We start from the raw sequence: 53,712 nt of genomic DNA on the forward strand, positions 1-53,712 counted from the left end.
GCTGATCCCTCTGTCCCGTCTACTAGTCCCTTAGATTTTCACATGACTTATTCCTTCGAATCCTTTAGGTCTCTGTTCAAATATGTGGAACATATTTGTGGAACATATTTGCCTGCTGCGCCTCAGTGAATGCTCCAGTGAATGCATTCGCTGAGGCCATTATCCCCTAAAACTGAGGTGCCTTTAGGCTGTAGGTGGAAGAGGCTTTTTCTTCAAAAGACAAAATGTGGCATTTTAACCAAAGACTGGGAAATTCTCACCGTCATTCTCAGCATCTCCTTCTCGGTCAGGACTCCAGGATTCTCTGAAATGGATGGATCATTTCCATGGCAATTAGGCTGCTTTGTCGATCTCATAGTTTCATTTGCAATTTTAAAAAGAGATTTTATTAATTTATTTATTCATGAGAGACACAGAGAGGAAGAGAGGAAGAGAGGCAGAGGCAGAGGGAGAAGCTGAAGCAGTACCCCCACGAGGAGCCCGATATGGGACTTGATCCCGGATCCCGGGATCACGCCCTGAGCTGAAGGCAGATGCCCAACCGCTGAGCCACCCAGGCGTCCCTCATTTGCAATTTCTAACTATTTCCCCACCCCCATTCCCCAAATCAAGACAATAAAGGCTAAAGCTGACAAGATTTTTCTAACTACAAAGTCTCTGTATTTTGTTTTTTTTTTTTAATTTTTTTATTTATTTATGATAGTCACAGAGAGAGAGAGAGAGGCAGAGACACAGGCAGAGGGAGAAGCAGGCTCCATGCACCGGGAGCCTGATGTGGGATTCGATCCCGGCTCTCCAGGATCGCGCCCTGGGCCAAAGGCAGGCGCCAAACCGCTGCGCCACCCAGGGATCCCCAAAGTCTCTGTATTTTGAAAGATTACTAGGAGCCCTTTTCTAGAATCTAGTTTAGCTTTTTCCTATAGACAGGTGGCCCCAGGTGGGTTCTGTTTTTTTTTTTTTTTTTTTTTTTTGAGATTATCAACTGTTTTCACCACGAGTAGCAAAGGCAATAATGTAAGTTGGAAACTGGCCCTCTCTGGCCTTCTCTGAGAGAATGTCCTCAAGCAACAAACTCTAGCTGGCCAACACAAAATCTTTTAGAAATGAAAGAGCTGAGGTAGCCATTTAAAGAGGAGGTGCTGGGTTACCCACAAATTTTCCTAACTCTTCTCCCTAAAACCTTAGTTTCTGTGTCGTCAAAGTGCCATGGGGAACAAAGGCAGAGGGAAATGTAGGGAAAATTAAATATCCTTATAACCTGTAGCCCATTGACAAGTACTTGAGGCCGGCAGAGTAGAACATTCCTCCTGGAAACTCCCAATTGTCTTCATGTTAATGCTTTGCTAGAGAGAAAAACAACCTTAGCTCGACAATTGCCGGGCCTCCGGGATCCCCTGGAGTCTTCTTTAGCATATGAAAGTCCCTTTGGAAACTTCCCCTTATCTTTTCCTCCACCCAACCCCGTAGTATTTAATCAGCTGCTGCTCGCAATCCCCGGGCCGCAGCTCTTTCAGCCCAAGAACCCAGTCCCTTTGTTTTGGTAAAACCACCTTTTTTGAACTGAAGACCTCTTAAGAATTCTTTCTTGGCCATCAGCTCCGAGTCCACCACTTCAACCCATACCAAAAGCAAGAAGGAAAACTAGGAGCTAAGGTAAGGCGCCATAAATCTAATTTTGGCCCATGCCCACATCCTTCATTGGTTTATCATTTGTTTATTTGGACAAATACATGGGTTCCCTAGCCGGAGATAGGCTTTGATTTAAAATGCTGAAGAGACTGAGCTCCAGACATTGTGTGCAGAGGGAGGTAGGAGGGTCCCTCCAAAATGTTTGATGTTAACAACAAAAATAACAGGATTTGAAAATTAGATTTTACTTTTTTATCTGTAAAAGGACAGTTCTTTTTACTTATTTGAGACTCTTATTTGAGAGGCTGTAAGAGCATGAGAACGGGGAGGGGGTGGTGGGCTAGGGGAAAAGGGGGAAGCAGACTTGCCTACCAAGGAAGGAGCCCGACATGGGGCTTGATCCCAGAACCCTGAGATCATGACTGGACCCAAAGGCAGCCGCTTGACCAACTGAGCTCCCCGGGCCCTAAAAGAACACTTCTGAAAAACAAAAGTAAGGAGCATCTTGAGGGCTCAGTTGGTGGACCATGCAACTCTTGATTTTTAGGATTGTGAGTTTGAGCCTCTCATTGGGTGTAGAGATTGCACATAAAGTGAAATCTGTTTAAAAACTTAACACTTCAGGACGCCTGGGTAGTTCAATGGTTGAACGTTTGCCTTCGGCACAGGGTATGATCTTGTAGTCCCAGGATAGAGTCCCATGTCGGACTCCCAATGGAGAGCTTGCTTCTCCCTCTACCTAGGTCTCTGCCTCTCTGTCTCATGAATTTTTAGTATTTTTTTAAAGAATTTATTTCTCTATTTTTTTCCCAAGATTTTATTTATTTACTCACAGACACAGAGAGAGAGAGAGAGAGAGGCAGAGACACAGGCAGAGGGAGAAGCAGGCTCCATGCAGGGAACCTGATGTGGGACTCGATCCTGGGTCTCCAGGATCACACCCCAGGCTGTAGGCGGCGCCAAACCACTGCGCCACTGGGGCTGCCCTAAAAGATTTTATTCGAGAGAGAGAGAGAGACACACAGAGGCAGAGACACAGGGAGAGGGAGAAGCATGCGCCACGCAGGGAGCCCGATGTGGGACTCGATCCCGGGTCTCCAGGACTAGACCCTGGGCTGAAGGCAGCGCTAAACCGCTGAGCCACCCAGGCTGCCCTGTCTCCTGAATTTTTAAATAAAATCTTTTAAAAATCAGTCTTGGGACGCCGGGGTGGCTTAGCGGTTGAGCATCTGCCTCCGGCTCAGGTCGTGATCCTGGAGTCCGGGAATCGAATCCCACATCGGGCTCCCTGCGAGGAGCTTGCTTCACCCTCTGCCTCTGCCTCTGACTCTTTCTCTGTCTCTTATGAATAAATAAAGTCTTTAAAAAATTACTCTTACATGTTACTTTTCTCATCAGATTGGCAAGTAGCCAAATACGTCGTTGCTTGTGGGATTGGTGAGGTTGTTTGCAAAGAGGTGTTGGTATACTTTGGAATTGGACACGCATGAATAGCTTGTAAGGGGGATGTTTTCTCAAAATCTGTTGACCTGCCTAATATCCATACTCTCATTAGTAATACCAGTTATAGCTTATCCTACAGACATAATCTCCAATGTGCAAAATATACATAAAGTGTGATTACTTGAAGTATTGGTTATTAATGATAAAACATACCAGTTGGTCCTTAATAGTGGGGGCCAGCCCTATAAAAGATGGGGTATATCTACACAGCCGAGAACTATGCATGTATAAGAAGCAACAGATTTCCTTTAGGTCCCATAGAAAGAGGGACAACTATACTGCTTGTTAGATGGGGGTGGGAACCAGGTGTATAGCCTGCCACTAGTTTATTTTAAAAAGGAAAAAGTACATTGATGTTTATTTGAATATGCATAAGGTATCTGGGAGGATATACAAATTAATGGAAAACAAAAGTTAGCTGGGGCTGGTGTGGGGGACGAGGTGCTGGTAGGCCAGGAGGTAGGAATAGGAAGGAGAATTTTTTTTTCAGAGATTTTATTCCTGGGGAATCCCCGGGTGGCTCAGCAGTTTAGTGCCTGCTTTTGGCCCAGGGCGTGATCCTGGAGACCTGGGATCGAGTCCCACATCGGGCTCCCTGCTTGGAGCCTGCTTCCTCTGCCTGTGTCTCTGCCTCTCTATGTCTATCATGAATAAATAAATAAAATCAAATAAAATCTTTTTTTTTAAAGAGATTTCATTCCTGAGACTGGCAGAGAGAAAAGCAGGATCCCTGTGGGCAGCCAGATGGGAGACCCTCGGGATCACGACCCCTGAGCCAATGGCAGACAGTCAATCACTAGGCCACCCAGGTATCCCAGGAGGAATGATTTTTGCGCCTTCACTCGTGGAGTCCAATTTGTTAGCAGGTTTGAGTTGCCACACAACATTTATTTTCAGCAAGTGAAGTGATCATGGGGAATGGCTTCCAAATCTGACTCCCTACCTAGGATGAATAGATTGCTTTTGTTTAGGGTTAGGATGAATAATTTAGAAGGGGAAGGCTGCCCTCCCAGGCACAGGCGGGCTTTTGAGTGTCCCTTACCGGCCCCTTAAGGGAACAGGCCCATACATACTTCAAACCTACTTCAAGTGAGGTTGAGGCTCCCTGGGCAGATAGTTTAGTATTTTTTTATTTTTTATTTTTTATTTTATTTTTTATTTTTTTATTTTTTTATTTTTTAAAGATTTTATTGGACAGCCTGGTGGCTCAGCGGTATAGCGCCGCCTTCAGCCCAGGGCCTGAACCCGGGATCGAGTCCCACATCGGGCTCCCTGCGTGGAGCCGGTTTCTCTCTGCCTGTGTTTCTGCCTCTGTCTCTCATGAATGAGTTAATAAAATCTTAAAAAAAAAAAGATAAAGATTTTATTTATTCATGAAGAGTCCGAGAGAGGGAGAAGCAGGCTCCATGCAGGGAGCCCAACGTGGGACTCCTTTGTTCTGTCCCTGATGTCAGTATATATACTCCCTAAACCCTGCTGGCTTACCTCTGATTTCCATGGGGCATGAAGCCAAGGACCCTCATTGGCTATTTCTGGGGGTGGGGAGGTAGGGATGGGGTGGGGTCCCTTCTGGGTCCTCCACACCTGGCCTGCTAGGATCACTTTTGAAAACCATGTGGTTCTAACTTAGGGTTGTCCGGTGAAGTGTAGGAGGCCTCTTTATGCTTAAGTTCAGACAAAGAGTGAACCATTTTTTTAAAGATTTAAAAAACGTATTCATGAGAGACCCAGAGAGGCAGAGACCCAGGCAGAGGGAGAAGCAGGCTCCATGCAGGGAGCACGAGGTGGGACTCCATCCCAGGACTCAAGGATCACGCCCTGGGCCAAAGGCAGGCGCTAAACCGCTGAGCCACCCAGGGATTCCCATAAAGTTCTCATGATTCCTATGTCACCTGGGTTTTCTGCTCAACCCTGACTTAAAGCTTCTGTTTTCCTTTTTTCTTTTAAGATTTTATTTACTCATGAGAGACAGACAGGCAGAGAAGACCGGCTCCATGCAGGGAGTCTGTTGTGGGATTCCATCCCAGGAGCATGGGATCATTCCCTGGGCTGAAGGCAGATGTTCAACCACTGAGCCCACCCAGGTTTCCCTGAGCTTGTTTTCTTGACCAGTTCACTGCATGTCCTTGTCAAGCCACACAAACATTTTTGTTTTAATAAATATGATCAGTATATCAGGAAGTGACGACAGCTTTACACAGAATTGTGAAGATGTCCACCATTCCCTTTCCTGCGTATTCTTACCTTCCTTTGTCAGCCAAGCATTCTTAAACAGGCCATGATGCCCAGTGGAGGTGGATAGAGTGAGTGCTCCCATGCAAGTCCTTCCCAGGGATCCCTGGCTCCCCAGCCCAGGATCATCCCCATCTGGACGTTGGCATCTAAGACAGCACTTGTAATATGAGCAGGTTCTAGGGACCCTCACCTCAGGGCACACAGGAGGCCTTTGAGCCTTTATTTTTTATTTTTAAAAGATTTTTATTATTCATGAGAGACCCAGAGAGGAGCAGAGACATAGGCAGAGAAAGAAGCAGGCTCCATGCAGGAAGCCTGATGTGGGACACTATCCCAGGACTTTGGGACCGAAGGCAGGCACTAAACCTCTGAGCCACCAGGGATCCCCGCCTTTGAGCCTTTAATGAAGGAATGAGACGCATAACCCACCTGGGATGGGGGTGAATAGATCAAGCAGGGCAGGCTCTAGTGCACCAGCCAGGTGCCCCTCCACCTCCCTTTTTTTTTTTCCACCTCCCTTTTTAAAGAATTATTACTGACTGGACACCAGGTGGCTCAGCAATTGATCATCTGCCTTCGGCCCAGGATGCAAATCCTGGAGTCCCAGGATCCAGTCCTACATCGGACTCCCTACATGGAGCCTGCTTCCCTCTGCCTGTGTCTCTGCCTCTGTGTCCCATGAATAGGTAAATAATATCTTTAAAAAAATTATTACAAAAAAAAATTATTACATGTAAGACTTGGACAATATACCTGTGGTCCAACTATTAAAATTTATGAACTTGGTGCAGCAGGGGAGGCTGTGCAGCTAAGAAATGGCTGGCAACATGGAAGGATAGTGGGGGGGGTTTGAAGCTGGCTTGGGGTGATTCTGAGGGAGACCAGCACTAGAGGAACGAGCTCTGCATGGGGATCTGTCATGAGTTGGAGTAGGTTAGGGACTGGATATCCCCTGATCTTTTTTGGGAGGTTGGAGGGAGCAATGAAGTGGGACCCGGAAGGCCCTTTTTAAAAAACCTATTCCTAAAAAAAGGGATTGCTTTGCAGCTGTGGCAGCTGTGGCGTGGCCTTGATAGAAACCTTGTTCTCTGTTGTCTTTGTCCCTGTCTTTGTGTTGGTTAGGTGCATCACGGTCTGATTGCCAGTGGGGAGGACTGTATTATTATCACTTTATTTACAGAGAGCAGGAGCACTAAGGTAAATTCACTTGCTCAAAGGCACAGAGCCAGGAATGGGAGAGACAGGAGGACCCCGGAGCCTGTGCTTGGCCACCGTGCTAGTCTCTTGGGCTCACAGATGACACCCTGATGGGAGCAGTAGGGCGAGAGTTGTTTACGGTGTAGCAGGCACGAAGCTCAGTGATGGCTAGGCTTGTCCTATAAGCCTCCTCTTGCCCCGTCAGGGTGGGGAGGACCTAGTCCTCCCATTTGAGAGCTGAAGAACCGGGCTGAGAACGGGTATGCATCCCCGGTTCGTTCAGCTCCCATCTGGTGGAGCCAGGCAATGGCAAAGCCTGCATTCCACCCCAGGTCCCCCATTCCGGCCCTGCGCTGCAGCAGCCTCTGCTAGCAGGTATCCCTCTGGGTTAGCACGCTCGCTCGCGGTGTGGACTGAGATCCCACTGACATCCCGAGACGTGCCTCCGGGGGGAGCGGGCCAGGGGGCGGAGCCCGCCCCTCGCCCCGCCCTCACGGGGCGGAGCTTCCGCGTCGGCCAATCAGAGGGCGCTGGGGGCGGGCCGCGGGCGCTGCGGCTGCAGCCGGCTGTTGCGAGCGCCGAGAGCGCTCGGGAGACGACGCGGAGCCGCGGGGAGCGAGCGGGCGCCCCAGTCTCCCTCCCTCCCCTCGCCTCGCCGCCTTCTCCCGCAGCCGGACCGGAACTATGTGATCCCGGAAGTTCCGGTGCCATTGCTGTGTGGGATAAACAGTAATGGCGGAGGCTGCAGCTCCCGGAACAACAGCCACAACATCAGGAGCGGCAGCGGCGGCGGCGGCGGCGGCGGCGGCCTCCCCCACCCCTATCCCCACAGTCACCTCCCCGTCCTCGGGGGCGGGGGGCGGGGGAGGCGGCGGCGGCGGCGGCGGCGGCGGCGGCTGGACTAAACAGGTCACCTGCAGGTGAGACGCTGCGCAGCCGGGCGCCGGCGCGGGGAGGGGGCCGGGGCCGCGGAGGAAGGGGCGGGCGGGCGGGCGGAGGAGGAGGAGGAGGAGGAGCGCGGCGCCGGCCGCCGCGGCCTCCCCCCGCGCTGCGTCAACCCCCGCCGCCGCCGCCGCCGCCGCCGCCGCCGCCGCGGCCCCGAGCGCGCGCCTCCGCTGCGGAGCCCCCCTACCCCCCCGCAGGCCCGGCGCCGCGCAGAGCGCAAGGTGGGCTGGCTCCTGGCTCCTCCCCCCTGTTCATTGTCGCGGGTCCCGCATCCCTCGCCTGCGGCGCCGCAGCCTCCCCGCAGCCCTGCGGAGCCCTGCGGAGCCCTGCGGAGCCCGGGAGCGCGGCCTGGCTGGCGGCCCCGTGGCACCCGTTGGTAACGTCTGCTCCCCCCGCCCCCCCCCCCCCCCCAGAGGAGTAGCTTTTGTTACTACTTCTTTGTATGGTCCCGAGCTTTGTCTTAGAACCGAGTACCGGGCTGGGGGGCGCCTGACCTTGATGGTACTCCCTCCTGCGGCGAAAATGTCCCCTCTTGGAAATAACACGCATCCTCCTCCTGAAGGAGCAGGAAACCCAGCAGCTCGTCTCTCTCCCAGGACAGCGGGTTGGGTTGGATTTGGTAGGTCAGGTGCAAGTTTGAAGAAAAATAGTGGGATGGTGGTTATACTTAGGTGTGGATGTGTGTAAAAAACCAAAAACACAAAAACCAAAACAATGGACCTGTACACACAGGAGTGCATTTTATTGGATGTTCTACTTGGATTTTTTTTTAGAAGTGAGCAATAGCGACTGGCAGCTTTTTCCCCCAAAAAGAAATCCACCGCCAACACCAGTCTTCCCCCCCCCCCACCCCGCCACCCCCCTGTGGGATAATTTCCACGCAATAGGAACAACAATAGTCTTGGTATACAGAAGTCCTGGTGTTGACAGCGATATTGAAGGGCATTCTCTGCCTTTAATAAGCACGTAAGGGGTGAATAATAAGCTTAAGTAAGTTATTTTTCAGTAGCTGGGTGGAGAAGCAAAAAAAGCTGTTTTAGGTAGTCTCCCGTTGTTTGGAGATCAGAAGAATGGAATCAAGTGCGGTATCTTAATGAGTATTTAAAAAATGAAACCAGTTAGTTGGCTTCTCTGAAATGGTGCTGTTGATTTATACATGCTAGTTGGCTCTTAAAAAAGTGACCTTCCTATTTCTGAACTTTTAGCCCTTCACACTGCAGTACCTACCAATCTACCTCTGAAAATAGTGTTTCTTGAATATGTGAGTTCCTTTAAGAACTCCATACAAAGACTTTCTTTTTTCCTGAAGCCTACCATCTCCAATCTCCATATAGTATAGCCTTGAATACCCAATCACCAACCTGGCATTACCGTATATATCTCATTTTTATCTTGCAGCTGTAACTTGAACCCAACTTTATATGGCATTGCACAGAGCTCATTGTCACTTTCACACTTTCCTGTTAGCCACTTTTCCCTGTTCTTATTTCCCCTTTTCTAGTTCCTCATCAGTATATAATCGGAATTCAAAATAGTTTACCAGACTAATAATTTCATTGCTTTTTAGGATTTTTGAGTTTGAGTAAATGCAGTATTCTAGACTGTTCTTGGATTGATGGGAATATTTTGCCAATGAGCCAATAGATTTATTTATTTAAAAATTTGCATAGCTCAGTAACCTAATATTTTTAGAAAGGCATTATGTGAAAGATCCAAGCTTAGATGCACTAATTTTTTGGTATAAACCTATCTAGCTTTTGAGGAAGTTACTTTAAAAAGTACAGGTTAGTATGTCTTTCTGACATATTTAGTTCTGGGTACCAACATGACCTTATTCTTTATAAAAAATTTAATTTGGATAGTGAGTCAAATATCAAATGATCATTTATTGTAGACCTTGAGCTTTCTGAGAGCAGGGACCCTTAGGTATTTCATTGTCTGTACTTAGTAAAACCTTGAGTTGATGTTGGTAAATCCACACTTAAAATTGCCCATTTTAATATCTGCTTTGAAGATTCCTCTGCTATTTAAAAAAAGAACAAATTTCTAAATTAGCAAAGACCAAGGACTGAATAGAGCAAAGACCTAGGACTTAATAGAGCAAAGACAAAGGACTTAATAGAACATGTGTATCTTTTGAGGACTAATGAATTAGTAGTGCTTATGATGAGACTGCACTAGATGTTCAAGGGAATGAAAAAATCCATTGTATTATAAATACTTTCATTGTGTTTGATAGCTAAATCTCCCTGGAGAATTCAAGATAATGCTTACATCTACTTAACTAGTTTGATAAGGCCATTTTCTTTACTTAGGGCATAATCCTCATAGAAGTTAGAAGTTTGGATATTTTTTAGTTGTTGAATCCTTTTCTCATTTACTATTTTATTTCTAAATCCTATCTCATTTTGTTCTGCAGATTAAGAAAAACATAATACATAGGCCTTTCACAAGGAACTGTATTCTGCTGCCCCCACCAGGCCATTTTTCATATATTTTATTGGAGGAATATTATGAAAAATGTTTCTGCAAAATAATACTTAGAACTTGGAAGCTGTATTTTGGATTTAGACTTTTTTTGAATTTATTTATTCATTCATGAGACCATATTTATTCATTCTTGAGACAGAGACTGAGGCAGAGACCCAGGCAGAGGGAGAAGCAGGCTCCCCGGCAGGAGCCTGATACGGGACTGGATTCTGGGACTCTCTGCCCTGAGTCCAAGGCAGATTCAGCTGCTGAGCCACCCAGGTGTCCCATAGAGGTTTTTGTTGTTGAAGGGGTAACATTAAAAAAGTGACCAGCCTATTAAATAAGAAACTAATTTGCCGTTGGCATTAGGATTTGCCATGACACCTAGGTGTCTTCTACAGTTTTCATTAAACATATAATTAATTTTAGCTAACCTTAGGTATTGTAGGAGATAAAAACCAGAGTGAACCATGGTCTTCAGCCACCAAGAATTTACAGTTTAGTCTGGGAAATGGTACATGCACTCAGGAGAAATTAAATACTTAAGTAATAAATGTCCTAGCTAACTAAGTGGTAAATGCCAAGTTCTGTAATTTCTGTAAGTCCATAGGCAGGTTACTATGCCTAGAGGTACTTTGAGGGTATTGTTTGGTTCTTTTGTAGTCTTCAAAGCTAAGTGGAATTTTGTAATATTTTGGCAAACATGCTTGGGTTTTCAGGAGGTAGAGCAGTATGAAGATTCTGGTGGTTCTATTTGCCTTATTTATTTATTTATTTATTTATTTATTTATTTATTTTTGCCTTATTTATTTTAAAGATTTTTATTTATTTATTCACGAGAGACCCAGAGAGGCGCAGAGGCAGACGGGAGAAGCAGGCTTCGTGTAGGGAGCCCGACGTGGGACTCCGTCTGGGTTGAAGGCGGCGCTAAACCGTTGAGCCACCCGGGCTGCCCCCTGTATTTGTCTTTATTACTGGATAATGTCTGCTTGGAGTCCTAAGATTTTTCAGTTGAGCTCTCAGTGAGAGCATGAATAGGAAGGAAGGATCAGAGGGAGAGGGAGAGCAGGCTCCAGGCTTGATCTGATGCCCTCAAGATGATGAAGCAAAGGCAGATGCAAAGGCAGATGCTTAACTTGACTGAGCCAACAGGTGAACTGGAGTCCTACCTAGAATCTAGGAGGAAGGAACCTTAGAAATCATATTGCCCAGAGCCACCTGGGGTGGACCACTGATTGTTTTTTTTTTTTTTTAAAGATTTTATTTATTTATTCATAGAGACAGAGAGAGAGGCAGAGACACAGGCAGAGGGAAAAGCAGGCTCCATGCAGAGAGCCTGATGTGGGACTCCATCCAGGGTTTCCAGGATCATGCCCTGGGCTGCAGGCGGCGCTAAACCGCTGCGCCACCAGGGCTGCCCTGGACCACTGATTCTTGATTGAGCTCAGGTCATGATCTCAGTGGAGGTGTGGAGTCCCACGTTCAGCTCAAAGCTCAACGAGGAGTCTGCTTGAGATTTGCTGTCCCGCCCCTGTACTTACCTCTAAAATTATTTTGGGCAGCTCAGGTGGCTCAGCAGTTTAGCACCACTTTTGGCCTAGGGTGAGATCCTGGAGACCTGGGATGGGCTTCTTGCATGGACCCTGCTTCTCCCTCTGCCTATGTCTCTGCCTCTCTGTCTCTGTCTCTCTCATGAAGAAATAAATAAAATCTTAAAAAAATTAAAAAAATCTCATGGCCCAGCCTTTTACCAAAGGAAGCTTTATTTAGGCAGTGGCATCAGGATTTGGATGTGGCTTTTTGGTGGTGGCATTTAAAAACAACATAAAAGCACTTGATTTTTGTTTGGGGAAGAAGTTCTAGGAGAGGTTTGTCTTTTTCCACTTTCTGTTTTATAGCCTTCCCCTATCATGTTATCTCAGAGATGGGTTGACCAGGAGGGATTTTACTGTGAGGATTGTACAGAATTCTGAATATACTAATAGTGTTCTTGTCACTGAGAGATAAAAGGCAAGAAAAACAAACGAAAATCCCAGAACATACATACTAAACACCCTTGTAAAATAATGCTTAGTATTTGGCAGTAACTAGGGCTTGTATTCTAGTGTTTCTGTTGATTCGGCAGTATCAGGTGATTTTGTGTCTGCTTGAATTCCTTCAGTGTTAGTACTGGACCTCAAACTTTAATGGCTGCGTAGTTTTTATTCTGAGTCATCAAGTTGAACCAGATATATGATGTATCTTTCTGCAATATTCACTTTGTCAAGAAGAGTGCCCCAAAAGACCATCCTTTTAGTCTACTAGTAGCGTAGCCTGACTGTGTTGACTGTTCTAGTAGTTGCACTCCCTACTGGCTCATGAAACTTGGGATCAGCCTAAAGTGCCTAGATGCAAATATATCAGTTGGTCAGTACCAGTCACTTGGAAGGCAGTTTAATGTAGTAACTTTGTTTATTTTTTATTTTCTTAGATTTTTAAAATTTATTTATTCATGAGAATACACAGAGAGGAGAGAGTGGCAACGACACAGACAGAGGGAGAAGCAGGCTCCATGCAGGGAGCCCAATGTGGGACTTGAACCTAGGACCCCCGGGATCACGCCCTGAGCGGAAGGCAGATGCCCAACTGCAGAGCCACACAGGGATCCCGATAAATGAAATCTTAAAAGATAACTCTGCTTAGAAGGCCCTGCAGAGTCTGTTCATAACTATTCAGCTCTGTCTCTTTCCCCCTCCCCCCTTTGTCTTTTTTATCATCCCTCTTGGTTATATGCTGTATTGTGCTCTTGACCAGAAAGTGCTAATAGTCCATACATCATGCTCTGAGGAGGGCCAATCAGTGTTCACTTAAATTTTCACTATCCTTTTGGATTCTGAAGAACAGTATTTACCCATCATGCATATCAACAAGTAAGTACTAGAGAAGGTATTGGAGAGGTGCTGAGGAAGTGAATTAAGATGCAGGTATTATGGAGTGGAGATTCTTGAAGCAACTGGTTAAGGTTCTGCAGTTTAAGATCAACTGTCAGGTAGTGATTGGTGGGAGACCTAATCTGACTTTGTGAAGAGCACCATAAACCCAAGTGCAGCCAATAATTGAATGAAGTTTGACAGTGGGATTTAAGCACAAATGTAAAATTACATAACATTTAAAAAAATTACCTAAAATTTTGAGTTGTATTGGAGGTTTAGGTGCTGTCTTCCCAGCTTGGTATTTCTAGGTAGAGATTTTATCAATATATATCTCAGACTTCAAGTTGATCCCAAAGTGAAAGTTCCCACTGGGGAGGACCTGCAACTACTGTATTCAAACATTGACACTGTTTCAAAAGGATGACCTGTTACCAGCTGGATACTTTTATATGTACTTTTTTTTTATATGTACTTTGAAGCATGGTTTTACTGTAGTGATTACAATGTAATTATTGGCTTGTTATGGGGATGTCTGGGATTTCTTTTATGCAGCCAAGTTAGTTTTTGACCAATTTTGAGAGAGCACAAGCAGGAGGAAGAGCTGAGGAAGAGGGAGAGGGAGAAGCCCACTCCCCATTGAGTGGGTAGCCGGGTTCAGAGCTGGATTCCAGCACTGTGAGATCCAGACTTGAGGCAGTGGCGGGCTCTTAAGTGACAGGGCGACCCAGGCGCATCCCCCTACCTCCAATTACTATTGAAAAACAAGTGGTTTGACTCAGAGTTGTCCTGTAGTTGAGCAAATGTTCAGACCTGAGTTAGATTATGAAACCTAGTAACAGATGAAGTTAGGTTAATTGCAATTATACCTTGATTCTCTATAGTATATTACATTTTGTTATGGGGCCAGTGAATTTAAAAAATAAGCCCTGGGGTACCTGGCTGGCTCAGTGGGTAGAGCATGTGACTCTCAGGCTTTTGGGTTCAAACCCCACATTTGGTATACATTAATCTTTAAGAACCCTGGGGGAAGTCTGTGCTGGGAAGATTGAACATGGAGGTTGGAAATCACTTTACACGATCAGACCCGTATTACTTGGATATGTTGTTAACTTAGAGATTGCTTTCTTGCTCTACTCCTTCTTCCCCCATCCTTAGGTTCTTTAATAGGTATGAGGTAAGTTCTCCACCTTAGCATTTCTAGAAAAATTCCCTGAAGCTGCTGCAAGTCCAGGTCCCCTTAGGAACTAAGTCACACTCTGGTATTTGGTGTTTTGGAAACTGCTAGTTTGGTACACATGTAATCCTTTAAGGCACAGGAACAATAGTCTGCTAACCAAAAGGACAAAGTGATTTCCCTTTGCCTCTAAGCTTGAAATTAATTTTGCTTATATTTTAACATATGGCTTTTTAAAAAATCATGTAAAAAAAGACTTTGTGTATTCATGAGACACCAAGAGGTAGAGACACCAAGGCAGAGTGAGAAGCAGGCTTCCCACACAGGGAGCCTGATGGTGGGACTCCATCCTAGGAATCTTGGATCAAAACCTGAGCCAGAGGCAGATGCTGAACCGCTGAGCCACCCAGGTGCCCCTGATTTTTTTTAAGTAGGCTCCATACCCAGCGTGAAGTCCAGTGTGGGTCTTGAACTCAACCCTGAGGTGGACTCCTGAGCCAAGGAAAGAGTTGCTTAGCCAACTAAGTCATTCACGAGTGACATTTGAGGAATTAAAATGGCTTCTCACAGTAGTGAAACCTATAGTAGTCTGACCCATTCTGGTCTACATTAGTTCTTGGTGCTTTATCTATGATTTTTTTTTTTAAACAGCTATTTCATTATGGCTGAAGTGAGTAAAAAACAAGCTACCTCCCTAGGACTGTAAAAAAGGTGCCTGGGTAGTTCAGTCAGTTAAGTGTCTGCCTTCAGCTCAGGTCATGGTTCCAGGGTCCTGGGATGGAGCCCTGCCTCAGACTCCTCTGTGGAGAGCCTGCTTCCCCCTCTCCTCCCTATTTGTGCTCTTTCCCTATCTGTGTCTCTCTCCCAAATAAAATCTTTAAAAACCTTAACCTGCAGAGATAAATTTATGATGACCTCAGAGTTGAAATCTAATTTGGTGCACATATATGTAGGCAGCCTGCCGATGGTACCATAACAGATAAACTGGTCATAATCTCCTTGCTTTATGTTCATTTTTCACATTTGCATAGAATAAGACCTACGCTATATAGTACTAGGTTAAATTACACTGTACAGTATTTATAAGTATGCTACTGTAGAATACATTGACCATGAATTATTTTAGGAATGGCTTTAGTGTTTTTAAATATAACATTGTGGATCTTTTCCTCACAGGTATTTCATGCACGGGGTTTGTAAAGAAGGAGATAACTGTCGCTATTCGCATGACCTCTCTGACAGTCCTTATGGTGTAGTGTGCAAGTATTTTCAGCGAGGATACTGTATTTACGGAGACCGCTGCAGGTAAGGATTGGTTTGCAGATCGGTTTTTAGAGGGGGAGAGGGAGATAGTGACAGGAAAATACAGAATTCCAAGAACTTTATAAATAATCTAAGATAAATGCTTTGAAAAGTACTCCTTAGCAGTATTAATATGCTGCTAAATCTCTAGCTTGGAAGAAATGTGTGTTTCCTGAGGAGCCCCATCTGTAAGCCTAGGGATAAGGTGTGGAGAACGTATGTTTATATCTGGCTTTATTTATTCATGAGAGCCCCCAAGAGAGGCCGAGGCAGGGGCAGGAGGAGATGGTGGCTCCTCAGGGATCCTGATGGGGGACTCAGTCTCTGAACCCTGGGATCGTGGCCTGAGCCAAAGGCAGATGGTCAACCACTGAGCCACCCAGGCATCCCTGGCTTTTCTTTCTTTTTTTATTTTTTAATATTTTATTTATTCATGAGAAACCTAGAGGCAGAGATCCAAGCAGAGGGAAAAGCAGGCTCCATGCGGGGAGCCTGATGTTGGACTTGATTCCAGGACCTCAGGACGTCCTGAGCCAATTCAATGGTAGATGCTCAACCGCTGAGCCACCCAGGTGCTCCAACTGGCATTTCTAAGACCAAGAATGATGTGCATATTTGACCACAAGTCTATTTTTCAGATCTCTATTAATCAGGGAGAGAAAATGGGATCATAGGCATTTGGAATAGTGTATTAGGTTATTAGTTATGAGAACTTCTTATTCCAGGTCTCTACTAAAGCCCTTCAGCTTGTAAGACTAACTACCAGTTTAGATTTAGGGGAAATGTTTCAGGAATGTCTCTAGTAACCATCTCAGAACGTTAAAGAACCAATAGAGATTCATTATCTAAGTAATGTACATTATCTCCTAATTTCTGGGCATGGTTGACCCTGGATAGTTCTAGCTTTGAGATTCCAAGACATTTTGGTTAGAATTTGGGGCTGGGCTGCCACTATCTGACCCCTCCCCATGGACTGGAGAAGGTGGTTCATACACTAAGGTAAGACCTTAGTTCTTACTTCATGGACCTCTCTCCAGGGCTGCTTCAGAGTCCTCATACTTGGTAGTTGTCTTTCCCTGGAGTGATTCAACTGAGCCAGCAAGGACACACAATGCCTTTTTTATTTTTTTAAGTTTTTATTTGTTTATTCATTTGAGACTGAGAGGCAGAGGGAGAAGCAGGCTCCATGCAAGGAGCTGGACCTGGGACTTGATCCCAGGTCTCCAGGTTCACACCCTGGGCTGAAGGCGGTGCTAAACCACTAATCAGCCCAGGCTGCTTCACAATACCTTTTATGACCTAGTACCAGAAGCCCCACATATATGTGCTTCTCCTGTACAATATTAAAAGCAAGTCACTACCTCTAGCCCATGTTCAAGAGGAGAGAGATTGTGCCCCACCTTTCTAAATGAGGACTATCAAAGAATTGATTTAGGGTAAGACATTTGGGGGATGTCAGCCAATTTTAGCATTCTATCAAAGGAATTCTGTCACCTTGTGTTCACATGCTTAGTTCAAAAGACTAAGGAATGATTGGTTGGTGGGATATTAATATTCAGTCATCCATATGCATTTTACTAGGAAATCTAGTAAAGGATAGAGAAAAATGGATTATTTTCATGTGACTGTAAGCTCAGAAATGGAACCACTGATGGCTGAGTTTGTCACTCCTTTTACTCTCTACTAATTTTTATAAAGATTTTATTTATTTATTCATGAGAGAGAGAGATAAAGAGGCAGAGACCTAGGCAGAGGGAGAAGCAGGCTCCATGCAGAGAGCCTGATGTGGGACTCCTAGGACTCCAGGATCTTGCCCTGAGACAAAGGCAGATACTCAACCACTGAGCCACCCAGGCATCCCCACCCTCTGCTAATTTTTGGTAGTATTACTGGAAAGGGGAGAGATAACACAATAACTCCTTCCCCAAACCCAATGTTAATGTTTTCAGTCTCAGTATGTAGGGGGGGGAGGGTTGGAACTAATAATATATTTATATGTATATATATATAGAGAGAGAGCGCGGGCGAGTGAGCAGTTCTTTTCTAGTAGGATAATGTCTGTGGGTTTTCTAGGCCAACTTAATTGTAGGGGAGCTGGGTTCTTTGCATAGGTAGTCAGTTGAGAATCTTTGTAAACCTGTTCAGGGAGAGGAAATGAATGGTTAAGAGCAGAGATGAGACTCTGGTGTGTCCAGTGGAGGGAAGTGGAGAGTATGCTCTGATAGGAGGAAGGAAAGTATGGCTGGTGAACAGATCAGCCTCTTATTTCTGAAGAGGTTACTCATCTGATTGACCATAAAGGTGGAAAGAAAGAAATAAGGTTAAATTGAAGAAATCCAAGCTAAGACCTAGGCGATACTTGTTAATCAGCTTATTTTTCAGGTAGCTTTGCCAGAACCGAGTGGCATTTCCTGTTCTCCTTGGGAGTAAACATGGAAGCTGCCCGTCTTCAGCACAACCCTATATGTAATAAGTGGGCTTCCTTGTGGGAGACCGAGGTTAAAGACCCAGCAGTGAGGAAAGTGTCCTCTTCTGATGAGGCTCTTTTTTTTTTTTTTTAATTTTTTATTTATTTATGATAGTTACAGAGAGAGAGAGAGAGGCAGAGACACAGGCAGAGGGCGAAGCAGGCTCCATGCACCGGGAGCCCGATGTGGGATTCGATCCCGGGTCTCCAGGATCGCGCCCTGGGCCAAAGGCAGGCGCCAAACCGCTGCGCCACCCAGGGATCCCTGATGAGGCTCTTGATACACAGGCAGATGGCAAGGTGAACAGCTTTTTTCTTTATAGTTTACAGTGAATATGCAACTCCTTTGGAGATCATCCTGGTTTGAACTGGGTTTAGAGCTCTGGTTGAAGTGAAAGGATTTAGGGAAACCTATGTATTAAAAGTCTGCCTGAAAGGAAGCTACTGTGGTAATTGAGACAGGCTGTTAATAGGTAATCATTCAAAGCTTGATTCTAGATTAGCCAGAGATTTTACGGGGATCTCTGGGTGGCTTAGGGGTTGAGCATCTGCCTTTAGCTGGGGCACGTGACCCCAGTTGAGTCCTGCATCAAGCTTCCTGCAAGGAGCCTGCTTCTCCTCTGCTTGTGTCTCTGCCTCTCTTTCATGAATAAGTTCTTAAAAAAAAAAAACATTCATGGTTCATCGAAACCTATTTTTCAAAATGAGTCTTTTTCTTTTGCTTTAGTCCTTTACCTTTTTGTACATTTATGTTTCATAGTGCTTACTTGGAAATCTTCACTTCAGAGACCTTTTATTTATTTATTTTTATTTATTATTTTATTTTTATTTATTATAGTCACACGGCGGGGGGGGGGGGGGCGGCAGAGACCCAGGCAGAGGGAGAAGCAGGCTCCATGCACCGGGAGCCCGACATGGGACTCGATCTCAGGTCTCCAGGATCGCGCCCTGGGCCAAAGGCAGGCGCTATACCGCTGCGCCACGCAGGGATCCCTTCAGAGACCTTTTATATAGATTTCTATTTATTTATTTACTTACTTTTTAAAAAAGATTTTATTTATTCATGAGAGACATGGAAAGAGAGAGGCACAGACAAGGCAGAGGGAGAAGCAGGCTCCCTGCAAGGAGACTGACGTGGGACTCGATCCTGGGTCTCCAGGATCCCACCCTGGGCTGAAAGCAGCACTAAACCGCTGAGCCACCCGGGCTGCCCTATTTATTTACTTTCTATACAGATTTCTTAAAATTTTTTTTAAAATTTTTATTTATGATAGTCACGAGAGAGAGCGAGAGAGAGGCAGAGACATAGGCAGAGGGAGAAGCAGGCTCCATGCACCGGGAGCCCGATGTGGGATTCGATCCCGGGTCTCCAGGATCGCGCCCTGGGCCAAAGGCAGGCGCCAAACCGCTGCGCCATCCAGGGATCCCTTATTAATTTTTTAAGATTTATTCATGAAAGAGAGGCAGAGACACAAGCAGGGAGAGAAGCAGGCTCTCCCGCAGGAAGCCAAATGCAGGACCCCAGGATCCCGCCCCAAGCCAAAGGCAGACTCAGCTGCTCAGCCACCCAGGCATCTACGCAGATTATATTTTAAAAGTAAGTTTTCCAGGGGCACCCCGGGTGGCTCTAAGGTTTAGCGCCACCTTTGGCCTAGGGCCTGATCCTGGAGACCAGGATTGAGTCTCATATCCCACTTCCTGCATGGAGCCTGCTTCTCTCTGCCTGTGTCTCTACCTCTCTCTCTCTGTGTCTCTCATGAATAAATCAATAAAATCTTTAGAAAACAACATAAAGGCTGTGAAAATAATTAAAATGTTTTTCTGAAATTTCTAAACAGAATTAGTCAAAGGAGTTTGGGGCTAGATGTGTAAGGTTCCCCAGGGCTCTAAAATAAACTTGAGAAAAGTGCTATCCAGTAAAACTTTGTACTATGACAGAAGCCCTGTCTGTCTAATACGGTAATTACTAGCTACATGTGCCTGTTAAACACTTGAAAATGGCAAGGAACTTGGTTTCACATTTTATAGAAGTGTGAATAGCTAGATGTGGCCATTGGCTGCCATCATACAGAGCAGTTTAGAGTCCTGTTAGACCTAGAACACCACTTACTTGACAAATTTATATCATCTGGTCCTCTCTAAAATGATGAAGGAGTACTTAGGATAGTTTGACAATGAAGTGAGGTGGTGCAAGCAAATATGGATTGAATTCTCAGTGGTTTCTACTCTAAACTTGCATGATCCAGGATGGCAGTCTGGGTTTTGTAGCTGATAACAAGATACTCCAGTTACTTGTAATACAAAGTTAATTTAAGTAGGTTCCCCAATGCTGTAAGAGTAGGAGTATGAAGGTTTGAGTTGATAGAATTCAATGATAAATATCAGCAAATGTTTGCAGTAAGGAGGATAGTCTCTGTTTAGCCATTATCTTTTAGATGTAAACACAGACCCCAGTAAAACAGCTGGCCCATGGTCAGGATGGCCCAGTTAATTGCAAGAACTAGAAGTAAAAACAGCTAAAGTCCATTCGTGAGGCATAATAGTATCTGAATGTCTGCTTTGGGGATTTTGTTGGACAGAATGTTCTTTATCTTTTTATTCATGTCCTGAGAGAGAGAGAGAGAGAGGAGAAGCTTGGGGGGCTCAATCCTGGAACTCCAGGATCATGCCCTGTGGCGAAGGCAGGCTCCAAACCCCTGAACCACCCAGGGATCCCTGGAAAGTTGATTCTTTTTTTTTTTGAAAGTTGGTTCTTGAAGGGAATAGCGTTTTATAAAAGTAGGTCAAGAGAATGGATATAGGGAAAGAATATATACTGTATGTTTTGTGAATGTTGTGTCTTCCATTTACTATTGTAGATATTCTACTATAGGTGATAAAATGTTTTTCTGGTGTTGAATTTATGGTCAGCTTTGCTTTTATTCAATTTTGGATACACAAATTCTGTATCAGTTGCCATGCAACTATGAGACTGCAGAGTAGAGTGGAATTTAAGGGGTGGTAGATGGTCTGTTGCAGGGGTGGACAAACAGACTCCCAGACCAAACATGACTGAAGGCTCTGAGGTTTCCTGACCACCTTCCCTGGTCTATGACCTTGGTACTCAGTGTAGTCCTTGGGCCAGCAGGATTATCCTGTGGTGGCTTGGTACACATGCAGAATCATGGGCTGTGTCCCAGTCGTAGAAATTACAGAGCTACCTTTAAACAATTGCCCAGGTGATTCATAGGTGTAATTGTTTGAAAAGCACCCAAGGACAGGATCAGGGGATAAATAAATACCCTTTGGGTCTGCTGGCTCTACAGTGACTGCTGACTTTTTATATATATATTTTAGATATGAACATAGCAAGCCATTGAAACAGGAAGAAGTGACTGCTGCAGATCTAACTGCAAAATCATCTCTTGCTGCTTCCTCAAGTCTCTCATCGGGAGTTGGACCAGTTGTTGAAATGAATATGGGTGAAGCAGAGTCCAGAAATTCAAACTTTGCTACTGTCGGTGCAGGTTCAGAAGACTGGGTGAATGCCATTGAGTTTGTTCCCGGGCAGCCCTACTGTGGCCGTAGTGAGTATTCTGAAGACTTAAAAAACATTTAGGGCCGTAGGCCATAGTCCAACTGGTAGCCGGTTTTCACATCTGTCCTGCTTTCACTCTGCATAGCCTGATCTTAATACTCTAAATCGGATTACCTAATGGGTTACCTAAGAGTTACGGATGGAGTTAAAGAAACTTTTTGAATCCCAATAGTAATTTTAGAATGTTTTGAAAACCCCGAAGCCTCTTTAAGCAGTGCAATTGCACAGAAATACATGAAAAAAAATTTTAGATAAGCCTAATCTTGGAAAGAAAAAGATGATTTCTTTCAAGACTAAAGGGATTAGTTCAGTAGACTGTTTTGGAGTTTTAATTGAAGTTCTCCTTTTTTCTTGTTGAGTTAGGTTCTCCGTTATCTTATGGTTCACATATCTGCCTTACCCATTTTGGACCTTTACTACCCTCTTAAACATTTTCAGCTGCCCCTTCCTGCACTGAAGCACCCCCACAGGGCTCTGTGACCAAGGAAGAATCTGAGAAAGAACAGACAGCAGTGGAAACCAAGAAGCAGCTTTGCCCCTATGCTGCAGTGGGAGAGTGCCGGTATGGGGAGAACTGTGTATATCTCCACGGAGACTCGTGTGACATGTGTGGGCTGCAGGTCCTCCATCCAATGGATGCCGCCCAGAGATCACAACATATAAAAGTAAGTCTTCAGGGAGGTATTATGTTAATTGTGCGAGACCATGTTTTTCCCTCTTGGAGCATTGTCTGTTCATTTCAGAAAAATACTTGGTAGATTGATTGGTTTTCTTTCCTGGGCTTCTTGTATGCTTTATCAAGAAATCATACTTTCAAAACCTCAGACCATGGGCTTTTTTCTTTTTTAAATAACAGGTGTTTAAATATATTAAGACTGCAACCATGCCACGATTTTGTGATTTTAGGACCTTTACATCATTCCTGGAAGAAACCTTATGCCCCTTAGCTGGATTACTCTATTTTGCTCTTTCAACTTCTGGCAACACCTCACCTACATTCCCTCCTGGATTTGCCTGTTCTGGAGATTGGGTATGAATGGAATCCTATGGTCACTGGCTCAAACATTAGCGTAATGTTTTTTAAAGATTTTATTTATTTATTTATTCATGAGAGACACAGAGACCAAGGCAGAGAGAGAAGCAGGGTCCATGCAGGGACCCTGAAGTGGGACTCTATCCCGGGACTCCAGGATCATGCCTTGGGCCAAAGGCAGGCACTCAACCACTGAGCCACAGGTCATCCTAGGATAATGTTTTCAAGGTTTATTTACGTTGCAGTGTGTATCATCAGTGCTTTATTCCTTTTTCTGGGTGAATAATAATTCACTGTACAGGTATATACCACATTTTGTTTTTTCCACCCATCAGTTGATGGACATTTGGATTGTTTTACCCACTGGCTATTGTGAATAGTGCCATGAGCATTCATGTGTAAGTCTTTTCGGTTTGTTTTAATTTATCTTGTAGTGTTGGTCATCTGGTAACTCTGACTAACATTTTGAGCAACTGCCATACTTTACAAGGACTACCATTTTACATTCCAAGTCCCAATGGATGAGGATTTCAGGATTATTTATTTATAATATATATATATATATAATATAAATGAGACCCCTGCAGAGGGAGAAGCAGGCTCCCTGTGGGGAGCCTGACATGGGAGTCCCTGGTCTCCAGGATCACACCCCCGGCTGAAGGCTGAAGTCACCTGGGCTGTCCTTAAAATGATTTTTTAAAAAGATTTTATTTGAAAGAGAGTGAACAGAGGGAGGGTCACAGGAAGAGGAAGAAGCACTGAGCAGGATTTCCAATGCAGGGCTCCATCCCAGGATCATGACCTGAGTGGAAGGCAGGTACCAGCTGAGACACTCAGGTGCTCGCAGATAATAGTTTAAGATTTTGTATATGAGAGAGAGAGAAAGTAGGCAGACACAGAGGGAAAAACCGGATCCTCAGAAGGAGCCAAATTCTGGACTCCTCCCAGGATACGGGATCATGCCCTGAGCCAAAGGCAGACTCTCAACTGGTAGCCACTCAGGTGTCCCAAGATGGACATTTTTCAGTCCTCCCTTCACAATTTATTGGTTGTGTGAATTTAAGCAAGTTAAATCCTTGCAAGTCTTCAGGTATTACGCTGGGTATTGGGAATAGTAGCATCCATTTATCTTTTAAAGTGTCTTTCTGAGGATTTAAAGTGTTGATGTTATGTGGAATTCAGGGATGTTTTTGGTTTTTCCATTCCCTAGAATTAGTATGTTGTGTTGCTATAATGTGTCAGTTACATCTCAATTAAAAAGTATATGGCGGGCAGCCCGGGTGGCTCAGCATTTGGTGCCGCCTTTGGCCCAGGGTGTGATCATGGAGACCCGGGATCGAGTCCCATGTCGGGCTCCCTGCAGGGAGCCTGCTTCTACCTCTGCCTGTGTCTCTGCCCTTCTCTGTGTTTCTCATGAATAAATAAAATCTTAAAAAAAAATCCTTAAAAAAAAGTATATGGCATCCACAATTTGTACATGAATGAATGTTCAGTGGGCCTGCAGTAGCATCCTTTAGGTAGATTCATGCCTAGCAGGGACCCACAACTCCCAGATATCAAGAGCTGCACGCTTCACTAACTGAGCCAGTCAGATAACATTTTTTTTTGTTGAGAGGAAGGGATAAGGGGAGAGAAAATCCTACGCAGAATTGAGCCAGACATGGAGCTTAATCCTTTAACCCTGAGAGCTTGAACCTGACCTGAATTCAAGAGTTGGCTGCTCCACTAATTGAGCCACCCAGATGCCCTCCTTTTTAAAATTTAAGTAATCTATACACTCAGCATGGGACTCCTGACTCACAACCCTTAGATCAAGAGTTGATCTCTGTTTCAACTGATCTGGCCAGGTGGCTACATAATTCTTTACCTCCAAAGTGGAAACAACCAAAATATCCATCACCTGATGAATGGATAAATTGTGGTCTGTCCATGTGATGGAATATTACTTAGCAATCAAAAGAATACTGATACCCTTTACATTAGACAACTGTGGAAACGTGGTAAGTGAACAAAACCAGTCCCAAAAGGCACATTAATACGAAATGTCCTGAATAAGCGACAGACCGAGTTTAGTAGTTGCCTAGGACTGGGGTGGCTTCCCGGGAAATAAATGATTGACTGCTGTGGGTTTATCTTGGTAGTGAACACATTCTAGTAATTGTGGTGTGAAGGTTGCACGACTCTGGATCTATCAAAACCATTTAGTTGTAGTCTTTAAATGAAATTGTGTGAAGTATATCTCAAAGCTGTTTTTTATGTGAAAATTAGGTTCCTGGCACATAATTGTCACCTAATGTTGGTTTCCTTCATCCTTAATTGATAGGTATAAATGAGACCTTAATCTCTTTTAAAAATAAGACCTTAATCTTAATTACTTTTCCATCTGGAAACCGGAAGACCAAACAGTATGAAAAACTGTCTTAACATGGAGAGTGAAAAAATAATTGAGAGATTTTTTTAAAAATCTAACCCCATCTCCTCCCCCCACCCCCCCAGTTTCTAGAGTTCCTACAGTTTGACTCTCGTGATGTAAAGACCCAGAGTGTCTGTCCACCTGTATTCACTTTATGATGAAAAGAGCTGCTTTTTATGTCACATTGGGAACTTTTCAGTTGACTATTGATTCTTTGAACACAAGTCATTAACTGTCAAATTGAAGTCTTTCTTTATTCGTGACTTGATAACCCTTAATCTCTCCACTTTTTCTAGTCTTGCATTGAGGCCCATGAGAAGGACATGGAGCTCTCATTTGCTGTCCAACGCAGTAAGGACATGGTGTGTGGGATCTGCATGGAGGTGGTCTATGAGAAAGCCAACCCCAGTGAGCGTCGCTTTGGGATTCTCTCCAACTGCAACCACACTTACTGTCTCAAGTGTATTCGCAAGTGGAGGAGTGCTAAGCAATTTGAGAGCAAGATCATAAAGTGAGACTCCTCCCCAATCTTCGTTTGTGCTTTCTATTTTGGGGAAGAATTTAGTATCTTGTGCCAACTTTCAACCAGATGGACCGCATTTAAATGCATGCATTTTCTCTTGAAACTGGGGTACTTTAATTGGGATTTCTTTGTATTTCAGCTAGCTTCTAGGTTAGTTGGTATATCTACTTTTATTTGAATGAGGAAACCCTATGTATCAGTTAGTAGAATCTTCGTGTTTTTTCTGAGGAGATTGTATTTAATGGATTAGCCAGTTTAGGCTCAGTGAACAAACTTACCTAGCTCTGAATGTATGTTTCCTTGACATTTTACATTTCCACTTTCCTATTCCATCCATTAAGCTAGCCAATAATCCACCATCCTTTAAAGATTGTTCTCATAACTGAACAAAAACTACATAATCTAAACAGAGTAAAGTTACAAGAAATAAATTTATTTAAACGAAAGAAAAAGGAGTCCGTGTGAAATGTCTTCTTTTGTTTTTGTTTTTTTTTTGTTTTTTGTTTTTGTTTTGTTATTTTTTCTTGTTGTTGTTGTTTTTACTGAAGTTAATTTTTTGAGTGAACTGGCTAGCCATTGATTTGAATTTATAAAGGAGTTTGTTTTGCCTCAAAAGAAATGGTCAGTTGTGTGACAGTGTGTGGAGCACTTTCAGGAAATGCCTATTTGGCTTTCAGTTAAAGTCTTTTAAGTATGGAGTTGACACACCAGGGTGTGTCCTTGAAGAAGAGTGGGCCTGTAAAGGGGGATATGCATTGCAGCCTGTTCATTGTTTCCCAGGTCCTGCCCCGAATGCCGGATCACATCTAACTTTGTCATTCCAAGTGAGTACTGGGTGGAGGAGAAAGAAGAGAAGCAGAAACTCATTCAGAAATACAAGGAGGCAATGAGGTATGAGCACTGCAGCCTTTTCTCAAGCTAAGATCCCAACATAGCTTGGGTTCACTTTGAAAAGAACAGTGCTGCATTATATACTCCTACCTCCTTCCTACCCTTTCTGTGAACTTCCAGTACGGTTTATTTTTGTCCCCCCTGATAACACTGAACCCATATGTACCTTGCTATAATGCAGTCCTTGGGGTGCATGCCGAGGGACTGTGTTATAACGAAGTCTGTACTGCTAGCTAATGCCCCATGAGCAGGGTCCTATCTCTTTGAGTCCATGTTCTAGTTGTCCTATGTGCTTGTGTGTGGGCTTCCTAGAAGATTCTCTCTCTGCTGGATCTGCAGTCTGGAGCTGTTAAGCAGCACACCCTTGAACAGAGTCTGTTTCTGTAGTGAATGTTTCATGCAGTAGCACACAACGTTTAAGAACACACCTTGGGGAGGGCTGGAAACAGACATGGTGGTTCTATCCCTACATGTTTTAAAGAAATACCGGATGATAGTCAAATACAGACCTGAAATCCACCGTGAATAAGGGTTGCGATATTTTCCTTTCCAGCAACAAGGCGTGCAGGTATTTTGATGAAGGACGTGGGAGCTGCCCATTTGGAGGGAACTGTTTTTACAAGCATGCGTACCCTGATGGCCGTAGAGAGGAGCCACAGAGACAGAAAGTGGGAACATCAAGCAGATACCGGGTAACTCTCGCTGTTTTTTTAAAGGAGGGGAAATGCCACGTGATGAGTGAAGGCCTTCACAGATTTGGGGTAGGGGAAGGAGCTTAACACTCAGGTCTGGGAGTGAGACTGGCGGATGAAAGGAGGACGGCAACCTCAGGAAACTGGGAGGGATAGGAGAGGAACAGCTAGAGCCCTTACAGCTCTAGCCTAAACGTTTTCCTCAAGTAACCAGACAGAGGGGAGGAGTTGGTAAAGTCGAAACCCTAAATACGAAGTCTTGGTTCGTCATGCCCTCTGGTGTGCTGGACGTTTTGCCTTAGAAACTACAGAATACAAGATCCTACTGGACAGTGCCATCCCTATCATGGCCTTGTTTTTTACAGGCCCAACGAAGGAACCACTTCTGGGAGCTCATTGAGGAAAGAGAGAACAGCAACCCCTTTGACAACGAAGAAGAGGAGGTTGTCACCTTTGAGCTGGGCGAGATGTTGCTTATGCTTTTGGCTGCAGGTGGAGACGACGACCTGACAGACTCTGAAGACGAGTGGGACTTGTTTCATGATGAGCTGGAAGATTTTTATGACTTGGATCTATAGCAGCTTTGCTTGGCGTGTGAACTGGTCTGCTGAGCCTCAGACAGTAGCTGTCCCCTGTGCTGGTGTGGCAGTGCCCGTGTCTCTCCTAGGCAGGCCTATCAACTCCAGGTGCTGTCGTGATTATTTTTACCCAGGGCCTGTCTTCTCAATCCCTCACCTTCCCCCAAGGAGTGTGTCGTTTTTCTGTTTAAAAAAAAGTTACAAAAATAAACCTTAAAGCTAGTTGTTTTTGTAACATGAATTTAACTGTCAGACAGTTAGCATAGTTTTGTTGCGTCATCTGTTTTCAACCAGATTCACACAGTTAGTTCTAGGGTAGTTTATGGACTCTCCACACTCAACTTTGAGGACCCCAGGTTCAAAAATAAATAACAGCAGTGGCCCTACGTTGGGGTCCAAGAATAGAGGTGACCAGTGACGGATCAGAACTGTGGCAAGTAGCATGCTACAGACTCACAAGGTGGATACTCGAGGTTTCTGTTGAAATCTGCACATCTGTGTTTTATCTCTTCCTTCCCCCGTAACCCCCACCTGTGCACTTGTTCTGTGGTTTTGGTCTCTTGTTTAATTGCACAGAAGTAATACTACTGGGTAACCAGAACCAGGTGCGAATGTGTTGAGTTTTACTGTGTTTAGCACGATAGGAAAATTGGTGAAAGAACACATAAAAATAAGACACAGTGGCATAAATGAAATGCTGAGCTGGAAGTGGACTTCTAAGGGCTGATAGACTTGGCGTGTATGAGTGTGAATGTGTGATAAGCTTCTTGTCCCTGCATAGATGCTGTGTTCTTAGCCTTAGTGGAAAAACTCGAGTTAGTGGTTTCAGCCTAGTGTGGCTAATAGATTGTAAAGGACAAAACAGTATATTGGTAGCTGTAAATAGAGCAGTGCTAGCTCTGTCTATATATAGAGAGAAATGGGCTTAGCCACAGAGGTTTAAAACTGTCTGGTTGTCCCATATATTAACAAAAAGCAGGGCTTGGATACACAGTTGTATTTAATGTTTAATGGTCTCCCAGCCTTTCCAGCCCAGGCACTTTTGGACAAATGTTTGTCCTTGTTTGAGGTTTTGTTGTCGGGTTTTTGTGTTTGTTTTTGTGGGTATTTGCCTCATTCCATCCCTGAGCTTCGCAGGTAGACAGATGTGATTCCTAACTTAAGTTTAAGGTGTTTCTTGTAGTGGAGTCATTGGTTGGCAGGAGTTAAGTCATGCTTTTCCAGTAAAGGGGCGGGGGGGGCGGGGGTGGTTATCCACGAGATGAGCTAAAGTTAAGTTAGAAGAATTTGATTGGAAATTCTTGATTGGAAATTTTAGCTTTGAGTTTTGTCTCTCTAGTCCTAAAATAAACTTGGAAGATGCTCCTCATTTGTCCATCTTCTGCTTTGATCCTTGGATCCCACCCATTCTTCCACTTTAAGAAAAAACGAGTAATTGTTGCAGAGGTCTCTGTATTTTGCAGCTGCCCTTTTGTAAGAAGCACTTTTCCCAAATAAAAGAATAAAAAAACCATATTGGCTTTCTGTTTTGTGTAATGAGCTGTTGTGAAATGTGCAGATGTCAAGGGATAACCTTTGTTTCTTTTAATTGCTCTGATCAGTACATCAGTTTTGTAGATATGGTTTGATTGAGAAAAGTGGTAGCTTTTCTAAGATACCTGGCCTGCTGAGAAATGTTGGAGCAATAAAAAGGGAAATCTTAACAGCTGGGATCATCCAACTATTTTGTATTTTAGGATTTGTAAGACTTTTTTTTAGGCCGCCTTTAGTGGCTAAAGGCACTGCTGGTTTTCTGCTGACATGTCCCTGTAGTTGAACTTGATTCCTGCTTGCAAGTAACAGGTAGGTTATAACATAGGAATACTATTTTCATTAATATCTGTTCTGTGGTGACATTTTTGCGTTGCATATTTGTAAAAATACTACGTCGTAGTTTATCTGTATTTGGGAATTAGGCTGATGAGAAGGTTTCCATTTCTAGGAATTGTAGGTCTTGTGACTTAACTATAGTCCTAGCAGTAGCCTGAGGTTCAGGAGTAGTCTGTTCCCTAAGTTCAAGTATCTGCTGCTTCCTTCCAGGTTTGTCTTGAGCTGTTACTGATCAGGCCATTCTGGGAAGTAGAAGTATTCTGCACTGAGCGGTGAAGAGACTTAAAAGCCTCTGCCTTTTGGTGTCTGGACTTACGAAGCAGCTCCTCAGTAACTGCCCTGTTCATATCTCAGTGGTTGGTGGGGAGAATGGTGTAGGCAGGTGGTGGCAATCACTTACTTCGGGAAGTTGGGTTTATGTGGGAGCAGTTCTATGAACATCCAGAATTCTATTTTTAAGAAAAGCTTGTGGTGGTGGGGAAAGTGAAGCAAATACTACCCAAGATTTGGGAGAGGGAGGAGGTAGAGTATATGGATCAAGGTCACCTTTTGGTTACCGCATAACGGCCTGTCTCCAGTTGAAAACCATCTGTTTAAAGAACTTAACCATCATTTTAGAAGGAAAACTAAGCCTTCTGATGTTAAAAATAATTGTTAGCTGTATTATTACGGCACCTTTATTCAAGATTATCAAATAAAAGCTGCATTGTAAGATTAGGTAAGCTGTATCCATGAACCAACAAACTATTGTATAAAATTGTATTTGGTATGCAGATACTAGGAAAAACATTACAAACTGCACTTTTTCGAGAAAGATTCTATTATTCATGAGAGACCGACATAGGCAGAGGCAGAAGCAGGCTCCACACAGGGAGCCTGATGTCGGACTCCTGGGACCCCAGAACCTTGCCCTGAGCCAAAGGGAGAAGCTCAACAGCTGAGTCACCCAGGCATCCCAAGAGACCATATTTCAATATGTCAGAAGTATTGAAATTGTTGCAGATTTAATCAACATAACTTGTGACTCTTGATTCAGGCCCCACATGAGCTATAGAGCTCCTTTCAAAATTGTGGGGTGCCTGGGTGGCTCAGGTTGGTTAAGAGTCTGCCTTGGGCTCCGGCCATGATCCCAGGACCCTGGGATCAAGCCCCAGATCTGCTTCCTTACTTAGTGAAGAGGGTGCCTCTCACTCATCTCTTTGCTGCCCCTGCTTGTGCTCTTCAAAAAAACCATAAAAGCAGTTTGAGGGTGTCCATAGCCTTGAGTAGCAAAGGAATCTTGAGATTTTATTTTTATTTGCAGGATGGGGGAGTGAGGCAGAAGCCAACTCCCTGCTGAGCAGGGGACTTCCCACCACGAAACCTTGGGCTCAATCCCAAGGATCCTGACCTGCTGAAGGCTTAACCTACTGAGCCACCCAAGTGCCCCAAACAGGCTTACATTTGTTATTTTTTTATTTTTTAAAGATTTATTTATTATTTATTCATTCACTCAGAGAGACAGGCAGAGACCCAGGCAGCGGGAGAAGCAGGCTCCATGCTGGCACCCCGACCCGGGACTTGATCCCAGGGCTCGGATCGCACCCTGGGCCAAAGGCAGGTGAACCACTGAGCCACCCAGGGATCCTCCCAGGTTCTATACTTTAGATAAAAGTGCTTTGTCTTAAGTCACTTAAACAAGGCAGTGCTTATTTCTTTGTATTAAATGACAGGAAGAGCTCCATTGCTGATAATGGAAAATACCAATAATCCTCACAACTAACCAGTTTATTATACCTCTTTACCAGTGCATTGGGGAAGTCTATCATACATTACCTACACAAAGAGCAATTTTCAGATCCATTTTAATCAGAAGCTTAATTTAATCAGAAGCTCCATAAATAAATTCCAGCAGGCTGGTGTGTACTCCAGTCTTTGCCAATCATGAACATAACCAGCATGTAAAACTATTCGTAAAAAATTGTTTAAAACAACTTTCTGGTGATAAATGTACTTGCCTTGGACTTCATCTTTTTTCTCCTCCTCTACTTCCCGGTAGATGCAGGTGGACTCACTTTCTCTCCCAGCACTTTGGATTTGGGTAACATTTTTAGTAAGAGGAAGGGAAGTTTTTCTTTTGTAAATAATGGAGTCCCTGCCAGGTGCTGTGCTAGCCCTGGAATACTGTGAGTACAAGCTGGTTCTCTTGATACCCTCCATATCGCAGGCTCCTTTGTAGTTAAGCTGATGGCATGTAACTCACTCAGACTACCTGCTGCATGCCTCCTCCATCCCCCATACCCATCCTGAACCACTGAGGGACATGAGACAGGAGAAACGCACCACTCCAAGTGCAATTTTACAAGTACATAACGGTTTAGGAGACTTTAGGGGTGAGATATTGTTTAAGAGCATGCAAGCAGTGGGAGACAGCAAGCAGTTTCCTGCCCTGAGCATCGCCCATCACCGCGTTGAGATCATGACCTGAGCAGATATCAAGATGCTTAATCGACAGACCCACTAAGGCATCCCTAAAATGCAAGCTTCTTCAATAGACCTGGCTAACCTGGCCAGGGAAAGCTTCTCCTAGCTGAGATCTGAGGGGAAGAAGGGACTCCCTTCCAAAGGAACACCTGTGCTGAAAGCCAAAGGCCCTGTACACACCGGCTTTTATTGCACACTCCCGTTCATGGCATCTGATGGCCTCTGTGATGTGCCCTGTTTATTGTGGAAGAACTTTATCTTCTGGAAAAGTATGTCCCTGCAGGTGTCAGTCACACACTTGACCTTTAAGTTTTAGTATTCAGTGAATTGTCGCAGGTCCTGACCTGTTGGAACCAGTTTCTTGCAGTGCTTCTCAAACCCCCATGTGCTAACCGAGGAGTGGGAATGGGGGTCTTGTTAAAATGTTAAAATGCAGCTCGGATGCAGTAGTTCCAGAGGGGTGATGCGGATCCAGCTAGTCAAGGGACCATCCGTGGGTGCATAAGGCCCCACGTGCTACTATGAACATGTGCTTATTTTGTTTCCTCACATAAATTTCCTTTTTATTTAATTTTAATTTTGGGATTTTTAAAAAGATTATATTTATTCATGAGAGACAGGGAGAAGCAGGCACCCCATAGGTATCCAGACCCCCAAGATCACACCCCAAGCCAGAAACAGAGGCAGAGGTTGGACCATTTAGCCACCTACGCATCCTGGATTTAACTTTGAAAAAATTTTCCAACTGAAAAGGGAGCATATGGAACCGCAGACACTTAGTAAGGGATATTTTTGAGGATACTATTTAAAGAGCTTCAAATGGCATTTTTACCTTGTAGTAGTCAGTAACCAGTAGTCCAGGAAGTTAGTGATCATGCATGCAACTTGGAAGGCTCAATCCTTTGCTTAGTCTAGTTTAGAGCTTCCAGTATTCTAATATTAGCACCGGTATTTTGGTTCGGTACCTTATTTGAGGGGATGTGTGCAATTAGGAAAGCTCTTGGAACATCATCAGCCCAAATGCTCTTTGTATTAATAGGTTAGAAATTTCTATGCCTCAACCTAGTGTGTGTCTGTGTGTGTGTGTGTGTGTGTGTAGAATACACAACTATGGTTTCCCTAGAGTGCCCCCCACTTTTTTTGGTCAAAAGTTTCAGACTTCGGGGATCCCTGGGTGGCTCAGCGGTTTAGCGCTTGCCTTTGGCCCAAGGCTTGATCCTATAGTCCCGGGAGTCCCATTTCGGGCTCCTGGCGTGGAGCCTGCTTCTCTCTTCTCCTGTGTCTCTGCCTCTCTCTCTATCAAATAAATAAATCTTTTTTTCAAATAAATCTTTTAAAAAAATTTTCAGACTTCCAGAAAAAAGTGTAAGGTAATATACTAATCCTTATTTAATGTTTTTTAAGACTATTTATTCATGAGAGAAGAGAGAGAGAGAGAGACAGGCAGAGGGAGAAGCAGGCTCCATGCAGGGAGCCTGATGCAGGACTCGATCCCAGGACTCCAGGATCATGCCCCGGGCTGAAGGCAACACTAAACCGCTGAGCCACCCAGGGATCCCCAAAACAAACCTTGACATTCTTTACATCCTGTCCTCTGCATCAGGTGTCTTTTGTGACTTTAACATCTGTTCTCTTGACCCAATGGAGTGCTAAGCCTCAAGATTTTGGGGCAATGTTATCCCTGTTTTTATTTTATTTTATTTTATTTTTTTATCTATTTATCTATTTATTTATTAGACCCAGAATGAGAGGCAGAGACACAGGCAGAGGGAGAAGCAGGCTCCCTGCAGGGAGCCCAATGCGGGACTCGATCCTGGGACTCCAGGATCACGCCCTGGGCCAAAGACAGGCAGCTAAACCGCTGAGCCTTCGAGGGATCCCTATCCCTGTTTTTAATTATGAAGTTTATTTCCACCAAAGAGCCTCAAATGTTAGGAAATTTAGTTTCTCCTAGAGTATATTCTTTGTTTAAATCCTGCAGATTACCGGGCAGCCTGATTGGCTCGCGGTTTGGCGCCTGCCTTCAGCCCAGGGCCTGATCCTGGAGACCCAGGATGCGGTCCCACCTCAGGCTCCCTGTGTGGAGCCTGCTTCTCCCTCTCTGTCTGTGTCTCTCATGAATAAAGTTTAAAAAATCCTGCAGACTACCAAAATAGAACTCTCACCCTCTATTTTAAGTCTGAGACCACCAATGCATTGAAGTGGCTTGTTTGCTAATCATACTGCTAGTATAAGCCAAGGAGTGGTTAGAGACCTGGAACCTCCCTTCTGGAGCAGTGATATTCACTGCAGGTTGTGATTCATTCAGGTATTGGGAAAACATTTTACTTGGCCACAAGCAGCATTTAAGAATGGGTTTCTTATGAATGATAGTCAAATTGTGGGAAAACACTGCTTTAGTGGAGACCTGAAGTCTCCGGACTGCAGCTTGAAAAAGTACATTACAAGTTTTGGTACTGACACAATTATGGAATGCAAGGCAAGCATGGGCACTGAAATTAAGGGCAGTACTCATTTGCATGGTAACCATTCACACTTTTTTTATTCACACATTTTTAATGACATACATTCACAAGAGACCCAGAGAGGCAGAGACACAGAGGGAGAAGCTGGCTCCCCTCGGAGAGCCTGATGGGGGACTTGATCCCAGACCCCGGGGATCACATCCTGAGCCAAAGGCAGGTACTCAACCGCTGAGCCATCCAGGCGTCCCTATCCACATATTTTTCTTAGCACTTTATATTGTATAAATGTAACAATCTTTCTAAGAAAACATAGCCTAAAGAATCCAGTGTGGTAGGCAGAACTCTGGGCGGATCCTCATCCCCGTCATCTGGATACAATATCTTCCCCTTTAGGTATGGGTGGAGCTTGTGAATATGATGCAAGATCTCCTGTGGGCAGCCCTGGTGGCCCAGCGGTTTAGCGCCGCCTTCAGCCCAGGCCGTGATCCTGTGGTCCTGGGATTGAGTCCCACGTCGGGCTCCCTGCATGGAGCCTGTTTCTCCCTGTGCCTGTGTCTCTGCCTCTCTCTGTGTGTGTCTCTCATGAATAAATAAATAAAATCTTAAAAAAAAAAAATCTCACTCCTGTGATTGTTTCATTATAACAAAAGTTTTCCCTGGGTGGGCCTGGTCTAATCAGGTGAGCCCTTTCAAAAGCAGGGAGTTTCACTGGCTGGTTGCAGGCCTGCCAGGAGACCTGCTTCCGTTGGCCTGGCTGAAAGCAAAGCTGCATATTGCCTCTGGGAGCCGTGAGGCAAGAGACTGCGGGCAGCCTTTCAGAGCTGACAGGAAAACAAGGACCTCAGCCTTAAAACCACAGGGAAATGAATTCTGCCAAAACCAGTGAGTGTGAAAGAAGAACTGAGCCCCAAGTGAAAACCACAGCCCTGGACGGCACCTTGCTTTCAGCGCAGTGAGACTGGGAATCCACCTAACCTGTGCCAGCTCTTCGGACCTCAGGACACCAAGATAGTAAATGTGTGTTTTAAGCCACTAAGTTTGTAGCAATTTGTTACATGGTGATAGAAAACTAACATAGAAGATCCCTGGGTGGCTCAGCGGTTTAGCGCCTGCCTAATTCTCCCTCTGCCTGTCTCTGCCTCTCTCTCTCTGTCTCTCATGAATAAGTAAATAAAATCTTAAAAAACAAAACAAAAAAACCCTAACGTACCCAGGAATAACCTTTCGGTTTGTGTTGTAGTGCTAACCTCTATGGGTTTTCCTCCAAGTATGTACGTACTTTGTGTGTGTACAAAGGAACCACACTTTCCCTGTAATCTTTATAGTGAACGTTTCTCACCCCCATTGAACAATTTTATTACACCTTTAAAAGATGTGTAGAATTTGGGGCTCCTGGCTCGTTCATTGGGCAGAGCATGCAGTTCTTGATTTATGGGTCATGAGTTCCAGCCCCACGTTGGGTATAAAAAGATAAGTAGTATAGAGGGCAGCCCGGGTGGCTCAGCGGTTTAGTGCCACCTTCAGCCCAGGATGTGGTCCTGGAGACCCGGGATCGAGTCCCACATCAGGCTCCCTGCGTGGAGCCTGCTTCTTCCTCTGCCTGTATCTCTGCCTCTCTTTCTGTGTCTCTCATGAATAAATAAATAAAATCTCTTAAAAAATAAAAGTTGTATAGAATTTATTTAACAACCCCCTATTGTTCAGGATGATTTTCAGGTTTTCATTATTAGCAATACCATCTTACACATCCCTGAGGGATTCCAGAGCCTAAATACTTAGAAGTAGTATTTCTGGTATTATTTTTAAAGAAATTATTTATTCAGGAGAGACCCAGAGAGAAAGACAGAGTCACAGGCTGAGGGACTCCCTGTGCAGGGATCACAGCTGAGCCAAAGGCAGACACTCCACCACTGGGCCACCCAGATGCCCCTATTCCTGGTATTAAAAAAAGCCTTTGCTTATTGCTAGATACCAACTTTTTCACTGATAAAGTTCTTGTATAAGCAATCTCTACTTGTGATTTTTTTTAAAGATTTTATTTATTCATGAGAGACATAGGCAGAGACCTTTTGTGATATGATAATAGAAATGGATTTCAGGGACACCTGGGTGGCTCAACGGTTGAGTGCCTGCCTTTGGCTCAGGATGTGATCCTGGAGTCCCTGGAGTCCTACATCGGGCTTCCTGCATGGGACCTGCTTCTCCCTCTGCCTGTGTCTCTGCCTCTCAAAGAGAAAGAAAAAGAAAGAAAGAAAGAAAGAAAAGAAAGAAGAAAGAAAGAAAGAAAGAAAGAAAGAAAGAAAGAAAGAAAAAGAGAAAGAAATGGATTTCAAATATGAAATGGGGGCTCTAGGGTGGCTCATTCGGTTGACCATCTGACTCTTGGTTTCAGCTCAGGTCACGATCTCAGGGTTGTGAGATCGAGTCCTGCCCCCCTCCATTGCTGGGCTCCATGCTTCATGCTCAATGGGAAGTCATTTGACATTCCCTCCCTCTGCTTTCCCTCCCACATGCATGCATGCTCTTGCTCACTTGCTCTCTCAAATAGATCTTTTTTTGAAGATCTTAATTTGAGAGAGAGAGAGAGAGAGCAAGCATGAGTGGGGTGGGGCTGAAGGGGCAGAGTGAGAGGGAGAAGCAGGCTCCCTGCTCAGCAGGGAGCCATATGTGGGCCTCCCATCCCAGGACCCTAGGATCATATCAGACACTTAACTGACTGAGCCACCGGGTGCCCCTAGAATAAATAAATCCTATAAAGAGCCACCAAGGGACACCTGGGTGGTTCAGCGGTTGAGTGTCTGCCTTTGGCTCAGGGCATGATCCTGGTCCCCGGATCGAGTCCCACGTCGGGCTCCCTGCATGGAGCCTGCTTCTCCCTCTGCCTGTGTCTCTTTCTCTCTGTGTGTGTCTCTTATGAATAAATAAATAAAATCTTAAAAAAAAAAAGCCACCAAAAATGAAATGAAAAACATCCTTCCAAGTATCATCCCAAAGTTGATACTGGATTGGACAGAGTTGGATGTTGTGGCAATGCCAGATTGATGTAAAGTTCCTAAATGCTCTCAATTTCTGTACTTGCTTGGCCAGGGAGCAGGAACAGTGTGCAGGCCACTCGTGAGCAGCATTCGTTGACACCATCTTGGCTGGGATTTCTTCTTCTTCTTTTTTTAATTATAAGTTTCTACTTTTTTATTTTTATTTTTTATTTTTTTAGATTTTATTTATTTACTCATGAGAGACACAGAAAGAGAGAGAGAGGCAGAGACAGGCAGAGGGAGAAGCAGGCTCCATGCAGGGAGCTCGATGTGGGACTCGATCCCCGGTCTCCAGGATCACACCCCGGGCTGAAAGCAGCGCTAAACTGCTATGCTAGGAGCTGCCCTGGCTGGGATTTCTTCTGAAGTGGTGGCTCCTCCCCCTAGTTATGGGCGTTTCTTAAGGCCCCATCCTGGGCCTTCTCCATCCTCCTTCACTCCTACTCAAAATTCATGCCACCAACAAACCTCCGAAGCACCTTTCCTGGGTAAGTCACAGTGCAGGGGATGCAGTAAAGCCAAGTAGGGCAGCAGTCTTCTGGACCAGCTCGAGGGACAGAACACAGCAGCTGCGGGCAAGGGCATCAGCACCGAAACGGTAGGAAGAATACCCAGTGGCGTCACCTTTTCCCTCCTTCCTGGCCTGTCACCAGGTGCCAGTCAGCATCCAGCCGCTTGCTCGCTATCTTCTCTCACTTCACCCTCCGCTCCTAAAACTGAACACCATCCTTTCCTTGGATCTGACTCAGTCCCCTGGCTTCCTGTATTCCTATCAATGGAATCCTACGATTCCCTTTTCCAGAATCCTTAAGAACTTCTGCTGTCTCTAGGAGCAGGATCAAATCCATCAGCTTTTTCATTCTGGTCTCTCAAAATTGCTTCACATGCACCAGGACATTCCAACACAAACCCCCGTCCTCATCCCCGAAACACTGGGCCTCCTCCCACTTTTATTCTCACAAGGTCCCCTTGTCATCCTATCCTTTCCCTTCTGTCACAGAGCCTGTTGAGGTCCTGAATCCTCCAAGACATTTTCCCACATCACTTTAGCCAGCCCAGGTATTACTGATACCCCCCTCCCTTTCAACTGATACATTACTCTCTGTCACACATTATGTGTGGATAATTTTTAATCCCAGTAAATGAAAACACTAGTTGAATATAATCACCACTCTATGGTCCCTTTTAAACATTGGTCTTTTTTTTTTTTTTTTTTTTAACAATGGTCTGTTAAGTTCTAGGGACATCTTTATACACTATATTAGAGTAAGTAAATTTAAGGGCACCTGTCTGGCTTAGTCGGTAGGGTATGTGACTCTTTTTTTTTTTTTTTTTTTTAAAGGAAATGCTCTTTATTTTTTTTTTTTTAATTTTTATTTATTTATGATAGTCACACAGAGAGAGAGAGAGAGAGGCAGAGACATAGGCAGAGGGAGAAGCAGGCTCCATGCACCGGGAGCCCGACGTGGGATTCGATCCCGGGTCTCCAGGATCGCGCCCTGGGCCAAAGGCAGGCGCTAAACCACTGCGCCACCCAGGGATCCCGGGTATGTGACTCTTGATCTTGGGGTTGTTTGAGACCCGCATTGGGTTCCATACTGGGTGCAGAGCCTACTTTAAAAATTACTTACTTAATTAATTAAAATAAAAATAAAATCTTTTTTTTTTTATTTTTTTTTAATTTTTTTTTTATTTATTTATGATAGTCACAGAGAGAGAGAGAGAGAGAGAGAGAGGCAGAGACACAGGCAGAGGGAGAAGCAGGCTCCATGCACCGGGAGCCTGATGTGGGATTCGATCCCGGGTCTCCAGGATCGCGCCCTGGGCCAAAGGCAGGCACCAAACCGCTGCGCCACCCAGGGATCCCAAATAAAAATAAAATCTTAAAAAAAAAAGAAAAATCTAGGGACACCTGGGTGGCTCAGCAGTTGAGTGTCTGCCATTGGCTCAGGGCGTGATCCTGGAGACCCGGGATCGAGTCCCACATCGAGTTCCCTGCATGGAGCCTCCTTCTCCCTCTGCCTGTGTCTCTGTCTCTCTTTCTTTGTGTGTGTGTCTCTCATGAGTAAATCAATAAAAATCTTTAAGAAAAAGAAAAATCTAAAACAAAGGATAAGTAAAATTAAGTAATAATGATACATAAATACAATTTATATGTCAGATGATGAGCAATCTTTGGGTGATTTTGCAGAATTATCACTCTGTGCTCTCTTATTTTTTATTTTTAGATTTTTAAAAATTTATTTGTTCATGAGAGAGAGAGAGAATGAGGCTGAGACACAGGCAGAGGGAGAAGCAGGCTCCCCACAGGGAGCCCGATGCAGGTCTCAATCCCGGGACTCCAGGATCATGCCCTGGGCCAAAGGCAGGCGCTAAACTGCTGAGCCACACAGGGATCCCCAATCACAGGCTCCTGAACAGATACTGTTATTTTTCAAAATGAAAAATTGAAGCAGGTACTATTCTTGCCTTTGATATGAATCCCAGAACCTCTTCTGCATTACCTGGAGGTTTGCAAGCAACCTGCTGGGAGCATTGATGTGTGGCTTGCTTCTCCATCCTCCCAATCTAACCTTTGTGCTGGGGTAGAACTCAGCCTAGTTGGCCCTGGGTCGCCCAGATAACCTTGCTTATGAGCAAAGTGGAGTTTCTACCTCATCCCTGTTCAAGAGGAGGTGGGCTCAGGCTGGGCCTGTCATAATTCTGTCCCAGCTCCTCCCTAATTCCCCTCTGGTTAGATAGAACTAGCTTAATTCACCTTCCTCCACTCTTGGCCCCTCCCACACTGCCTCCTTCCCCCTCTCTTGCTTCTCTTGCAGAGCTGTATGACTTGACTTTGAAGGATACTGAAATGTATGGTTGAGAGCATATCTTAGGATGAGTGTATTTCTTTTCCTCCTTGTGTGTGTGTGTGTGTGTGTGTGTCTACACAGTGTGATGAGAACCCATGGAGATCCCTGGGTGGCTCGGCGGTTTGATGCTTGACTTTGGCCCGGGATGTGATCCTGGGGTCCTGGAATTGAGTCCCACATCCGGCTCCCTGCATGGAGCCTGCTTCTTCCTCTGCCTGTGTCTCTGTCTCTCTGTGTCTCATGAATAAATAAATAAAATCTTTTAAAAAAATAATAAAAATAAATAAAAAATAAAGATTCTATTGAATAAATAGAATAGATTCACGAATAAATAGAATCTTTTTTTATTTATTTATTTTAAAATATTTTATTTATTTATTCATGAGAGACACAGAGAAAGGGAGACAGAGACATAGGCAGAGGCAGAGGAGAAGCAGGCTTCATGCAGGAGGCCCGATGTAGGACTCGATCCTGGGACTCTGGGATCATGCCCTGAGCCAAAGGCAGATGCTCAACCACTGAGCCATCCAGGCATCCCTAAATAGAATCTTTAAAAAAAAAAAAAAAAAAAAGCCTCTCCCTTAAGAGAAAAAATAGGACGGAACCCAAATCTGATACTGGTCATTATCTGGTGAGGGAGCAGAGTCTTCTTGCTACTAGTGGGCTCTGGAACCAGATAGTTTGGGTTTGAATCCTGCCTTTGCCACTTACTACCAGTCTCTCTGTGTTTTATATCGTCATTGTAAAATAGGAATTATAAATAGTACCTGCTTCAAAAGATAGTAGGCAGGATTCATTGAGTTAGTATCAATAAAGTGGAACTATGTGCTGGGCACATAGTAATTGCTATATGTGTTTGCCTGTTTTTTTTTTTTTAAGATTAAATTTTTTTTTAATTCAACATTTTAAAAAAAGATTTTAATTATTTATTTATGAGAGACACAGAGACACAGAGGGAGAAGCAGGCCCCATGCAGGGAGCCCAACACCGCCTCGATCTGGGTCTCCAGGGTCACGCCCTCGGCTGAAGGCAGGGCTAAACCGCTGGGCCACCGGGGCTGCCCTGTGTTTGCCATTATAATACTATTGTAGTAATATTCCTATTATTACTAATAGGTCTTTTCAGTAACAGAATGGGGAAGAGATTCAGAAATAGTCTACAAACAATGAAATATTAACTGAAAGATTTCCTCACACGTGGAAACGTACTTGACATTGGCAGACAAAATAGAGATGTGTGCAATCTTATTATTCTTCCGAAATGTCCCTTTTGGAGCTTTTTTTTTTTTTTCCTTTTGGAGCTTAATCTCATATAACTCACTTGCTACCAGCTATATAATTTGGGAAAAGTGAGAAAAATGCCAGAATTCAATATAACTCACGGCCTTCCCGGAGTGGGGCTCTAGTGGGGAGCTTCCTGAGCTGGCTTCGGTGCTGGGCATGAGACAGCCCTGAGCCCCAGGAAAGCCTGTGCTTCTCTTTATTTGTTTTATTTTAATTTTTTTTTTAAAGATTTCATTTATTCACTCATGAGAGACACACACACACACACACACACACAGAGAGGCAGAGACACAGGAGGAGGGAGAAGCAGGCTCCACGCAGGAAAGCCTGTGCTTCTCTTTATTTGTTTTATTTTAATTTTTTTTTAAAGATTTCATTTATTCACTCATGAGAGACACACACACACACACACAGAGAGAGGCAGAGACACAGGAGGAGGGAGAAGCAGGCTCCACGCAGGGAGCCCGACGACGTGGGACTGGATCCTGGGTCTCCAGGATCACGCCCGGGGCTGAAGGCGGCGCTAATGACACCACCCCACACTGGAGAGACTTTCAAGGCCTGTTCAGGGAACTTGAGGGTTTCTGTCCAAGGACTATAATTTCAACAGAATCCCCGGCTGGCTAATGACAGGTTGCTGCTGTTCAGTGGCCTTGTTCTCACACGTGCACCCTGTTGACAGGAATATGTTAAATCCCGCTGCACCTGGGTGGCTCGGTGGTTGAGCGTCTGCCTTCAGCTCAGGACGTGGTCCTGGAGACCTGGGATCGAGTCCCACGTCAGGCTCCCTGCATGGAGCCTGTTTCTCCCTCTGCCTGTGTCTCTGCCTCTCTCTCTCTCTGTGTCTCTCATGAATAAGTAAATAAAATCTTTTTTTTTTTTAAAAAGGAATATATTAAATCCAACTAATCCCCCAAATGCACAACCCCAGAAGCTGATGAGGTCTTCAGAGTATTGTGATCCATGTACGCAGAAAAGAAGGGAAATTTGTGAGACATTTCAGCCTCTTTCTTCTTTGCTGACTCTCTCCCCTGACCTACTCAATCTTCCTTACCCTTCTTAAGGACTGTCTGCAGCTTGCCTCCTCTGAAAATCTTTTTTTTTTTAAGATTTTATTTATTTATTCATGAGAGACACAGAGGCAGATTAATTAATTCTCTATGATCTCCCTCCTAAGCCCCCAGCCTCTGCACATTAGGCATCTGAAAGTTTCAGTGTGGGGAAGAAGCACCGGGCAGGCTTGGGTGGATGTGGATTTGTGAAAAGATTCTGATTCTGTCCGTCACTGAGGGGCCTCAAGAATCTGTAACAAGTGTCCCCTGGCCACTCTTATATGTCTGGTTGGTGAACTACACTTTGAGGAGCATTGCTTTACTGTACTGTCTGATAGATCTATGGTGTGAGCTGCATATGTATATTTGCAGAATATTTCTAGTAGCCACATTTAAAAAGTACAAAAGAAAACCAAGCAGGTGAAATGTTAATAATATGTTTTTTAACCTAATTTATCCAAAATATCATTTCAGGGACTCCTGGGTGGCTCAGTTGGTTAAGCGCCTGCCTTTAGCTCAGGTCGTGATCCCAGGGTCCTGGGATTGAGCTCCTGGTCAGGCTCCCTGCTCAGCAGAGTCTGCTTCTCCCTCTTCCTCTTTGCTCTCTCTCCTGTCTCTCTCTCTCAAATAAATAAATAAATAAATAGAATCTTTAATAAAATAAGATAACATTATAAAATATAATCAATATAAAATTATTGTAAGACTCCTTAAACTTTTTTTTTTGTACTAAGTGTTCAAAATCTGGTGTGTATTTTACACTAAGAGCTCATCTCCAACTTGAATTAGCCGCATTTCAAGTATTCAAGAGCCACACACATGGTTAGTGGCTACCCGTTTTGTGCTGGTCTCAGCCTATCCATAGTACTGAGAGGTGAGTCCACACAGACCTCTCCTGATTCAGAGCCTTTGCTGCGGTTGGACCTGCCCTTGTGGTTCTTATGATTACAAGATGTGCATTAGCAACAACCATCAGGGAACTTTGAAAAAACAATGTTTATTACTCACAGGTTCTGGAGGATACACAGCACACACACAGGCCACACAGTGAGGTCAATACTGGCTTGATATTCATCTCTGAGCCAACTGAATTTCAATTCAGAAGTGAGTTTTTATCCAGCAGATAATCTGGTATTTTTTTATTATTTTTTTAATCTGGTATTTTAGAAAGAAATCGTAGGCATCTCCCACATTCTAGGAGGGTGGTCACATCAGCCCAACTAGGATAAAGAGAGATCCACCTCTGTCTCCATCACATGGCTCTTGACCATTTGGCAAGACGGTATTTATGGTCTTTATGTGAAACGCTTTGCTCCCCAAACAAAAGACCTGAGGTGTGACCATCAGGAAGCAAAAGGTAACAACAGTTAACAGTTTATCACTGCAGGCTTTTTTCCCATCCCTCCTGCCTGAGCTGGAATGTTCTAAACATCCTCTCCCCTCTCTTGATATTCCTCCTTTATTCTTTCCTTCACTACCCTCTTCTTCCAGTGAGAAGCAAAATTCAGTAGAAAATGGTTGAAGGGTTGGGGAGAACAAATGGAAGGATAACGTGGAGCAGACCTGTCTTCCTACCCCTGCTCCCCGAGTCCTAAGTAGAATCAGCAGAATGGAGAGAAACAGTGGTGTTGCTTCACTGAGTCCGCAGGTCTGGCCTCTGGTGTGAATCGAGGCAAACTGCTCCCTATGGGGCGGGAAGGGTTAAGGACCAGCGCCAAGTCTGGGCTTTGGTCTGAGATGCAAGGTGGTGGACAGCAGGATACCCGGCTGCCTTGGGTGTCAGAGGCGGCACCGGTGGGTGCAACCGGCCTCGTGAACATATTCAGCACATGCAGTGGGTCTTCTCCTTCGGGTCCTGGGCCAGGACGACGGGCCTGGAATCCGGGGCCGGGCTGTCCAGGGTGCGCTCCCCAAGTAAGTGCAGGCTGTTGCGGGCGATCAGCTCCCTGGCCATCAGCGTGAAGACCTCGTCTACATTCTTAGACTCCTTGGCAGATGTCTCTAACACAGCAAGGAGGCCGTATTTCTCAGCCAGGGTGCAGGCATCCTCAAACAGGACGTGCCGCTTTTCCCACAGGTCACATTTGTTCCCTGGGAGGGAGAGAGAAGCAAATATTCCACTGAGAAACTGAATCTGGTCTTTGTTTTGTTTTGCTTGTTATATATTTTTTAAGATTTTATTTATTTATTCATGAGAGACACAGAGAGAGAGGGAGAGAGAGAGAGAGAGATTGAGACAGGCAGAGGGAGAAGCAGGCCCCACGCAAGGAGCCCAACGCGGGACTCGATCCCCAGACTCTAGGATCACACCCTGGGCCCAAGGGAGGCGCCAAACCGCTGAGCCACTCAGGGATCCCCTGTTTGTTTTTTTTTTTAATGAACTTTTAAAAGAAATATTTTCAGGTGCCTCGGTGGCTCAGTGGGTTGAGCACCTGCCTTCGGCTCAGGGCGTGATCCTGGGGTCCTCCAGAATCAAGTTCTGTATCGGGCTCCCTGCAGGGAGCCTGCTTCTCCCTCTGCCTGTGTCTCTGCCTCTCTCTCTGTGTTTCTCATGAATAAATAAAATATTTTAAAAAATTTTTAAAAAGAAACATTTTCGTTGGGCAATATTCACATATGATTCCATCATAAACAGCAATTGTGGGCAGATTTACTGAAAATGAAACCGCTGGTGGATGGAAACAGAGCTGCTGTCTTAAATCACTATCAAATGATCAAATGTAAAAAAAAAAAAATCAAATGTGATCTTTAGGAGGCGTGAGAAGGGGGTGGGAGGTGTGTGCTTTACTGGCAGAGACAGGTGGAGCCTCCGTGTTGGAAGGAGGGGCCATCATTCCTTCTAGGTCTAACAAGGTAAAGACTGACCCAGAGGGAGTCTCTTGATCTTCTCTCTTCTTCCTTCCAATCTTGTTTCTCTTTCCGCTCTTTTCCTTTTTTTTTTTTTTTTTTTAAATTTTTTATTTATTTATTTATGATAGTCTCACAGAGAGAGAGAGAGGCAGAGACACAGGCAGAGGGAGAAGCAGGCTCCATGCACCGGGAGCCCGATGTGGGACTCGATCCCGGGTCTCCAGGATCGTGCCCTGGGCCAAAGGCAGGCGCCAAACCGCTGCGCCACCCAGGGATCCCTCCGCTCTTTTCCAAACCACAAAGTGTTGGAAACTGTGGTGGGAGGGGGTCTAGCTGAGGAGATGGTGATAAGGACTTGCTGGATTAAAGACATAGAATGGAAAATGCAGGACTTAGCTAACCCTTACATACAATAGGATGCGGACTGTGAGTGTGCAGTTCATGCTGTAACTATTGCTATTCCCCTCAGAGTTATAGAACATTCCAAGTTACCCCAGAGTTCAGGGAGGGGGGCACCTGGGTGGCTCAGCGGTTGAGCATCTGCCTTTAGCCCAGGGCGTGATCCTGGAGTCCCGGGATCGAGTCCCACCTTGGCTCCCTGCATGGAGCCTGCTTCTCCCTCTGCCTGTGTGTCTCCCTCTCTCTGTGTCTCTCATGAATAAATAAATTAAATATTTAAAAAAGAAAGGAAGAGAAAGAAAAGAAAGCTCAGTGAGGGGTTTTGTGAGCCTGGCCCAGGACTGGTTACAGAAGGAAAAGTGACCCATCTCTCTTGCTTTTCCACTTCAACCCCACATTCATCCAGTCATCGGACTTTGATTCCTCTGAGGCAGGAATCTTTTTTTTTTTTTTTTATTTACTTATGATAGTCACAGAGAGAGAGAGAGGCAGAGACACAGGCAGAGGGAGAAGCAGGCTCCATGCATCGGGAGCCTGATATGGGATTCGATCCCGGGTCTCCAGGATCGCGCCCTGGGCCAAAGGCAGGCGCCAAACCGCTGCGCCACCCAGGGATCCCGAGGCAGGAATCTCAAGGTAAAATTGTTCTCCTACGGGGTCTGTTCCACTAGACATCAGGATTGATTACAAAGCTACAGTAATTAAGACAGGCCAGACTGGTGTTTCTCAACTTGTTTTTTTCCCCTAAAGGAGCCTTTTTAGATCCCTTTTCCCCATAATTAACCCTCCCCACCATGAAAGCCTTTAAAACGTTTAATTTTGAAACAATTACAGACTCACAGGTGTTTGAAGGAGGTGCTTCAGGGAGATCTCAAGTACCGCTCCCCCTACTTCCCCATGGGTAACCTCTTGGGTAACTATAGTCCGACTTCAAAATCAGGAAATGAACATTGGCACATCCCACAAAGCCTCTGCAGATTTCAGCAGTTACACAGTGCACTCCTGCAAAGGAGTGTGTGTGCACATGTGTGTGCACGTGTAAAATCGTGTGTGATTTTATCACATGTGTACATCCCTCCATCCACCACTGCAGCCAAGATACAGAACAGTTCCATCACACAGAGTGCTCCTTCATGCCATTGCTTTGCAACCTCCCATCACTTCTAACCCCCAACCATGAATCCATTCTCCATCACCACAATTTTGTTATTTCAGGAATGTCACAGAGATGGAGTCATACAGGGTGTCACCTTTTGAGATTGTCTTTTTTCACTCAGGGTAATTCCGCTGAGATCCATCCAAGTATGTGTTGGTAATTTATTCCTCTTACTGCAGGGTGATAGTTCGTGGTATGAGTGGACCAGAGTTTAAGTGTCCATCCATTTGAAGAAATGGAGTTGATTCTAGTTTTCAGCAATTATGATAGAGTGGCTATGAACATTTGTATATAGATCTCATGAAAATTTAGTACCAAAAAAAAAAAAAAAGAAAATTTAGTACCGTAGATACACTATATATCTGGTCCTTTGGAGGACACAAGCCGTGGTGGTGTCCAAAGCACTTTTGCCCCACAGGAGAACAAATGAAATAGATCAGCAGAGTAGACTAAAAGTTCAAAAACAAGTTCACAGATACATGCACCTTTTACAGAAAGATGGTATCACAGAGCAGTGGGAAAGGTTGACTTTTTAGTAAATAGCACTGGTGCAATTAGCTCTTTTTTTTTTTTTAAGATTTTATTTATTTATTCATGAAAGACACAGGGAGAAAGAGAGGGGCAGAGGAAGAAGCAGGCTCCACGCAGGGAGCCCGACGTGGGACTTGATCCTGGGTCTCCAGGATTAGGCCCTGGGCTGAAGGCAGTGCTAAACCGCTGAGCCACCAGGGCTGCCCGCAATTAGCTCTTAATATGAAAAATTACAAGGATGTGGTCCATACACCCCACCGCACATCAAAATCAGTTCTGAGTAGATTGCAGATCTGAAGGTAAAAGTCACAGTAAATTAAAAGAGAGGGAGGAGGAGGAGGGGGAGAAGGAAGAGGAGAAGGAAGAGAGAGAGGGAAGAAAGGAGAAGAAAGAAGAAAGAAGAAGAAAGAAAGAAAGAAAGAAAGAAAGAAAGAAAGAAAGAAAGAAAGAAAGAAAAGAGAAGAAAAAAGAAAAGAAAAGAAAAAAGAAAAGAAAAGAAAAAAAAGAAAAGGAAAGAAAAGAAAAGAAAAGAAAAGAAAAGAAAAGAAAAGAAAGAAAAGAAAAGAAAGAGGGGCACCTGGGTGGCTCAGTGGTTGAGCACCTGCCTTTGGTTCAGGGCATGATTCCAGGGTCCTGGGATCAAGTCCCGCATCAGCCTCCCTGCATGGAGCCCGCTTCTCCTTCTGCCTGTGTCTCTGCCTCTCTCTCTGTGTTTCTTATGAATAAATAAATAAAATCTTGAAAGAAAGAAGAAGAAAGAAAGAAAGAAAGAAAGAAAGAAAGAAAGAAAGAAAGGAAGAAAGAAAGAAAGAAAAAGAAAGAAGGAAAATTTGCTCCAAAATGCAATATTTAAGAGTATCTTGATGACTTTGATTAGGGGAGAACTTCCTTTTTTTAAAAAAATATTTTATTTATTTATTCATAGAGACACAGAGAGAGAGAGATGCAGAGACACAGGCAGAGGGAGAAGCAGGCTCCATGCAGGGAGCTCGATGTGGGACTCGATCCCAGGTCTCCAGGATCACACCCTGGACTGAAGGCGGCGCTAAACCCGCTGAGCCACCAGGGCTGCCCAGGGGAGAACTTCCTAAATAGGATACAGGAAATAATAATCATTAAGGAAAAGATGGATGTATTGAAATACATTGAAATTGAAAATGTCTATTTAGGGGCACCTGGGTGGCTCAGTTGGTTAAGTGGGCAACTCTTGATTTCAGCTCGAGTCATGGTCTTGGGGTTGTGAGATCAAGCCCCATGTCGGGCTCCATGCTCTGTGTGGAGTGCCTTGTCCTTCTGCTCCTCCTTCTGCTCATGCTCTCTCTCTCAAATAAATAGATAAATAAATAAGTAAAGCTCTCTCTCTCAAATAAACAAACAAACAAATAAATAAAATATTTAAAAATATATATTTATGTAGGGGTGCCTGGCTGGCTTAGTCGGTAAAGTATGTGACTCTTGGTCTCCGGATTGTAAATTTGAGCCCCACGGGATCCCTGGGTGGCTCAGCGGTTGGTTGAGCATCTGCCTTTGGCCCAGGGCATGATCCTGGAGTCCCGGGATCGAGTCCCACATCAGGCTTCCTGCATGGAGCCTGCTTCTCCCTCTGCCTCTCTCTCTGTGTCTTTCTGAATAAATAAATAAAATCTTAAAAAAAAATTTTTGAGCCCCATATTGGGTGAAGAGATTACTTAAAAATTAAAAAAAATTTTTTTAAAGATTTTATTTATTTATTCATGAGAGACACAGAGAGAGAGAGAGAGGCAGAGACACAGGCAGAAGGAGAAGCAGGCTCCATGCAAGGAGCCTGATGTAGGACTTGATCCCGGGTCCCCAGGATCACACCCTGGGCTGCAGGTGGCGCTAAACCGCTTCACCACCGGGGCTGCCCCCCCAAAAAAAATTTTTTTTAAGTAGGCTCTGCGCTCAGTGTGGAGTCCAATGAGAACTTGAACTCACGACCCTGAGATCCAGACCTGAGCTGAGATCAAGAGTTAGACACTTAACTGACTGAGCCAACCATATGCCCTAAAACTAAAATCTCAGAAAACAAATACACCATCAGGAGAGTGACACAGCCACCCACAGGATAAAAAACGTGTTTGTAACACACATTGCTGACAAAGGGCTCAGGCCTTGTTGGTGAGAGTGACCGCAGGGAGCACAGCTAACGGCAGTCTGGCTGCTGCCCTCTGTCCCCGCTGGCCAGTGTGGAGGCCCCAGGCCAGAGGGTGGCTCATGCAGACCCAGGCCACAGGCTGCAGGACTCCGTCCCTCTGTCAGGCCACGTTGGCTCAGGGCCAAAGGAATCTTCCTTCCAACTGTGTTCAGTCTGAGACGCTGCCTGCCTGCTTTTACGGTGGTGGGCTGAAAACTGACTCCCAAAGACTAGGTTCTAATCTCTGGTCTTTGCAGATGTTATGAAGAATCTCAAGATGGGGAGAGAAACCCGGATTAACCAGATGGGCCCCAAATACAGCCACATGGATCCTGATGAGCAGGGTGGGGGGAGACTTTACACACACAGAGGAAGTGAGGTGAAGAAGGACGTGCACGCTGGATGTTGCGGCCACAACAAAGAATGGTGGCAGCCGCCAGAAGCTGGAAGAGGCCAAGAGCAGTCTCCCCTAGTGCCCCCAGAGCCTTGATTTGGGCCTAGAGATTCTGAGTTGATTTCTGGCCTCCAGGATTGAGAGAGAACACCTGCCCACGATTTTAAGCTGCTCTGTTTATGGTATTTATGACAGCAGCCACTGCAAACTGACCCAGGTACACATCTTCAAGACGGCTGCATGCATAGTTACAGCCAGGGAGGCTTAAGCTCTGCTTCTGGAAGGAAGATGTGAGAGCCCCTTGGTGGGGGGAGGGATGTAGGAGTGGGAGTCCCTGAGCTGGGAGTCGGGTCTACCCTGGGCATCCCTCACTTTGAGCTGTGGGTTCTGGGCTTGATTGCCCTCGGTCTGCCTTTTATGACCTGCTCCCCTAACCTGCCCCATCACCACAGCAGGTTAGAGCACTGACTGTCCACTGCCCAGCCTCTCCACAGCTGGGGGCCGCACACCTCAGGACGAGCTGGTCACACGGTGGAAGGGAGAGAAACTGTGTGTTTGCCACTTGCAATCTGAGTCCTCGCTTGCTAAGTGCTGCATGTTGGGTGCCCAGTGAGATGGCCCTGCCCTGAACGCAGGAGTTCTTCATCTTGTCAAGGAGACAAGACACACACACAGTTCGGTAACTACCAGGGGACCCCTGGGTGGCTCAGCGGTTGGGCATCTGCCTTCAACTCAGGGTGTGATCCTGGAGTCCTGGGATCAAGTCCCCCATCGAGTCCCCCATCGGGCTCCCTGCAGGGAGCCTGCTTCTCCCTCTGCCTGTGTCTCTAACTCTCTCTGTGTCTCTCATGAATAAAGAAATAAAATCTTAAAAAAAATTACTGTACCAGAATTTTCTTTTTTTTTTTTTAAGATTTATTTATTTATTTATTTATTCAGAGAGAGCAAAAGAGAGGCAGAGACACAGGCAGAGAGAGAAGCAGTCTCCATGCAGGGAGCCCGACGTGGGGCTCAATCCCGGGTCTCCAGGATCACACCCCAGGCTGCAGGCGGCACTAAACCGCTGCACCACCGGGGCTGCCCTGTACCAGAATTTTCTGATCCAAGATAGGCCATGAAATAATATACGTCAAGGACCAGGTGAATAGTAACAGTTGGTAGAAGTACAGGCATATAATCTCTGGTCCACATTTCCTAAATCCTAAAAGCTCAGAAACTCTGGTTTTCTGGTAATTCCTTTGACAGTAAAGTCTGCCTTAAACTGGCATCTGAAGTTTTCATTCACCCTGCTTTGTATGTCCATTCACACGCTTCAGTGCACTGTATAAACACTCATGCATTTGACCTGGGGGGGGGGGGGTTGGCCCAGACATGCTGAGGGTGTTGTGTAACATAGAACGCCTATATCTTAGGCATAGAGAGCTTTTGCTGAGAGACTGTGGACCTGGAAATACAAGAGCAGTTTAAGGGGAAGGTCTGCCTGAAGTCCTAAGGGGTCACACAGCAGGTGCCCAGGGAAGTTAGGAGAACACCCTGTATAGCCTATAACAGGAAGCTGGCTCCTGAACACCTCACTCTGATGGAGAGTACCAAGAGCCAGGAGGTCACAAACAGCAGAAGGGATGAGAAAAGGGTAAGAGCCAGCCTCCTCTGGGAGGAAAGCAGGGAGGGCACTTGTCTGTTGTGCGCAGGAATTTGTATGCTCTCTTGAGGGCAATGGGGGCCACCGCGGATTTGAAACAGAGGGACCCTAAGTGGGGGGGGAGGGGGCTGATCTTCCTGTAAATGGCCGGAGAGGAGGAGCAGTAGAAATCAGTGCCCAAGCCTCTCTCTGACATTTGTGTAAATGTCTGTGAGGGGCTGCAGTAAACTTGTGAGAGAGAGAGTACCCTTGTGTAAAGAAATAGAGTAAGGGGGCGAGGACACTTCTGTGAGGGAGCAGCACAGCTGACTTTTCTAGACTAAGGGGAGGAGGCCACGGAGAGAAAACAGGAGGACCCAATATGTCAGCCCTTGGGATTGGGCACATCATAAACTGACACATCCTGATCATCTTTGGGGGGATTTCTAGGACCAGTGACAAAGTGAGGCAGAGGTGGTTGTGAGGAGCCACAGACCTGGCTATGAAACCACCATAGCTGTGAGCTTCCGGGAAATCCTGCAACATCCCTCCTGTCCCCATCTGTGTCTGTGGCAGAGGAACTAGTAGTTCAGGAGGGCGCTGGGGGGAGTCAGCAAGGGAGGCCCAGCACCTTGGAGAAAGGGTGTTGTCTTCCAAAGAGAGCTGAGAAGGGAGGGGGCCTGGGGGCCAGCAGCTTCCAGGCCTGGAGGAAGGACTACTTCATTGTGAGAAGCACGGGAATTTAATGGAAAAGAGATCCAGTCCCCCTTCCTGGGAAAACCCCAAGTGTGATTAGTGAGATGCACATTTTTCACCCTTGGGTGCCTCTTCTCTGGGAGCTACGCCTCGTGGGCTGTGGGCCTCGGAGCCCCTCTGGCCAGCACAGAGGAGCTTCACCTGCTCCGCCAGGAAATAACGGCTTCCCCTCACTGGGATCTTAGCACCGCGCTAAGTGCTTCCTGTAGCCACCAACCCAACAACACACCTGCAGCAGGTATCAGTTTAGTAGAGGAGGAAGTGGAAATTTAGAGAGAGTAATGAGTCCAAGTGCAGAGGAGAAGGGCAGAGAGGGAGAGCGAAACCCAAACCTGACTCCAAAGTCCAGTTACATGCAGTGACTCAGGAGAGGGCTCAGAATTGCACCTGGAGCCGGCTGTTTTGTGTCACTTGTCATCAGCATCTTCCTAGCAACCTTCCTGGTCCTCACACCCCAGGGCTGGGGCCCTGCTCCTCAGGAAGCAGCTATCCTGAAGGATGCAGGACCCCTCGGTGAACATCCTCCTTCGCGCTTCCCAGAAGTGGTTGATGGGGAAGAAATATGGGTCTTTACAGGGTCAGTGTTTATTTCTCTAACTCTGAACTCTGCTTGTAGAAGCATCCTTTATACCAGAAGTCAAATTATGAAAGTTTCTGATTCCAGGGGCAGCCCGGGTGGCTCAGCGGTTTGGTGCTGCCTTCGGCCCAGGGAGTGATCCTGGAGTCCCAGGATCGAGTCCCATGTCAGGCTCCCTGCATGGAGTCTGCTTCTCTCTCTGCCTGTGTCTCTGCCTCTCTGTGTGTCTCTCGTGAATAAATAAATAAAAAAAAAAAAAAAAAAAGAAAGTTTCTGATCCCAAAGGGAGTCTTGGGGTGAGAAGCTACAGGAGAGAGGCACCTCACTCCTCCCAGAGAGATAAGGTGCCCTCCATGGGGGAAGCCTCGCTAATCCCTCTTCCCTGGTGTCTGCCACGTGGGACAAGCCCCTCTGAGAAAAGGAGGGGACCCAGAGGGAGGGGCATCTACTTGGGCAACAGACTATGGTATCTGGAGGTTTTGATCTGATGCAGCAGGAAGGAGGCAGCCACTCTAGGCTCTTGGAATGACTTTGTTTCTCAAGCTAGGAGGAGCAGCATGAGTTCCAAGGCAGCATTCCCTTCAAGTCTGTGCATAGGACAGGGGCCGAACTATGAAGCAAAACGTCCTTTCTGGAATCCTGATAGTAATAATGAATGGGCTAGATGTGCCAGTAATAATGAATGGGCTATACACGCCAGTGACTTCTAGG

The 53,712-nt window shown here is 45.2% G+C and overlaps 2 protein-coding genes across 5 annotated transcripts in view; one reads left to right on the top strand and one right to left on the bottom strand.

Annotated features, from left to right (window-relative positions):
• Positions 1-7,141: 7,141 nt before the first annotated feature.
• Positions 7,142-29,056, top strand: MKRN1 (makorin ring finger protein 1). The gene is made up of 8 exons (XM_025433845.3): positions 7,142-7,484; positions 15,244-15,372; positions 21,173-21,402; positions 21,852-22,078; positions 25,156-25,370; positions 26,163-26,273; positions 26,827-26,965; positions 27,331-29,056. Exons 1-8 carry the CDS (start codon positions 7,297-7,299, stop codon positions 27,541-27,543), a joined length of 1,452 nt encoding a protein of 483 aa, XP_025289630.3. The 5' UTR covers positions 7,142-7,296; the 3' UTR covers positions 27,544-29,056.
• A 14,483-nt stretch (positions 29,057-43,539) lies between these two features.
• The window catches only part of RAB19 (RAB19, member RAS oncogene family), an 18,315-nt gene continuing 8,142 nt past the window's right edge, over positions 43,540-53,712 (bottom strand). For all 4 annotated transcript variants that reach the window (XM_035700097.2, XM_035700096.2, XM_025433953.3 and 1 more), the window contains one exon: positions 43,540-44,653. In XM_035700097.2, coding sequence (XP_035555990.1) covers positions 44,385-44,653 — 269 coding nt within the window. In that variant the 3' untranslated portion in view covers positions 43,540-44,384. The remainder of the gene's footprint in view (positions 44,654-53,712) is intronic.

This window comes from Canis lupus, chromosome 16 (assembly GCF_003254725.2).
Source record: "Canis lupus dingo isolate Sandy chromosome 16, ASM325472v2, whole genome shotgun sequence".
Taxonomy (NCBI): Eukaryota; Metazoa; Chordata; class Mammalia; order Carnivora; family Canidae; genus Canis; species Canis lupus.

What these genes read in the sequence shown, in the direction of transcription:
- MKRN1 (XM_025433845.3), top strand. Translation starts at nt 7,297, where the DNA reads ATGGCGGAGGCTGCAGCTCCCGGAACAACAGCCACAACATCAGGAGCG. An exon ending in ACTAAACAGGTCACCTGCAG is followed by an intron (nt 7,485 to 15,243) that starts GTGAGACGCTGC and finishes TTTTCCTCACAG; the next exon opens with GTATTTCATGCACGGGGTTT. An exon ending in ATTTACGGAGACCGCTGCAG is followed by an intron (nt 15,373 to 21,172) that starts GTAAGGATTGGT and finishes TATATATTTTAG; the next exon opens with ATATGAACATAGCAAGCCAT.